The 55,198-nt window shown below is 33.5% G+C and overlaps 1 protein-coding gene and 1 long non-coding RNA gene across 3 annotated transcripts; one reads left to right on the forward strand and one right to left on the reverse strand.

Moving 5' to 3' along the window:
• Positions 1-7,910: 7,910 nt before the first annotated feature.
• LOC132734305 (uncharacterized) lies at positions 7,911-45,078 on the reverse strand. Its single transcript, XR_009626293.1, has 4 exons — positions 44,915-45,078; positions 27,338-27,394; positions 20,909-21,045; positions 7,911-8,103 (listed from the first exon to the last, which is right to left on the reverse strand). It is a non-coding gene; the product is annotated as an uncharacterized LOC132734305 (long non-coding RNA).
• Positions 45,079-49,612: 4,534 nt separating this feature from the next.
• Positions 49,613-54,412, forward strand: LOC132734297 (SOSS complex subunit C-like). 2 transcript variants are annotated; one of them, XM_060721008.1, is made up of 5 exons: positions 49,613-49,774; positions 51,239-51,332; positions 51,868-51,946; positions 52,343-52,393; positions 53,052-54,412. In XM_060721008.1, the coding sequence occupies exons 1-5, from the start codon at positions 49,744-49,746 to the stop codon at positions 53,151-53,153; spliced, it is 357 nt and encodes a 118-aa protein (XP_060576991.1). In that variant the 5' UTR covers positions 49,613-49,743; the 3' UTR covers positions 53,154-54,412. The 2 variants fall into 2 exon arrangements, with proteins under 2 accessions (XP_060576991.1, XP_060576992.1); XM_060721009.1 differs by having other exon boundaries at positions 51,871-51,946.
• Positions 54,413-55,198: the final 786 nt, after the last annotated feature.

The raw sequence follows: 55,198 nt of genomic DNA on the forward strand, positions 1-55,198 counted from the left end.
TGGAAGACTGAAAAGTGCATTTGAGATATTTAGCATGGGAAAGGACAAAATATCGTATTTACTAATGATATAGTACATGTAACATAACTAACTGTAAACTTATATGATTCATATATCCCCCCATCATTCTAGGGCGTGGCCCTTTATGTAATTGTTTACTTTATTCATATCAGGAACCTTACCATAAAGCTTTCGGAAGGTCAGTGGTTCGACCTGAATACTAGTGTCCACCTGTATCTAAAATAGAGCACATAGGGGTATATAAGGGTATTCGTTCCTAAAGTCACTAAATGTGACATTGATAATTTAAGAATGATGTAAAGACCTACAATCTGAAGATGACCAAAAAAAGTGTTACATTCTCGATAATTTTATTTCACCAAGAGCAATGTAATACACGAGAGATCACTGTCCACGAATTGAATGTATGGTACGTGACAACATAAGATTGTATGATGTATTATAATTACTGAAAGCCACAAAACCCTTTATTTAAGATTCAATTTACGGCAATAATCAAGAGACTGTGATGTTAGAAACTTTTTTATCTATTATAACAATCCTTAGAGCGATAAGAACAAATTATTCGCTCAAATTCTAATAATTTGAACAGCGGAAGATGGCTTCTATTGTATATGAGTCTTTGAAGCCGGCAATACCAGCCTATTAAGAGCGTCTGTGTTAATTTGCCATCACTTTTAAATTGATTCAAAACAACGTCACAATAGATAATTCGTAAAAGAGCGAACAATGTGGATAAATCATGAAGTGAGATTGTCAAAAACGTTCGCAACTTCTTCAAATCAATTTTGTTTATCAAGATCAAAACTGGAGATAAAACTTTTCATAAACAGAAATTATAAATTGGATGACACCCGTAAAATGAGGTGAAGCGGACTGAACTACAAAATATGTCAATATTCTGACGGTCATAATTAGCGTGCATTCAACCCATTGTGTACAGGATGGATTAAAAATTTTTGCTCCCATTCAGTTTGCGATAAAAAGAAAATATTTGCCGGCCAGCTTCAGAGGGTGGTAATTAGGGAGGTAACAAAGGGGTATAATTGATTGATCAATAATTCGGAAGTATTCCACGGCTGTGGCATAACTAATTAAATGTAATCAATGAATAATACTTGAACGATCAATACCCTTCAATTATTCCACTTTTCTACCCTTTTCTAGCACTACACGATGTTGTCCTACGTTATAAAATCAAGCTAAATCGCAGTAATAAGTAAGCTTAATCTGGTACTGATTTCAATAATGTTTTACCATATTCAATGAAAATTTTAAGATTACAGTCAAAGCATGTTACGATCTTGATCAGTCACTTTTTTGGTATAACTTTCAGATTGCAGCAAAACTAATTTCCTCCGATTGATACACACAAAAAGAATTTATCAATGAATTAATTTGCGATTTTTTTCCTATTACACAGAATCTAGATTGTAAATGCTGATTGCAAGGAAATGAATGGAACAATACATACTATAAAGGAAAATAGTGAAATTAATCAGGGTAATTTTAAACTAATAATCATGTTTGCCCCACACCCTGTAAACAATCAACATGCTATTTCTTTAGTTTCAGTAACAGTTTACATTTCACTGACGTCGCCAAAACTGCAGTTCCAGTTTCACGGGAGAAAACCAAGCCGAAAACAATCCCATGTATGGCCTCACAACATGTTTTCACGTGAAGAAAACCGTTCCAAATGTACAGACCTTCAATAATGACCCAGTGGGGCTCGACGGTGCTCCCGCGACCCCGTCACCCGAAAATAAAAGAGTCTTCCCTGATACAGCCTCACTCTATAATTACATCTCCGACAGCCATTATTGTGAACAAACCAACCGGAACATCAACTAATGCGATCACCGTAGGCTGTTGACGCAAAATGTTATCATTATTTATCCTTCAGATTAGTTCGTAAAGTGATGTGTACAAATACAATAGGAATAGAAGCCATTACCTGATGCTATTCGTTACAATTGCTTTTTACCGAAATAATTTTCATTCAAAGTACTTTTTTTTTCCTGAACTTTTAATGACATAAAAACATGTAATTTACATAATAATACTGACTTAAAAATGCATCTTTTTTAAAAAAATAATTCAAACTGGAGACAAAATTTGCAATTTCGTGAAAAAATGTTAACAAACCAAAACTTGTCAAACAATTCTTAAACTAAGATAAATGACAATAAACAACAACAAGCTAATCTGACAATAACAGCACTTACTTACTAAAATCTGATATAACAAGTATCAAAATTGATTAACATTAAAGTCGAATAATCTCATAACAACAACAACAACATTCATTATTAGCAAAATTTTCACATTTTAATCACTTACAAAAATTCAAACTTGTTACACATACCAATTCATATAATGGTTCAAGTATATTAAAGTCTATGGCAACATTCAAATAAACATCAAACTGTCCAGTTAACTCTATAGGTAGACTGTGAATTGGGCGACCCCGGTTTGACTCCCAGACGTTACAGGTCTCTTTAGCTGTGTTTAATCATGAAATCCTTCCTTCCGTCATTCTCACTGTACTTTTACTCTGGCATGTTAAAAAGTAATCAGTTCCTTGTGAAGGTGAAGGCAACTAGCAGTCTGGTGAACTGCTTGACAACCTGACCAGGAACGATGCGGTGACTGAAACGTGCTCTGGTATATTCAATGTGGCTTGCTACCAAGATTTGGAGGATAAACTACCAACACCATCGCCACAAAATAATCATCAGCAATATTCAAATTTGTTAGCAAAATTCTTGATAATAAAACCTTGAGTGTTACTTTTAATATTGTAATGTGATAGATTTCTTTTTCAATCTGTTTCCAATGGGAAGCTATTTTCAAAGACACCCTGTCACATCTATACACATGCAACACTGTAGTTTGTCTATTACATTTTTCATCCAATTATTTTGGTGCAATAATGTTAACTGCTGTTTAAAAAAAACATGAAGTGAAAACTTGGAAAGACATTATTCAATGTCCAAAAGTCTTCCTTCAAAAAGCTTCCAGACTAGATTTTAAAAAAAAGAGAGAAAATGAAAGAGAAAAAACATCTTTGTTAACTTTTGAAGTGTCCCTAAGAAATGATATATGGAAAAAGATTCCGCTCCTGGTAATTTTCACAATGTTGTTGAAATGTTAAAAACCTAAATTTGTGAAATTGAAACTTTGAAAGCTACGTTACATATTGACATGTTGAATAAGGAATAGTTCATTTAAATTGCAAATCTCAGATTTGAGAAACCAGATATTTTCGATGTAAATAATGGCAAAAGCCCTTAAAACCTCATTGCTGTCAATTATTTAATATGTTTCCCAACCTCTGGGGCATTTTTATGATCATTTATTGAAGAATCGGTTATTTAAATTATTTAAGAAACATTTAACACTTTCGTGACAAAAATAAAACTTTTGAGCAAGAATGTGACATTCTAATTCAGGTAATGTCACATTTTATAAACATGAAATACTATTAAAAGTTTAATTCAAATTGGGTTCTGTCTAATTCATGCAAATATTTAGCACAATGAGATGGGATTTAACTTTATGATGTGAATATTTTAACATTTGTAAATGAGTAAAACCTAAACATTGAGATAAAGCAGGGGTCACAGAGAGGTTTCATTTAAAATACAAGAAGTTTTTTAAGAAAGACATAATAAAATATTCTTTGAATTTGAAAAATAAAATTTAAAGCAACCTTCAGCTTTTATTTTCTGTTGGAAAAAGAATTCTGTGTTGTTTCAAACTAAGTATTTCTGTAATTTTATCTTGGAAAAGTGCATCATATCACTGATAAGCCCTCTTCAAAACAGGGTCCTGAGAGTTATTTATAACGTTCCAGTGATGTTCTTTTATAAAAATAGAATTTAAATATAGAGAGCGCACTCGTGCATATTTTTTACGTAATTTTTCCTGGACAAATTGTATTTTCCATCTTAATTCTTTTGATTTGACAATCATTTGAAGCAATTTATAAAAAAATAATAACATATTTAACCTTTAAAAAAGCTGAAGGCCGATTTAATATTATGTAGATTTTTAACACAAAGCTTGCTGGCTGCACCTATGCAACCAGTGTTGACCAAGGTTAGGGAGCACATCCAGATTGTCTGTCCATGGTCTGCACTGTTCATTACTTACTACTAAATTTTCCCTAAATCTGATGAATGGTTATGTCCAGATTGAAAAACAGACAAGTTCATTTGATATATTTAGTGTTGTAAGGGTTGAAGCACTTTTGATTGAAGAAATGAATAAAACTGTTCAAACATGCTGTAATTGCCGAGGATATTTATATCATACATGTATATGGACAGAATTATTATAAAATAAAATTCTTCACAAGAGAACACAACAAGCTACAGAAATGGATGATAGCTATATATCTGATCTTGGAGGGTTTTTTAACCTTGACCCTAAGTATGACCTTGACCTTTCAGCTACTTAAATGTGAAACAACAGAATATGCAAGTGGATTACTGAGATACAACATTATGACCTTTGTCTGCTGAATATCATCATTTTAGTGCAATAATGGGTTAACTCCTTTTATAATTTCTCGAATCGATCCTGGAATCATCCAGTACTGAGCAATGAGTGTAAAGTTTCTTCCTCTAGGAAACAATGGCTCGCCCCTAACAGGATTTGAACCCACTTAGATAGCCTTCCTTAGATTACTAGTCTTAACACATTAACCATTTGGCTATGCCACCACTATATCATTTTCTTATGCCTTTTCCTAAGCAATACAGAAATAGCAAGAATCAAAAGCTATAAAACCAGTACAATTATGACTAAACAACATCATCCACTGACACTAAATAAATGACTCTCAATTTGCTAAAACCTCATTACTTTTCTCATTACTGTTTTTTAATGGTACATTCCTGATAATATTCAATTAAATAATTTCTTAAAAACAATTCTTACTAATTAGAAAACAACAGGGACAACTAATCATTATCGCCTGTTCTTCCCAATATGCTCCGTTACGAGGCCCTTCAATCAATTTATTTCCATTTGGGACTAATCCCAGTGATTTTCGGTTATTTCGGAAGCTGTGATGAATTTACTACACACAATTTTATTTTTTCTCGGTGTAAAATTAATTGACTATTTGCATGTCGGGCTTTCATAGGGTCCATGAAAACTCAAACAAAACGCATTATTGCAACGTCTTCAATGGCTTTCATACGATAATTCAATTCTTGTCCTCCGGAATCTAATTTGCATAAATACAATTAATCTTATCCCAGCGATTTACATCACTCTCCAAAACTGATTGTCACAGAAATTTTAAATTAATCTTTTAATCTTAAATTAAAATTTTGACAAAAACATTTGTAACAATATTTAAATTTTGCAGTCGAAAGGCACTTTATAATATATTAAATGTAGTTCTCATTTATTCTTTCTTTAACGAAAGTAATTATCGTCGTTGACAACTTTTCGAAGTACTTTTTGACTGTATAATTTATAGGACCATAGATGGCATCTAACAGGGTCACTATTTTATCTATAGCCCAATTAACTGTTACTACCACTTTATTTGTGCAATGCACTTAGACTTGCCCTAAATGTAATTTTTTAACTGTCCAATGTTAATCAAATTGTCAAACATTAAAATGATACAAATTTTACCAGTAAACAGTTTTTAGTCTGCTTTTCAGCCAGATTTAATTGGCTGGTTACTGGCTCTTGGTTGACATTGATGGCAACATCAAGTTATTATTGCCCTCTGATGATCAATACTGTTAAAATTTAATAAATATTTACTAGAAATTAATAAAAGTTTAGTTCTTTGATAATTACAATACTTCATTAATAATAACTTTTAATTTTTGCTCTTTAAGAAAAAAATATTTAAAACTTCTTCAATTTTTTTTTTCATCATTTATTTTTATGTAAAACATTTATCATAAAACAAAATCATGAAGTATTCAGTTTTCATAAAAATATTAACAACTCAAACAAAAAATTTTCAAATTGGTTTCTTGGGATAATTTTATATTTTTTCCCCCTAATCCAGAAAAAAATTTGAAATATTTCAGATGTTACAAACTCCACTTGTCCATGATTTATTGGTTGCCCATTAAATCGTGAAATATTTATCCTATATAATGGTGTTTTTAAGGGGCAAAAATGGAATCTATCTTCACAATGGTTGTTATAACCATCAAACCTGTCAGAAAAATATTTCCGAAAACACTTCTATTCTGTGCGAAAGAAAGAATGGTTAATTCATCAGCGAAAGCGGCCGGTACTTTGCTATTTTGAAGTAAAAATGTAACAATGTTTTAGCCGACAGTTTCTGGATTGTAAAAACAGCATGTAAAGCTGTCAGTTTCCACCTTACGACATGAGAAAAACATGAAATAAACATAAACCCTACTAGTCCATTAGACAGGAAAAATCAGCGCTGACAGATTCAGTGAGGGAAAAATAGTTTTATTTCTTCGCAATAGGTTTTCCTTCTGTACTGGAGCCGTGCTGTATAAATCAACTGATTATTATCAAAGAATAAAATGACAATTACTTAAACACACAAAACATTAATACAAACTGTGCTGTTATAACACATGAAACTATTCTTCTATCTTTTCGAACTATTCAAATAATGTGTACTTTGTAGATATGATGTGGTTTTAGTATGGCTACCAAGGTGGAAACAAGTCATACCAATCTTTACCACCCTTTATATCTTACATGGACTTGTCCATCTTTCATTCTGGACAAAACCATTCATCACTTTTCGGAAAAATTTTAAAATAAATATTTACAAATTAGCAAATAGTGCACACTATGATCAGACGGCATGGATGTGCTGGCCAAGTTTGATCTGCACTGGTGGCATAGGTATATTCAATTGCCAACAGCAGACTAAAGGTGTAAGCATACAGGCTGACATGGCTCCTTATGGCAAGACATGTCTGCTACTTGCAATTGGACAATTAAGCAAGAAAGTTGTACTGCATAGTAAAAATTATTGTATCATAGTTCGGAGACCTTTCTCTTGAAAATGTGTCAGGGTTAAATCGTATACATATACATGCACAGTGCGTTAACTGGAGTGCGGGTATTAGTTACCCGCACTCCAGAGCATGCCCATTGATTGGCTCATTTTTGCTGGGGTTTACATATTGTGACGGCAGAGAAAGGGAAAGCGACAGAAATGTCATATTCAGATGTTCGTTCATTGGTTCATTTTTGCCGGGGTTTCATATTGTGACAACAGGGAACGTGCTTTTATGTTTGACTATGATACAAAAGAGAAAGAACACCAAAACACTCGGCAATCTGATTTATACTCGGGTGCTACGCCCCCTCGTGCAAATCAAATAGCCTCGTGTTTCGGTGCTCTTTCTATTACATGTATTATAGCACCTTATCAGTTATACAAACAAACAATTATTTCACAATAATTTCTCTTTTAAAAATCTTGTTTGAAATTGATTCGCCTTTGTCAGTCACCCATATAAAACCAGGCCAATACCCATTGCAGTCAGACCATTAGGACTTAATGGATGCTGAACTTTACAATTTGATATTGAAATCCTTTATACATCATCAATCAACAATGGACAGTCCTCAACTCAAACCAATGCATTCAGGCTTCAGGAAATAACCCTTAAGCTGCTAGAACAGGAAGAAATTAGTCTTTTCCACCAGTTTCTAAGGACCAGGCCTGCAACTGCATGCAGTCTGATATGGCAGGCTCCATACTGTTGCCTTTCTAACTTGAACTGCCTTTCTTGACATCTCTAAAATTGATAATGGGAAGTTCCCATAAATAGAAGTTGGACCATTTAAGAAATTCAGCAGGTTAAACGTTAAGCGGAACAAGGTTAGCCCTTGACATAGAAATTTGTTATAATAATTGATGGTTAAGGACTATATAGATGAACATCTTGTATTTGTGAAGTCTGTTACAAGAGTGGAATGTTCTACATGCTGATCACTATTAGTCTGTGTAAAATGTTTTCATCGTGAATGGAAAATTAAGTCTGTTTTCTTCATCTATGTCTTCATTTTGCAGGGGTAGACTCCATCCAGTGATAACAGATTCTAAAACATAAGTATGGTAGAGCAATCATGTTTAAATTAATATACCATACCTTTCCTTGTTCTCTCTATATAACTTGAAACAATGCTTTACAGAAATTATAGTATTTGATGATACCAGCTTCCCTTTGAGCACAAGCTGTGATATTGACTGTGCTATATCATGATACTGACAGGGCTATATCATGATACTGACAGGGCTATATCATGATAATGACAGGGCTATATCAGGATATTAACAGGGCTATATCATGATACTGACAGGGCTATATCAGGATATTAACAGGGCTATATCATGATACTGACAGGGCTATATCAGGATATTAACAGGGCTATATCATGATACTGACAGGGCTATATCAGGATATTAACAGGGCTATATCATGATACTGACAGGGCTATATCATGATACTGACAGGGCTATATCATGATACTGACAGGGCTATATCAGGATATTAACAGGGCTATATCATGATACTGACAGGGCTATATCAGGATATTAACAGGGCTATATCAGGATCCTGACAGGGCTATATCAGGATATTAACAGAGCTATAACACTAAATCAGGATATTAACAGGGCTATATAATGATACTGACAGCAATAAATCAGGATATTAACAGAACTATATCATGATACTGACAGGGCTATATCAGGATATTTACAGGGCTATATCAGGATACTGACTGGGCTATAGCAGGATATTAACAGGGCTATATCATGATACTGACAGGACTATATCAGGATATTTACAGGGCTAAAATTATATCATGATACTGACAGGACTAAATCAGGATATTAACAGGGCTATATCATGATACTGACTGGGCTATATCAGGATATTAACAGGACTATATCATGATACTGACAGGGCTATATCAGGATATTAACAGGGCTATATCAGGATATTATTGGGCTATCACATGATATTGACTGGGCTATATCATGATATTGACATGGCTATATAATGATACTGAACAGGCTTTCAGAATACTGACAGGGCTCTATCATGATATTGCCAGGATTATATCACTACTTCATAAATTGACATGACCAGCTTCCATATTCCAAACTGTCTAATATCAACTCTGGGGATATCACATGAAAAGTAAAGTTTGAATGTCACTGCCAGGATTCTGTTCAAGGAAGATATGGGTAAAATGAAAAAAAAAATTTTTGGTCATCAATTTTTAAATACAAAATCACAAGTACCTGTCTTTCCAAGTACATACCTGTCTTTCATAATCATACTGTGCTCTAAAACAATACAGTTTGGAAATGTAGACAATTTAGTTTCCTGTATTACAGAATATTATCAGAAAGGTGAATACCTACAGTGAGGGAGCACAAACTCATTATATGGTCTATGGAGTTTTACAAAATAATAATTTGTATAATCAGATGCTGCCAACGTGTCTTGGCAATCACTACCTGGCCTAATGCTGGGGTGATAATGTCTATGTTGAATTGTTCCGAACTTAATGAATTTATCAATCTCTTTCTCACTTAAATATGCATAATGGTTCTACAACTGCCCATGCTTAACTATGCAAGATTTACTTCTAAAATCCAAATAATATGTAAAATGAGCTAGTGGTATTGTTCATGTTAAAATATTGTGTTATCCACTTAAATATGGGACTTGTTCATGTTAAAATTTTGTATTGTCCACTTAAATATTGGGACTTGTTCATCTTAAATTTTGTATTGTCGACTTAATTTTACCTTAAATTTTGAAATGTCAACTTAAATATAGGACTTGTTCATCTTAAATTTTGTATTGTCCACTTAAATATTGGGACTTGTTCATCTTAAATTTTGTATTGTCCACTTAAATATGGGACTTGTTCATCTTAAATTTTGTACTGTCCACTTAAATATGGGACTTGTTCATGTTAAAATTTTGTATTGTCCACTTAAATTTGGGACATGTTTGTGTTAAAATTTTGTATTGTCCACTTAAATAATTGGGACTTGTCATTTTGTCATTCAATATATTTTTTTGAATTGTTTAGCACTTATTATCTCTTTTACTTCTTATATTTTTGAAGAGTCAAATCAGATATGTATAATGGACATATTATCTGAATTTTGGACAGAACATAATGCCATAACTTAGGAATTCAAAGCCAAATTACTCAGCTTGAGGAGAAAGCATAGATTTGGTAAAGGAGGTTTGATGAGCAGACTTAAGTTAGGTTCTTTACTGGCAGGACAAGACTACTAAAAATCTGTACTGAGTATTATCTATTTCGAAATTTAGATCTACTTTTTAATTCAAGTCTGTTTTCTTTTTTTTTGTACTTTTTTATGTTTTGTTTGTTTGTTTGTTTTTTGTTGTTGTTTTTTTGTTGTTGTTGTTTTTTTTCAGGTGGGGTGTGGGTGTTTTTTTGTACTTTTTTCCTCTATCGATTCACAATTACATGTAAAAATATGTAAAAAATAATGCAAAGATAATAATAGGTTAACCTTTTACAACATATCTCATTAAAACCTTTCAATATTCAAAGTAAAACACTAAAGTGCAAAATCAGATCTGAAAGTAAAATTAAAGGGGTGAAGTCATAAAAAAATTCATAAAAATGCCACTGAAATAAAATTTACATAAATACATAAATCTGTTAATCTTATTTACAGAGATTACAAAACACAAACGTTTTGAAACGTACCCCACATGAAGTTTTAAAACTTGGACAAACTTCACGAATTTTTATGTAAACAACAAGAACGCTACCAACGTTCATTACCGGGGTGGACAAATGTCAACTTTCCCCGATAAATGAAATACAATTAAGTGCGAATAGTATAAACTTTTCCTAATTCTTCCTTCCAAAAAACTACTATCAAATATTTACATAAATCGGTCCCATATTTTTTCAGCAAACATGGCTCGTGACAATTTTCCCATAATCCCACTTGTTAGAGAACTGTCATGAACTAGGATCATCCTCCTGCCGTTTTTTTTTTCTTCTTCTTTTTTTACAGACTACTCCTCCATTCTATTTAAGTTTTCATTTTAAAGTTTATGAAAAAAAGGCATGTGGTCCGGTATTCATGAAAAATGTGTTTGTGTATTATTTATTTGGTTATAAGTTTTGCACATCTCATAACAAAGCAAATTATACATGTATTATGAATTCCACCAAATTTGTTGAAAAAAATCTAACATTTTATACTGAAATATTGCATATTGAATATTTTATACAATTGATTTAAATAATGTTATTGTAGTCATTTGCAAATAAGATGTTGAGCAGAATCAAATTTCAGCATGCTGAATATCTTAAACAGATTTCATTTCCTTGTTATTGCTGTATTACTTCTGTGTTATTTTCCTGATTATTCCCTATACTTCAGGTGAAGATACTTATTTCCCTGATATTTTTTGTTATTACCATGTTACATCCCAAACATCACATGAAGAAGATTGTTATTTCCCGTGTTATTTCTGTGTTATTAACCTGTTACACCCCATACTTCAGTTAAAGATTGTTATTTCCCTGTTACTAGTAATTCTGTGTTATTACCCTGTTACACCCAATACTTCAAATGAAGATTGTCATTTACCTACCATTACTGTGTGATTACCCTGTTACACCCCCAAACTTCAAATAAAGATGGTTATTTGCCTGTTATTTCTGTTTTATGTAACCCTGTTACATCCCCCTACTCTAGATAAAGATTGTTATTTCCCTGTTACACACCCATACTTCACATATACGAGTAGATTGTTATTTTCCTGTTATTTCTGTGTTATTACCCTGTTACACTCCCCATACTTCAGATATAGATTGTTATTTCCCTGTTATTTCCCTGTTATTTCTGTTTTATGTAAGCCTGTTACATCCCCATACTTCAGGTGATGAAGTACTCATCCACCAGCTGACATTTTCTCCTTCCACTTAACAGCATCGGGTAGCATCAATGCAACATCAAATGAAACTGTTCATTCAAAACACAAGTAGGGCGACAGATAATATCAAATACAAATATTGCTTTACAATTTCTGGACAAAATCACTGCAAACACTCGTACATTCCTCATAAATGGACACTTCCACATTTCAATAAACATCATCGGAAAAGCACTTTCGGTTTAACAAACATTAACGGATAAGTGAAGATGTACGGAAACAAAGTTTGGGATAAAAGCGGTGCTGAGAATTCTAAATAAGGGCTTTCAATACGTTTATGTGTATTTGACTTTGAAAGCAAATATTTACACAGTGTGTATATACACACCAAGTGTTTTGACTACCTCTAATTTTTACGCAGGTGAAAATAATGTAAGGTCATTAATGATTACAATTTTCTTATATTTTCATAAATCTTGATGTCATTGATTGAAAGTGTTAGATAAATACATGTAGTTTGAAACTTAAAAGTGAAATACAAACTGTTGTGGTATATTTACTGATGTATATATAAACCTATTAATATACCAGACTAAACTTTTATTATACCCAACCTAAACCTTAAATATACTGGACCTAAACCTTGGCTACACCAGACCTAAACCTAAGATATACCAGACATAAACCTTGAATATACCAGAACAAAATCTTGGATAAACTTTGACTATACCACTGACCTAAACCTTTACCAGACCTAAATCTTGGATATACCAGACCAAAACTAGAGAGTGTCCTAAATCAATCCCAAGCAGGGTTTTCACATAAGAGTTAGATATGAATATCTCATTCCTTACTCTAGTTCTCCCAGAAATCATTTTTGTATCTTTAGTAACAGTGACCTTAACCTTGACCCTAGGGGTCCCAAAAACAATCCTAGTCTTCTTGAGTATGTTACATGTATATGTAGAAAGTATATCAAACATTGTTGCTCTTCCAATACAACAGAAATGAGCTGGTTGAGCCTGGTAAATAGATACACAATGGTTAAAGCAACCCCCCCTCCCACCCCACGAAGGATACCCATTTCCAACAGGGGAATTCTAATTCGCTGATTTAGCAACTGTGCTGCTTCAAGAAAGTGCAAACAAAAAGAGATATGACAATAAAAGTGTTCACACCCCCCGCCCAGTATCACTTTACCTATCAAAATATGACTATCGGGACTGCATTGATCAACACTATTGAGAAATGATGGTGCTGAGGACACTGTCTCCAGTTGTTATCGCTCATCAACAATATTTAAACATAAACTATAATTTTCTGAATTCGATAAAAATCACTATAATCATTTTATAAACAGCAGCCTGTCAAATACACTGCAGGTATGATCCCAAAATTATAGTCAAGATTTTTTTTGCAATACAGGTTTTTACGCCATTTTTGGTTTCAACCGCATATCATGACGGAAATATACACCTTTCTTATTAAACAATTGCTTCTAATACAATAAAATCACATAAAGCCATTAAAGTAAGAAATTCTTGTGCACACAATTTTATTGTTACTGAAATTGTTTAGTTTTATTATAAACCCACTATTTCTGATTTTATTAGCATGCCTTTATTGAAAAATAATATCATTTCACTTCAAAACGGAGGAAAAGTCAGTTGACACTAAAATTAGGTGAAACTGCTCTAATTTTCTCATAATTTCCATTAAAATAAGTTCTGCCATGTACTTCTTGATTAAATGTGCGAAATTTTACAATCAAATAAATTTTCAAACGTTTAATATCAATTTCTATGCGCACAAAAACAATATCAAAACAATATTTTTTACGAACAATCATGTCATCATTTACAACGAACAATCATGTCATCATTTATGTCAACATTATTCCGAATTTATGTTCCACTTTTAATCACGCGTAATATTTTGTAATATAACAATGGCAGAAACTTGTACAGCTCGGCTCCTGGCCCTAACTTCCTGTGCGACTTACCAAATTGTTTCAACACACTTTGGGGAAAATGTCACCGTCAGCTGCCAGAGTTTTATACCAGATTTTTTATTGCCCGAGAGACCAATTGTTTAGACCGAATTACTTTGTGGATAATACCCACTGATGAGGGTTTAATTGCGATTTAATGACTGCATCCATTTACAACACAATCTCCCTCGATGTTGCACATTTTAATTGTTCAGGTGCAGAGTTACAACATACAGTCGGCAGCCATATTGTTTTGAATCACTGTCATCGGGGCTTTTTATCTTAACATGAAGCAGTGACACTTAATCGTAATAGGACCCCATTGACGAGATAACTTAGATATCTACGCTACCTCATTCTGTAAGTGACAGACAAATTTTTCAAAATAATATCGTTATCATATAAATCAAGATTTACTAGTTACAACACAAATAAATTATTTGTGTCAGTTTCAAAAATGACTGCTACACATTGTTCCTCTATTGTGTTTTTATTGCCCAACACACACTTCGCGGCACCAAGCTCCCGTCAACTGCATAAAGTAGCAGTCGACATAAAAGGAGAAACACAACTGACTTTTAAATGCTAATCTTTTAATATTCTTAATGTATCTGGGTAGTAAATTTCTTAAATATGAAAAAGATTGTTTAGACTATTAGTTGTCTGGCAGAATTAAGATTACCCCTAGGAGTTTATTTAATTCAATAGTGGCCGGAAAAACAGCTGCTCAATTCCTTAATTAACCATATACAACTCTCATTACAAAAGAACTTGTTAGATTAATCACATGTAATTATAACTTCACTCTTGTAATCAGAAAACATAAATCCTAGTTATAAAAGATGTTCTAACTCCTGATAAAATATCATTGTTCAAATAAAACTTATTATCGAATTAATTTAGTGCATATAACAAGTTTGCAAGCTGTGTTTGTATAGATGGGAACAGCTATTGTTTTAATAAGCCATAATTACATCAGTGTACTTCATTTCTATATTCTTTCAATGCTTTTAAGTAAATCCCAAATTTGAATGTTGCCCGCATTACTGAGCCATACACATGGCAAAATACACCTTCACATGGTAAAATACACGTGCACATGACAAAATACACATGCACATGGCAAAATATACATACACATGGCAAAAAAAACATGGCAAAATACAAGATGCCACATGATCAAGGTCAAGGATGAATTTTGGGGATTTGAAAATGTAGAATTTCATGTGAATTCAACAAAATTGTAAATTTGAGTTCTGCCACAAACACATGTTTCTGAGCAGGTGCTTGTCACATGACTTTTTCTTATTTCAAAAAGTTAAATATTTAAGGTAGGGAAGAGAGATAAAGTTATGCTTGCACAAGACACCTTCATTGATCATAACTTCCTGGTGTTTTTTTTAAGTTTGGTAGCCCATACATTACCATGGCATCTTTTGTATGACATAACTTCCTGGAATTGCATGCTCTACACACCACTTCATTATATGTTTGTGGGTTGAAAGATCCTTGTTAAGTGCTTATTTGGACTGAGACTATACTTGAAGGTGGGGGTCTATATGAAATTTCTTGCAAAAATGGGTAATGTAGTCACTTTACTTTCACAGTTTCACTGGATCAATTATTAAAATTATGATATATTTCATATTTATTCATTAAGCCCATTTTTTACTTTACTTCATTTTCATGAGTGTTCCCATAGTATATAATGTACTTCACTTCCGCAAACACTAACCATATATCACAAACATTAACCATAATCATTCCCCATACTTCACTTTAATTCACAAACACTCCCCATATTTCATATCCACAACTACACTAAAATTTTAAGAAAAGTAAAAAGATTCAAGATTCAAGTGATAGTTTACATGTTATGTCCGATTAATGACTGATTTTGCAGTATTTATCATCACATTTCTACTTGCGTTAGTTACTAACGCATTAATTGGTATTTATGCTTATTTTGCACTTTTTTGATAATTTACGTGGATTGTAAGCATCGATTGCAACGTGTTAAGCACTTTCTTTATTCAATTCACAATATTTTACAGTAAAATACAATTTCAAAATTTTCATGAAAATTAGCATGAATCTGGACTGGAGTCGCTGCTTTAACCACAAACCTCAACGGCCACTTTCAATTCTTCCTAGCCCCTGTCCCACAAAAAAACCATTTTCACAAAAAAGATAGCAAAAAAATGTCAGTATTTCACAACAGATATGGTGTAGGCATCATTTGTAGAAATATTTGTAATTGTTGCACCTGATTACTATGAGAACACCTTCAGAAACAATAAACACCTCTGTGGTAATTTTTTCTAATTGCCTCCCTATCAGCTTAATTACTTTAACAGGACCTCCCCTTAATGGAGGCCTGTACAATGAAAATAAGAAAATATGGTGTTGTAGAAAGATGAAAAAAATACTGTATGATAACCAGTCGTAACTTTTATGTTAAGTTAGTTATAGATGTGAATATGTGACATCAAATTTATAATATATATATTATAAATAGTATGCTAAAAAATATATATCATTTTATTTTAAAAATTTAAAAAATATACGAATATAAAAATAATAATAATAATATAAATAAAATTATATTATGTGATCGTCTGGACTGAGCATAATTCTATTTTATTAAATACATTAAGTATTAATCCTACACAAATGTAATATTCTATTTATCAAATATCTAAAATAAGAACTGTTTATGGTAAAAAAAAAGAATTACGTAGCACTAACACATAGTGCATCCTTATGCAATATTTGTCTAACGCAAATGATGTCTCTCAAAACATATGCACGGCCGTGCAATACAGTTTTTACGTAAAAGTGGCACGGGTATATATGTGATAAAACAATCTTTCAATCACTTTAAAATGCCCAATATTTACATGCAAATTCTTTTCAAAGAATACAATTACCAAAAATTCTAATATAATATTTGTAAATACAAATACATGAAAATTTCCTGAAAAGAATTTGCATGCAAATATGGGACATTATACTTTCCTCCTGCACATGTCTGAATTCTTACATTTTTTTTTTAAATTTATTTTTAAGTTAAAATTCCGTCTGAACTATGCAATACTTGTAGAAAGTGAACATAAAAAGCCATGTGTTGGGACTGTGAACATAGTTTTTATCAAAAGCAATATACTGGTTAGTTTAGCAGCACGTCTGCTGATAAATAAAACTTCAATCCAAAATCTTCAATCATGAATGAGTGTGAACACACCTAAAGACATTGTGCAATATAAAAATTAGGGGCTTAAATTAGTTATTAAAGTACCTAATTGGATCCACTGAGAGGACCATATCTTGTCTACTTCAGAAATTTTGCTGTGTAAGCAGTTTTAATGAAGTCTCAAATACATGAACCTTTTTTATGCTAACAATGATAAAGATAGGTTTGCAATTACCACTACCATCCATGAACAGGCTCAATCAAACCGAGCCAGCAACATTTTCAATTTTGCTGTGTTGGGCTTTTTTTAAGGATACTGTTTTTTCTCTATTTTATGCCACCAGTACAGAGCCAGGTAGCCCTGTATATCCTTACAATCAGACCAAATTATAGACTGCTAACTGCATAGTTTTGTTAATAAAATCCTTTAAATCTACCATGGAAAATTCCAAATTCAAAATCCATTTGAAGAAATTTAGAAGCGAAAAGGTTCAACAAACAAATATTACTAAAGGTTTGTAAGTTTTGTTAGAAACAATGTTTCTGTCATGTATTTGTTGGCAGGTAAATTAACCATTGGTCAACAAATCTGTTTAAAGTATGAACTACTTCTTTGCAAATGATGGCAAGTCAACAGGGAATGAGTGCAACCTTTGACACGATAAACATGGGCATTTTTTTGCGTTAGGTGGGCACAGTAACTGGGTTACCAGTTTTTGTCTTAGGTGGGCACAGTAACTGGGTTACCAGTTTTTGCCTTAGGTGGGCACAGTAACTGGGTTACCAGCACAGTAACTGGGTAACCAGTTTTGTCTTATTTTGGCACAGTAACTGGGTTACCAGTTTTGTCTAAGGTGGGCACAGTAACTGGGTAGCCAGGCTGGCATAGTAATGGGTGACCAACTGGCATCCTACAGGAACCGGGTTACCAATAGGCAGACACAGTAACAGGGTTACAAAACAGGAAAAGGAGGGAGATATCACCAAAAGACAAGGCAAGGACGGAATCAACAACTAAGCTTATCAAGCTAACTAAAAAGTCAATAAAGAAAACTGTTCTGTTAGCAACATCTACATTTTAACTTTTCATCTATTCCAGGAATTCAAATATTAACATAGTATCAGCATTTTATTTCCAGGAATTTCAATTTCTGGTTCAAAGTTGTGCTAGCACCTGCCTTCCTTATCCAAAATGCTGTTATTTACGATTTTTTTCAGGACTTAAGGAACTTCGCTTATCTGTTACTTTCACAATATTATGATGCTTGCTGTTTAAAGTACCACTTTTTAAGAAATCATGCAAAATTATGAAGATAAAACCTCGAGGATTTACAGCTCAAATTACCCACCTCGAAACTTCAAAAGAAATCAAAATTTATTACCCTACTTTACTGTTTAGATAAATTCAAAAAACGTGTATTCAATTTCAAATATTAAGACACTTAATTGAAGCAATTCCGATTTGAAAATGTATCTAAAACTCCATTTTGACATTGTAAAAAAGCAATTTATGCCACTTGAATGTGAAACATAAGACATGCCTTCAATTGGCTGCAACAGTTTCCCGGTAATTTACGTGACAGTTTCTGCCAGTCATAACGTAGAACCAGTCCAAATCTAGAAATTAAAATTTTGATATTCTGTCATTTTTGAGAAGTACCTAAAGTCTGTAAGCAGGTCAGGAACCACTGGAGCGTTTCTGTTACAAGATTTATGGGAAATTTTGAGCAACATCTGTTGGCTATAAAACACTTGTAGGTTCACAATGTGGACAGTTACCCTACCATTATCAGCTACTGTCCGTCATAGTATTGGTCTGTGAAAGGCATGCTACTGTAAGACAAGGTACTGGTCTAGGAAAAAAAACCATACAATTGTCTTACAAAGAATGATCTATGAAAGGCATTCTGTTGTCTAACAAAATACTGGTCTATGAAAGGCATAATGCTGTCCAACTATGGAAAGCATATTACAGTCCAACAAAGTACTGGTCTATGGAAGGCATGTTACTTTCTTACAATGAAAGGCATGCTACTTTCTCACAAAGCACTGGTCTATGAAAGTCATTCTGCTGTCTAACAAAATACTGGTCTATATAAGGCATACTTCTGTCTGACAAAGTACTGGTCTATGAACGTCATTCTGCTGTCTGACAAAGCACTGGTCTATGAACGTCATTCTGCTGTCTGACAAAGCACTGGTCTATGAACATCATTCTGCTGTCTGACAAAGTACTAGTCTATGAATGTCATTCTGCTGTCTGACAAAGTACTGGTCTATGAACGTCATTCTGCTGTCTGACAAAATACTGGTCTATGAACGTCATTCTGCTGTCTGACAAAGTACTGGTCTATGAACGTCATTCTGCTGTCTGACAAAGTACTGGTCTATGAACGTCATTCTGCTGTCTGACAAAGCACTGGTCTATGAACGTCATTCTGCTGTCTGACAAAGTACTGGTCTATGAACGTCATTCTGCTGTCTGACAAAGCACTGGTCTATGAACGTCATTCTGCTGCCTGACAAAGCACTGGTCTATGAACGTCATTCTGCTGTCTGACAAAGCACTGGTCTATGAACGTCATTCTGCTGTCTGACAAAGTACTGGTCTATGAATGTCATTCTGCTGTCTGACAAAATACTGGTCTATGAAAGTCATTCTGCTGTCTGACAAAGTACTGGTCTATGAACGTCATTCTGCTGTCTGACAAAGTACTGGTCTATGAACGTCATTCTGCTGTCTGACAAAGCACTGGTCTATGAACGTCATTCTGCTGTCTGACAAAATACTGGTCTATGAACGTCATTCTGCTGTCTGACAAAGTACTGGTCTATGAACGTCATTCTGCTGTCTGACAAAGCACTGGTCTATGAACGTCATTCTGCTGTCTGACAAAGTACTGGTCTATGAACGTCATTCTGCTGTCTGACAAAGTACTGGTCTATGAACGTCATTCTGCTGTCTGACAAAATACTGGTCTATGAACGTCATTCTGCTGTCTGACAAAGTACTGGTCTATGAAAGGTATGGTACTTTCTGACAAAGTACTGGTCTATGAAAGGCATTCTGCTGTCTGACAAAGTACTGGTCTATGAAAGGCATGGTGGAAAAATATTTTAAGTGTTTTAATGCTTGAACATATTTTCTTATATAACATAACCATCTAGCACCAGACTTATTCCATCTAGTTGCATTAGTGCATTCTGGTTATAAAACTCCAATTTTTTTTATAAAAAAGGAATAAAGTATAAAAGTCTAGGCCCCCAGTAGGCATTTCACTAATTGGAAGATAGATAAGATAAACTCCTTTCAAATTCAAAAGAGCAATTATAAGTTTTTGCTGTTTTAGAGCTAATTGTTAAAATGGGTTCATTTAAGCTTGATTACTAAGAGCTCTCAATATTTCAGTACATTTCCAGAACTTACGCAAGTACAAGCATTATATTGTAGATCAGTGTTGACCTCAGTCGGCATGGAACCTATGTTTGCTTGAATGAGAGGCAAACGCCTTTACCTCACCTATATAAATCTAACAGTAATATTTTCATGATTATAGTTTCTCTTACACCTTTTGTATGATAAAAGAGCATAAATAAAACTTAACCAAAAAAGTTAGCAAACGAGGAATCCAAATCCGACAAGTAGGTCATGGCAATACCTCCACCTTTTGTATTCCAAAATTGGAGCTAAAAAGTATTGTGCATATCATAAAAGCAGGACATTTTTGCTTTTCTATTGAGTACTTCTTGTACACTGTTGACCTAACTTACCCCAGGTTCCTCTGGGTCGAGCCCCGGGGAAACTGTTCGCTTCCCATCCGGTCTTGTACCTTCTTCCATAGTTCCAAGTGGGCTTCCCACAGTGCACTGCTCAGTTAATGTCATATGGTCACCTAGTGCATTTTTCACTGAAATTAAAAAGAAAACAAAACCCTGGATTGTAAAAAACATGTACAAAGGGAAGTAAATAGTACTAAACAATTTTTCATAAGCAATACAGAGTTATGCACCTTCCAAGGGAAATTACTCATCCTATCAAACTCCTTATGGAAAACTGGATTAGTTCTCTTTTACTTAAATACATGCACGCTTTGTATAGGTAAGGTAAATTGTTTAAAGTTTGTTTTTTCTGCCTTGTAATCAATAAAATGTTTGTTAATTGATAATTATAGAATACTGTTATGTAGGAAAATCTCAATTTGTAGAGTTATTAATTTACTTATGCATAAAAAAGGCCATCCAAAAAATATATTCAAGATTTGGTCAAATATCATACATGTTAATAACCAGATGCTCCAGTTCTGAAATTCTGCACACAAGTTTTGGTATTTGTGCAGAACTATATCAAATGGAACATAAATCTCTAAAAAAAATATTTCCAGTGCCTTTATGTCAAAAATACTTAGTGGAGTCCCTTTAAAGCTGCACACTTCCAAGTTTGTGCTTATTTCACGAAAATTTAATTATTCTAATGAGTACAAGCTTTTTCCAAGTGTATACATTAACAGTCCCCCTGCCACATGCCTTTTTGTGATCTTCATGGGGTAGAAAACCAAATACTAGTTTTAGTCTGGGTTATATTTGCTTCTTTACCCTTTTTTTAATATTTTATTATTTTACCTTGGATAAAATGTAGCTCATTCATTCTAGATGGAAACCCATACCTAGAATGTTTCTTGGAAAAAAAATCACAACCCCTTTTATAAAATAAAATTGCATGAAGTCATGAGTTTCATTTTACAACAGAATATACTACATTTTCCTTAACTTTGGACATTTTACTAAAATGGTTTGAACTTGGAACTGTCTACTGTTAAGAGATCTGAACTTGGGTCTGACCCTGATAATTTAAATGGTTTGAACTTGTTACTGTCTTCTGTTAAACTAAGAGGTTTGAGCTTGAAATTGTCCACTAAGAAATTAAGAGGTTTGAGCTTAGAACTGTTCACTGGGAAATTAAAAAGTTCGAGCTTAGAACTGTTCACTAAGAAATTAAGAGGTTTGAGCTTAATTGGAACTGTCCACTGGGAAATCAAGAGGTTTGAACATGGAACTGTCAACTGGGAAATTAAGAGGTTTAAGCTTGAAACTGTCCACTGGGAAATTAAGAGGTTAAAATATAGATCTGTCCACTGTTAAATTAAGATGCTTGACCTTGGAACGGTCAACAGGGAAATTAAGAGGTTTGAGCTTGGAATTGTCCACTAGGAAATAAAGAGGTTTGAGCTTGGAACTGTCCACTTGGAAATTAAGAAGTTCAAGCTTAGAACTGTTCACTAGGAAATTAAAAGGTTTGAGCTTAGAAATGTTCACTGGGAAATTAAGAAGTTCAAGCTTAGAACTGTTCACTAGGAAATTAAGAGGTTTGAGCTTGGAACTGTCCACTGGGAAATTAAGAGGTTTGAGCTTAGAACTGTTCACTGGGAAATTAAGAAGTTTGAGCTTAGAACTGTTCACTAGGAAATTAAGAGGTTTGAGCTTGGAATTGTCCACTTGGAAATTAAGAGGTTTGAGCTTAGAACTGTTCACTAGGAAATTAAGAAGTTCAAGCTTAGAACTGTTCACTAGGAAATTAAGAGGTTTGAGCTTGGAACTGTCCACTTGGAAATTAAGAAGTTCAAGCTTAGAACTGTTCACTAGGAAATTAAGAGGTTTGAGCTTGGAACTGTCCACTGTCAAATTAAGAGGTTTGAGCCTGGAATTGTCCACTAGGAAATTAAGAGGTTTGAGCTGGGAACTGTCCACTTGGAAATTAAGAAGTTCAAGCTTAGAACTGTTCACTGGGAAATTAAGAAGTTCAAGCTTAGAACTGTTCACTAGGAAATTAAGAGGTCTGAGCTGGGAACTGTCCACTTGGAAATTAAGAAGTTCAAGCTTAGAACTGTTCACTGGGAAATTAAGAAGTTCTGGGAAATTAAAGGTTTGAACTTAGAACTGTTCACTGGGAAATTAAGAGGTTTGAGATTGGAAACTGTCCACTGGGAAATTAAGAGGTTTGAGCTTGGAACTGTCAACTGGCTGGGAAATTAAGACATTTGAGCTTGGAACTGTCCACTGGGAAATTAAGAGGTTTGAGCTTGGAACTGTCAACTGGGAAATTAAGAGGTTTGAGCTTGGAACTGTCAACTGGGAAATTAAGAGGTTTGAGCTTGGAACTGTTCACTGGGAAATTAAGAGGTTTGAGCTTGGAACTGTCCACTGGGAAATTAAGAAGTTCAAGCTTAGAACTGTTCACTAGGAAATTAAGAGGTTTGAGCTTGGAACTGTCCACTTGGAAATTAAGAAGTTCAAGCTTAGAACTGTTCACTAGGAAATTAAAAGGTTTGAGCTTAGAAATGTTCACTGGGAAATTAAGAAGTTCAAGCTTAGAACTGTTCACTGGGAAATTAATAGGTTTGAGCTTGGAATTGTCAACTGGGAAATTAAGAGGTTTGAGCTTGGAACTATTCACCTGGAAATTAAGAGGTTTGAGCTTAGAACTGTTCACTGGGAAATTAAGACATTTGAGCTTGGAACTGTCCACTGGGAAATTAAGAGGTTTGAGCTTAGAACTGTTCACTGGGAAATTAAGAGGTCTGAGCTTAAATCCACTGCTAAATTAACAGGTTTAAAATAGGGACTGGCCAGTGCTAAATTAAGAGGTTGGAACTTGGCACTGTCCCTTGTTTATTTAAGTTGTTGAGCTTTTTTTTAGTTAAATTGGTTTGAACTTGGAACTGTTCACTGTTTATTTAAGTGGTTCTGTCCACTGTTATGTGTTAATGGCTTGAAACTGTCAACTTTTAATGAATTTGGAATAGTCCACCAGTAATTTAAGTGGTTTGAATTTGGAATTCCTGACTGTTAATTTAATTGGTGTGATATTGTTTTGAACTTGTAAGTGTCCACTTTTAGTTAAACTGGTTTGAACTTGAAACTGTTAATTTAAGTGGTTTGAATTCATAAACTGTACTCTTTAATCTAAATGGTTAGAACTTGGGGGTGTCCACTGAGTGGTTCAAAGTTAAAACTCACAGTCCATTGTTAAATGGTTACAAGTTTGAACTGTCTACTTTAAATTTAAGTCATTTAAACTTCAAATGGTTCATTGTTAATTCAGACGTTTGATCTTAGAGTTACCAACTGTTCATGTAAGTGGTTTAAATATCAAAAGCTTAAATTAACCAGCTGACAGTGCACTGATGAGCAGGCTGGCCTGACACATACTATCGCATACATTATATTCTCTAATAAAAGCCCCCCTCCCTTTCCCCTTTTTTTGACAATGATTAACCAGTACAAAAGTAGTTAAGTATAACTCTAAGGAAATAAGTTTAGTATAACTCAAAGAAAATAGATTTAGCATAACTCTATGGAAATAAGTTTAGCACAACTCAAAGGAAATAAGTTTAGTATAACTCTAAGGAAATATGTTAGTATAACTCTAAGGACATGAGTTTAGTGTAACTCTAAGGAAATAAGTTTAGTATAACTCTAAGGAAATATGTTTAGTATAACTCTAAGGAAATAAGTTCAGTATAACTCTTAGATAATAAGTTTAGTGTAACTCTTGGGAAATAAGTTTAGCATAACTCTAAGGAAATAAGTTTAGTGTAACTCTTGGGAAATAAGTTTAGCATAACTCTAAGGAAATAAGTTTAGTGTAACCCTTGGGAAATAAGTTTAGCATAACTCTAAGGTTATAAGTTTAGTGTAACTATTGGGAAATAAGTTAAGCATAACTCTAAGGAAATAAGTTTAGTGTAACTCTTGGGAATTAAGTTTAGCATAACTCTAAGGAAATAAGTTTAGCATAACTCTAAGGAATTAATATTAGTGTAACTCTTGGGAAATACGTTTAGCATAACTCTTGGGAAATAAGTTTTGTGTAACTCTTGGGAAATAAGTTTAGCATAACTCTAAGGAAATAAGTTTAGCATAACTCTAAGGAAATAAGTTTAGCGTAACTCTTGGGAAATAAGTTTAGCATAACTCTTGGGAAATAAGTTTAGTGTAACTCTTGGGAAATAAGCACAAATTTTCATACAGCTGGTGCTTGCAGTATATATAATAAAGTGGAAAATAACAGAGTAAACATTCCTATTTTGACAATATTCGTCATTTTCTGAACTACTTACTAACAACCCCCCTTTTTTGAAAATGACGTAACACCCCAGGGGACATTTATTATAGAGTGTATGGTAAGCATTCTAACACCGTAAATAAACTGTTTGAAGAGCAACATAAAGCACCATAATCTTCTGAAACATCCATACATTGATAATAAAACAATGTGCACCATTTATTATGTTTCTAACTAAAGAATTATTTCATCAGTAACTAACTGTGTTCACTAATCAAATGCCAGATAAATTATCCCTTAAAACGCAAACCTTAATCAGGCCCAGCATTACCCAACCATTCCTGTCAATAATCATTCATAGAAATTACATAAAAAAAGAGCATTTTTCCTTTTTACGAAGAAACAAATTTCCAGAAATATCTGCAACCATAGATATAGTTAAAATATAGATCAGATGATTAAAGATATGGCAATCTTTTTCGTTCCTTTCAAACTTCTATGAAAATTCAACAATGAAAAGAATTCCTAGAAAAACAAGGATGGATGTTCCCAAACTTGATGATTTAAGTAGATAAGTAGCTAAACTGGCAGAGGAAGACTTGATATACCTTATGTACAATTTCAAGCACAAGCCCACACCCGAGTATAACCAACCACCTTCGAGCTGGATTTAATTTTGTTTGTTTTGTCCATTTTCATTCTAGACATAACCATTTATCACTATTATGGAAAATTTCAACCAGATGCCCAAGGGCAACATGTGGAACCCGTGTCATATTTGACCTTGAGGAATGACCTTGAGCTTTGACATAGTCAAACAGTTCTTGCACACCATATGCTGTCTCATGATGTCGACCATTTGTGCAATTCCACCAGCTTGTGATAAAGTTATGGTGCAGACAAGCTGTTTGAGACCATAATTTTCCATTTGATCTTAAAGTAATACCTTGACCTTTGACCTAGCCACATGGTTCTTGCCCACTACATGCCATCTCATGATGTTGAACATATGTGCCAGGTTATTTGACATACAACCAACTAGTGAGAGTTATGGTGTGGACAAGCTGTTTGAGATCATTTTTTTGCATTTGACCTCAAAGTATGAACTTCACCTTTGACCTAGCCACATGGTTCTTGCACACTACATGCCATCTCATGATGTTGAACATATGTGCTAGGTTATTTGACATACCACCAGCTAGTAATAGTTATGGTGTGGACAATCTGTTTGAGACCATTTTTTTTTGCATTTGACCTTAAAGTATGACCTTGACCTTTGACCTAGCCACACGGTTCTTGTGCATAACACGCAGTTTCATTATTGTGAAAATTTGTGTTAAGTTAATTGAAATTCTGCCTACTAATGACAGAGTTATGACCCTAACAAGTATTATCTGGACGGTAGTATGACCTTGACCTTTGACCTAGCCACTCAGTTCTTGTGTCTGACATGCCATCTCATGATGTTGAACATTTGTGCCAGGTAAATTGAAATTCCAACTACTAGTGATAGAGTTATGATGCGGACAAGCTGTTTGAGACCATTTTTTTTGCATTTGACCTTAAATTATGACCTTGACCTTTGATCTAGGATGGTTTTTGCTGTCTCATTATTGTAAACATTTGAGCTAAGTTATTTGAAAATCTGCCTACTAATCACAGAGGGATGCCCTGAACAAGCATTGTCCTGACGCATGCACTAACAGACGCATGTACATATACCAAACCGATATTGTGACAACTATGCCAAAGTCTCTGCTAACAAGCTCAACAAACAAATTGTACTGACTGAACAGCGAACAGTGCAGACCATGATGATACAAATGTGCCGGCTGATATTGACCTGTATTGGTTGTATCAATGTCAAGGTCATATTAAATTTCCAGCTTTACTGGAGGAGGAAGACCTCAGGTGCCCGTTAAATGTGTATTATTTCTGGTAGGATTGGGCATATGAGTAGAACCACTGACCAGCCAGTTTAGAATTGTCACCAGCAGGGTTAGTAAACAAGTAAAACCAACCAATTATTGGCCTACTAATAGAACAGCAAATAAAGGCAAATCTTTTTGAAGGTTCACAACCCCTCTACTGTTGATGTTTGTGTTAAGCGAAGTAAATTTTAAATTAATAAAGCTTACCACTCCTTGTTTTTTATGTGCCTACATCCTGTGAAAGTTATGAGTGGTTTTTATCACCTGAAATAGAAATAAAAACATTATAAAAATATTCATCATGTAAGTATTGTCCAATATTAATAAATATGTGAACTTATCAAAAGAACAAAATATGATCATGCAATTCATTTTTTCACAATCATCTGAAAACCATTTTTTTAGTAACAGTGACCCTAGAGGACCAATAACCAATCCTAAATGAGGTCTCCACATATTAAACTTGCTATATACCAAGTTAGTTTAATTTATACAATTCTAGTTATCATCTGGAAACATTAAAACTGACCAAAACACAAACAAACAGGCTATTTATTCCATTATGCTTTCAATATACACCCTAAACTCTGTTTGTGATTTTTTGTGAAAAAATCATAATACAACAAGAGCGCCACATGCAGTGTTAATGCTCATCTGTTACACAAACAATTTAAGAGTTAAAAATAAGGATTTTTTTAATTTATGCCCTTTAAAAAACCCTTATTCCTCTAAATTTATTATATAGACTTGTCCATCTATCAATATGGATAAAACAGTTCATCCTTTTTATAAAATAAAATTCAAAATATGTAATATTTATATAGCAATCAATGCAGACCATGATCAGATGGCACAGATGTTGTCTGCACAGGCATATGGCTAGAATCTGATGCAGCCAGTTAACTTTGGGTAAATTATTGTATACGAATTGCATCTCAAAACTTCAAAAACATATACCTTAAGACTTAGTTCAGTGTTTTGAATTCGAAAAATTCACATACATTTGAAGTGAAATGACATTTTTTCAGGAAATTCGATACTCATTAAAACCGAATTATTTCTCCGGTTTCACTCATAACAGGTGTCACTGCACAGGATTATAATGAGAAAAACAATTTGAGATGATTCTGGTTACATAATCCTATCTATTAATGTTTGAAATAAAGGAGAAAAATCCATTGTCACAGGAGTACAGGGGTATTTTTTATGAAACCATCATAATACACCAGTCTCTATGCACTTCCCTTTTCCTGGGCGACATAATGAATAAGTCATGAAAATTCTTTTGTGGGGCAGCAAAGTCAAAGAAAATGATGTGATCTTGTTAAAAGTGTTTTGTATGAAGTTTATTGGCAAGTATTATTAAAGCAGAATGCGTAGGTTAATGCTTTAAAAGTGGTGTTTGGTATTGGTAGTTTACCCTCCGAATCACGGCAGTAAGCCACATTGAATTCACCAGAGCACAGTTCAGGTACTTTACCCTCCGAATCACGGCAGTAAGCCACATTGAATTCACCAGAACACAGTTCAGGTACTTTACCCTCCGAATCACGTCAGTAAGCCACATTGAATTCACCAGAGCACAGTTCAGGTACTTAACCCTACGAATCACGGCAGTAAGCCGCATTGAATTCACCAGAGCACAGTTCAGGTACTTTACCCTCCGAATCATGGCAGTAAGCCACATTGAATTCACAAGAGCACAGTTCAGGTACTTTACCCTCCGAATCACGGCAGTAAGCAACATTGAATTCACCAGAGCTCAGTTCAGGTACTTTACCCTCCGAATCATGGCAGTAAGCCACATTGAATCCACCAGAGCACAGTTCAGGTACTTTACCCTCCGAATCATGGCAGTAAGCCACATTGAATTCACCAGAGCTCAGTTCAGGTACTTAACCCTCCGAATCATGGCAGTAAGCCACATTGAATCCACCAGAGCACAGTTCAGGTACTTTACCCTCCGAATCACGGCAGTAAGCCGCATTAAATTCACCAGAGCACAGTTCAGGTACTTAACCTACGAATCACGGCAGTAAGCCGCATTGAATTCACCAGAGCTCAGTTCAGGTACTTTACCCTCCGAATCATGGCAGTAAGCCACATTGAATCCACCAGAGCACAGTTCAGGTACTTTACCCTCCGAATCATGGCAGTAAGCCGCACTGAATTCACCAGAGCACAGTTCAGGTACTTTACCCTCCGAATCATGGCAGTAAGCCACATTGAATTCACCAGAGCTCAGTTCAGGTACTTTACCCTCCGAATCATGGCAGTAAGCCACATTGAATCCACCAGAGCACAGTTCAGGTACTTTACCCTCCGAATCACGGCAGTAAGCCGCATTAAATTCACCAGAGCACAGTTCAGGTACTTAACCCTACGAATCACGGCAGTAAGCGGCATTGAATTCACCAGAGCTCAGTTCAGGTACTTTACCCTCCGAATCATGGCAGTAAGCCACATTGAATCCACCAGAGCACAGTTCAGGTACTTTACCCTCCGAATCATAGCAGTAAGCCGCACTGAATTCACCAGAGCACAGTTCAGGTACTTTACCCTCCGAATCATGGCAGTAAGCCACATTGAATTCACCAGAGCACAGTTCAGGTACTTTACCCTCCGAATCATGGCAGTAAGCCACATTAAATTCACCAGAGCTCAGTTCAGGTACTTTACAGACAAATATATTAGTTTGACCATATTCTTTAGATCAAACAAACTTTATCAACTCTATGCACAGACATAGCAATACTGATGACCCTGACCTTCTGACCTGGCATTTCACCAAGTCTAAGGAGCATCCATCATGCCAGCTTTGACAAGAAGTCATTTACAGATTGATCGCTTTATAACAATAATGCCTTTTTTTGTAATAACAGTTAAGTAGAAACATTTGAACAAACTTGAATAGTCCAGGCAAAATTTGTCTGGCATATATTTGAAGAAACCTTTTTACACTAGTTGAAGAGCCTATCATAATGAATACAAAGATGAAATATTTAATCCTAACACTGCTGAATACATATAATGGACTGAGTTTTGCTTAGAATTTTGAGAATTCTGTAAGGACTTTAACCATTACCATGCTAAATGTCTTAAATGAATCCTTTAGCCTCTGGCTTTGAAGGTCAATCATCGAGGGCCCTTGTAAATAATACTTCTGGATGAGCAAAGCCGGCTGGTTAGCTCAATAGGTAGAGAATTGGACTGTGAATCAGCAACCTGTGTTCAATTTCCAGATAGTGCAGATCACTTTTGTTGTGATTGATCATGAATTCCTTTCTACGGTCATTTACAACCTCTGCCCTGGCAGGTACAGAAGTTATCAGTTCCTAGTGAAAATGAAGGCACTTTGTACTGGTAAACTGCTAGACAGTCTACCAAGGAACGATGCAGTGGCTGAACTGTGCTCTATTAAATTCAATGTGGCTTATTGCTGTGATCTGGAGTGAAAACTACCAACAACATCACTACCTTATCAGCAGTCCAACATGAGACAGACCAGATTCTATACAGTTCATTTACTAAATTTTTAGGTTTCAATCTTAAAATTGTTGAAAACAAAAACATTAATAATGAACAGTTCCAAATTGTCCAACAGTTGCCGCATTGGTCCAAAAAGTACATGGTTGAGTGAAAAGATCTCAACACAACAAATTTAAAGCACTAGGTCACCCCCTGCATATACAAGAAAGGGAGGGCACATATTTCTAGTATTGCAATATTAAGGCACAGGGAGAAACAGTAATGTTCTGACCGCATAAATCTCGCCAGCCCAGGTCGACAGCACAATGGGCAGACAGTCAAAGCAACTCAACTGATAACATTCAGCTAACTAATCATAGTAATTATCATTTTTGAGTTGTTTTTAACCTTTTCAGTTTACCCATAAAATGCTTTAGGAGACATAAAGAAATGAAAAACAGAGTCAGTCAAATGTATAATGCACCTGAATGGAAAACCGGTGGCGTTATTAATGTTTGAACACACCAAATATTTCTATTTCACATTAACCAAAAGAAAAAACCAACCTGATTTCTGTAAATTTGTTTTTTGCCTTTTTTTCTAATTTAAAATGTTTACAATGAATATCTGCCAAAAAGAGAAAATTATTTTTAGGTTTTAAGTAGCCACAATTTAAATTTCTTAAAGTTTTCAATGACAAAAAGTGTTGGTTTATATAAATGAAATCTAAATATACTTGATTAACTGTAGGTGTTAGTGGAAATAGTTCAACAGTAAATTGTAATAAACGTCCCGGAACAGTGAGGGCATTGACTTCTGAACTTATCGAAGTCTAAGTAAAGGCTCGGCCCTTTGGGTCAGTCACTTGTTCAAATCCTGCACTGTAAATTGGATATACTTTCACTTGGATAAAACCACAGCATCTAATCAGCAGTAATCGGGATGGAAAGAATGTAAAAACTTGGCTAAACTCTCAACTATCCCGGGTATATATCCCTGGGGTAGGGAAAAGGGTCAAGGGTTTCAATTCAGGGGAGGGGTGGACTGGTGGTTAAGGTGTCTGCCTCTCAATCCAGGGATCATGGGTTCAAGCCCTACTTGGGTCACAACCATTTTACTTTATATGACACCAGTACAGGATAATTCAGCCCAAACAAGCACATCATTTTGTGCAACCTAACCACACTTTACAGAGTCCTGAGTCCTATAAATACTCATTGAAATAACAATTGGTAGTTCCAATGTCAAAGCAAGAATATTCCATTTAACATGTTTAAAGGATAAAACCTGAATTAGTTCATCCATAATGAGTTACATCTAAAGATCTTGGATCTATGAATTTTAAAATATGGTGGCAAGCACTAAGGATGACACTATGGTTGAAGATAATAACTCAGTGTATATATTAATTTCAATAAATGAATTCTTTTAATCTATGTAGGTTAAAATACCATTACTCACAGAAAAGTAAATTAGTACTGGTTATGCATTCAGAATCCCTTCCTAAGCAGTTGAATTGTAGAATTTAATAATTTATGTCCATCATCAGTTCATCACTCAAAATTAAGTTTTATTTCTATGATCATAGTATGTAAAAAGGAAATGTAAGAGAAATATGTTTATATACACTCTGTGGAGCAGAATTTTTTTTCACAACATTGGGCCATTGTCAAATCATTAAGAAGTTCTCACCTCATAAAGAAAAGTCAATGTTTCTACTAAAGAGGGCAATATACAAAGATGACAATACATGTACTACTTGTTTTGGGAACCACATTTCTTTCTTGAGATCTTGCTAAAACATAGGAAAGTGCATCTACTTCTAGTTTAACCAAAATAAAAGTGCAAATTGTATCAAAATATTTTGATTACCGTCATGATATTTAAATAATGTGGAGAATTTTACAAAAAAACCTGAATTCATTATTTTAATAGCTTCGTTAAAATATGCGAAATCTCCTTCTATCAAAGCACTGTATCTTTTTTATCGAGAAAAGTCATCTCCGGTTGAACGGAATCTATTATTGTCATTTACGACTTACTTTATTATACCCATAAAACCTATATTGTTAGAAATTTCATCATTTATTAAGAAATCGTTTTCATATATTACAATAGCGAGGACGTAAATAATTGGCATCAAAAATACATATAATATTAAAACATATCGAAGGAAGGCCATGAATCAATCTAATTTTCAACGTAAAATTCTTCCCTTTCGCAATATATTACACCTTTTTTGTGTACATATATTTACACCATTCATCATCATCCTACAACAATATCCCCTAAAAATATCAAATCTGCCACCGAGCAGGAAAACTTTTTCAAATTAAAATGAGACCATACAATAATTCTTGGTTGAATCAATTTAAGGCTTGCTATTTCCTTGTAGTTTTCAAATTCTAAGAATGTAATATCAAACTGGTGACAACAAAATATATATGAGCCGCGTCACGACAAAACCAACAGAGTGGGTTTGCGACCAGCATGGATCCAGACCAGTCTGCGCAGCTGTGCAGTCTGATCAGGATCCATGCTGTTCACTGTCAGTTTCTCCACTTGTAATAGAGTTGGTAAGTGAACAGCATGGATCCTGATCAGACTACACGGATGCGCAGGCTGGTCTGGATCCATGCTGGTCGCAAACCCATTATGTTGGGCTTGTCGTGTTGTGGCTCATATACATGTAAACTATGTTTGAATGTTGACTGAGTCTCACAAAGACAAGAGAACCGCATGCAGTTTTAACGCTCACCTGATAAAAATTTTAAGATAAAAAGGGGCATTAAATCAAAATTATTCCTTTCAGAATTATGCCCCTTGTCTCAACTTTTGCACCTTGTTATGATAAGCAAGTATTCCAAGTTTCATGTTGATAACTTTTAAAATGTTCTAATAATTGGAAACATTAATGTTTTAGCATGACAACAACGATGATGATGATGCCACAGCGGATATAATGACTCGACTTGTTCTTAGAAACAGATGAGCTGAAAATTAAGTTTGCTATATTTTTTTTCGATACTATCTATTACGGCAATGACTTTAATTCAAACTTTAAGCCATTGCAGTGCTAAACACATTAAAATCAACATGACCAATTTTTCAATCTGGGCAAAACCAGAAATTTTCAAATATTGCCATTATAAGGCTACGGATAAACATGATGCAGGGCTGCTGATTATTTCAAGACCAAATTATATAAAATATATACATGTTACAACACTGAGAATCATATAATAGATATACTCCAGAATTAAAAATATTTTGGGTTTTTCCCAGCTATTTCGGAGGTACAAACAAACTTTTAAAGTTACAGCTTCGAAAAAAGGGCAACAGGTTGATAAACTTTTGTGAACAGTAGTGCTCCATGAAGTTATAATGGAAAGTCGGTAAAAGTTTGTTTGTACCAGAGGATTAGGTTGGAATAACCCACATTTGTCAAATTCCGGATAACAACTATTGGAATATTATTTAAAGCTGTCACCTAACATCAGGAGTGTAGCACAATAGCATAATTATCAATTAACATTATTTGAGGTTAAAAAAATGTTTCATACATTTATTTTCAGTTGATATGTGCATTATTAACACTTTATTATTCAAGAAACTATGTAAAAGTCATACATTTATGTTTTCATTTCATATGTTTCTGAAAAACCAACATTGTATGTTTTTAGTTCATTTGCACTTGAACAATTAGAATCATCAATCAATTCAGATCGCTAAGTCTTAGCTGGAAATACACAGTTACTAGCTACTTTAGAAAAAATATCACATGGTTTAATTTTATCAATGAACAAGAAAAACCATGGAGAAAATGCAGCTATTTGGACCAATCCTTTCTCTTTGATTTTAGTCATACAAAGAGAAGTTTATAAATAGTTTAACTGTGTTACATTATAAATGGAGCTTTTTGAAGTCAGTAACAAAATGCACAGCCTTTATCATGAGCTTAATTCTGAAAAAGTGCAATGGACTTGCCAATCTTTGAATTTGGAAGAGTTCAAAAATAGTTTTTGGGGATCTTGAAACTGAAATGATAACTGAGCCACCTACAGTATAATTATATAGAGCCTGGTCATCGGACTGCACTGGCTGTATACTGATGCGTAGCTTTGTTTTCAGGTTAACATTCCATCTTCCTTAACTGGCTGAATTTTTTAAATGGATCCACCCTGCTTTGAATTTGGCACAGTCCATTCCAAATTTAAGGGATTTCAATACCAAAATGTATAAATTAAGCTATCAATAGTATAAAATCAGGTATACGCAGGCTGGCCTGGCTCTATACTGTGGTGGTAGAGTCATATCACTTTCAGTTTCAATATGCGACTCACTTTCTACTGAAATGATAATAAAATACTAGTATATCTACATACCAGTTTATAATATAAATATCCGTTTAAGTTGTTTCTTTGTCTCAAATTAGCTCACTTTATGGTGCCTGAATGATTTATTTTACCTGGACAAATATCTTAAAAGTACTCGTCCATCGTCAATAAAATCAAAACCATTAATCATTTTTCAAGATAAGTACTGTCTGACTTGCTAACAGTGCAGACCATGATCAGACGTCACTGATGTGCTTGCCATTCTTCAGTCTGCACTGGTCACATGCACTAATTCAGTTGCCACCAGCAGGTTAAGGGTTAGATATCCCAGACTGTCAATCATGAATTACAACGTTGATCACATGTATACAAAAACATTTTTATATATATGTATATTTTTTATAAACTTTTCAACTATATCCCTTGCAAACTGTGTGATTAGATATAGGTATAACAGACTGTATATTTCATGATATCACCACCTCAGTGCAGTTAAGGGTTAACCCCTATTTAATTTTATAAGGAGTTATTCTATTTCTGCAATAAGTTGACAATATTGTATATGAAACAGAAAATACAGCAATATTAGACCTATATTACACCTGTGGCAGTGAGTAAATCGCCACCTAGTTGACTGGTATCAATGTGTATTAGTCGCAGAAAAAAATATCATCAAGAAAAAAATATTATCCTCATAAATCATCATTGAAAAAATTTAAAAAATAATGAATGAAAATATTTTAATAACGAAAGACTCAATTATTTTCATTCTATAAATATTTGTGTCATAAATTATGCAAATTAGACGTAAACAGTAAATCTGCTACCAAAAGACTGACAGAGGCAGCCATTTTGTATTTTTGGCAGCTAATACCAAAATGGTGGAAAGGTTTCAAAATTCACAACACAAAGGTGTACAGTTACATGTGTACTTTACCTGGAGCTTAAGAATCTTTTGAATTTCTACACAATTATATATCCACAACTTAATTATTCCAATGTTATGAAAGAATTTCCACTATCAACAGGAAGTATAACTAATAATGAATACACCTTAGATTTTGTCATTGAGTTCTGTAGAAGATACTATTACCCTGTGTAGGTAAACTGGAGTTGGTTTTCTACACTGAAGGATTTTTTTTTTCCGTCTGCTGTAACGTATATACCTTGTGAGAAGTCAAATACAAAAAGGCGAATTGTATAAGTAAACCGTGGAAGAATATCAGTTTACACAAACGAGAGAAAAAGTCGCTGACTAATAATGCAATAAAATTTGAGACAATAACGACAAAGTAATTTTCCTATAGTCAGTATGAAAAAAAAAAAATGGATAATATGTTTCTTCTCTGTAAATATATTTTGCCATTTATGATATATTTTATATTTAATATGAGAAAAGACATCTTGGAAATTAAGACTAAAAATACTAACAAAAGGTAATTGTTCTTATCATTTTGGAAATATTTAAAGTTAACACAGCAATCTAGCATTTAAACATTGTTTCAAGATATTTGTTTTGTTTTAAACTTGAGTTTAAATTGAATTGAATTAAAAAAATATTTCATACATTATGCATGATATCTTGTTATAATTAGAAGTATGCCAACAAAAAGGCTTTAAACACATCAATAAATTTCCATCAGTAATAACTGTTAAAGTTACACTTTGCTCTTATATTCCATACATTCATTACCAATATAATTTTTTTTTATTAATTTGCACCACTGAATCTTTCCTCTCCTTATAAAAGCAAACAAATAATTCAAACTGTGTTTGAAGAAAAAATATGCATATCAAAACTGTTTTAAATACTTTAAAGATGACATTTATAATCATTTTTTGAGTCATAACATATAATTTATGCAATTTTCAGCCTATACCTAAAAATCGTATACTTTTAACAATTTCAAAACTAACCGAATAACAGCCATTTCAAAAGCCCTAATCACTTTGATGTTTTACGGACTTGTTTTTTTTTTTCCGAAAAGCAAAACACATCCATTCATCAATGTTATCAGATATAGCTAAACAAGGTTAAATAGCTCAATATTAAATCATTTTCAATGACATTGGCATCCCTTTATTAATATACTACTCAATTTTCTACAAGTCCCAGAGAGCAACGATTACCCTGTTGTTTTGTTACACTGAAGCGATTTCACCCGATGCAACGTTGCTCACCTAACAGCTACAGCCCTGAAAGATGATGCTGCTGAAAATGAACACAACAGGTATATACAGCTTTCATGTGCTCTCACATATCAAAGCTAGGCAACATGAGTACTGAAACAGAGCTCACTTAACATGTTACTATAAATAGCTCCTGCACACAGTGCCAAAATATGACATGCAATGCAATATGCCAACTCCGATTACAAACCTTAACACAATAATGGGCAAGTCAATATTGGCGATTTACCTAGATAATTTGTAACGGCAGCACCTGTGACTCTATACCAGATGGAATTTCTTACATATCGCACAGTAAAAGCCACCAGACGCACCTTTCACACTTAAAAAATTGAAAAAAAAATTCAAGGGCATTTACAACAGTGCTATCAGGTAGATGATTAAAGTGGATTGGTCTTCAACCAAAAGTTTAATAAAAAATGTATCATTTCGATTTTCTAATAAAATATTTCTTGGAAAGAAATGTTGATAAAGTTTTAAGTGATTTAGTATGAATATTTCGTAGGTGAATAATAATATTTTATTATCTGCTTTTAAATTATAAATATATGTAATGAGGGATCATGTATCTTACACTTGCCAACAACATCAATATATAATTATTTAGTGTTTTGTTGATATGTCTGATATTAAAAATTTCTTACATACATGACTTGTACTTTTTGTTGTATTACAGACCTACCATTATAGACCAATTCACTTTAAGATAAAGTTTTAGATAAAATATTATCAAATTGTATAAATACAGCATTTTTTACTATTTATAGATAAAAATAGGTGCCATGTGACCAGGATTAAATAACCAAAGTTGCTTTACTTTAAACAAAAATAATGTAACAACAACATGTGGCCTGGATATCAACTTTTATCTATTTATCTATAAATTTGTTTTTCTTTTTTGGTAATATGAAAAGTTAAACTTAATAAAATGCCAGTGATGTGTAATTTAAAAGTTCAGAACTATTTAAATTTTAACTTATCTTTCATAAATATGACCAATTTGAGCAAAGGTTAGGAAGAAAATCAGTGTAAAAAAGAGATTTTTTTGTCCTCAGTAAATAATAATACTTCTCAATAAGCCAACTTTATTATGGGTCTTTTTATACATTTATGCAAAATTCAGATTTCCTGGTATAATGTAAATAATTAAAAAAAGTCACATTTTGTTTGGGTTGCCGCATTTATGTTAAATTATTTAGATGTGCGTTTAACATATTTTGATCTGCATAATTCATTTAGAAAACCTGGCAATTTAAACGCCATCTTTATTACGATAAAATCTAAAGCATTAAAATGACTGTCGCCTTTATACCCATACCCGTTTCCTGTTCATGAAAATATCCCCATGCGACTTTGTACAATAGCCTTACAATTTTTGTCAATTAAACGCAAATTAAATCGCGGGTAGCTATAACAAGGTCTAATCCGCACACAAGCTTCATTGTGTCAATACGAAGTATATATTTTTTCACAGCCTGTTACAATCAAGACATTCAATATATTGCTTTACATTCTTAAATGAAGTCATCGAGAGAAGAAATTAAAAGCCTAATCTATTTTTAGAAGATCGAAAAAATTTTGCAAGGCGACTCTTCCATATTGTAAAATATGATATCTGTTATAATTAACAGTCATCCTTATAATTCAGTGTTGCAAATGAAAACTGAATTTGACAAATGCAGAACTATCTATTACATTTCTCTTCTTTTTTTCTTATAATTATACTGTATAGAATAATAAAAGCTCTTTACTTATTAACTGAATTTGTAACATTATCAGTGTTATATTTTTCAATTTCTGCATAATGGTCATCTAAAAACATAGTTATAAACTATATCATCCAGCTTACATTCACATTATTCAGTCATTCTTAAAATCAAAATTTAATCTATAATTAGTCAAAATCTGGTCAAAATAATATCTTGCATCACAATTGAAGGCATATGGTTACAGTGTTTTAACTACAATTCCAGGGGTGGAAAGTACATAAAGCCCAGTGAGAAGAACATAACAATCTTTTAGATGAGACTTTGAACTATTTGAATGCTACAGCCAATATTTACACCAGAATAAAATCAAGCCAACATGCACATCCCTACAATCAATCCTGATTTTTTTAGGCTACTCAATTTTAAGTCTTTGAAGCTGAAATCCCTATAAATACTTATGGACTGTTCCAAATTCAAAGCAGGGCAAGCCCATTACATAAGTTCAGCAGATGTAGATTGTGTACATTCAGAATGATGGTAAATTCCAACTAAATGTGTCTCCAAACTACCAAGTTGGACGTCACGCGTGCCACTTTGGTGTTTTAACAAAATGACCGCATTAACACAGAAGAAAGCGAACGCACAAGAAGTGAAAAAAAACCAGACTCATTTCTACGCACAAGAAGTGAAAAAAAAAACAGGCTCATTTCTCAAGCTATATCCCTTGTAATGACCATGCAACTCCAACCCCTTCCCTCCTTCACGACTCCCGCCCTCCCCAACTACAACTGATTGATGCATATACGTATGTGTCACCAGTAGCGACTATTTTCAATTAACCTTAGTAAGAAATTAATAATTACTTCAAAAATTAAATCCGCTCCGTAACTGAACTATAAATGTCTTAAATTCCTTGCGAAGAAAATAAATTAAGAAAGTATTTATTCACCTCACTTCACTTTTTTATAAACCATTTAATAATGTAAACATTTATTTATTCCCTCCACAAAAAAGTTATGGATTAATCCTTGCCTGGCTTTCGTTTATTTTGATGTGATTTGTTGAAAATAATCATTATATTATAAAAGATCATGTACCGTTTAATTTTCTCGTGAGTGACACTTCATATTATATGGTAATTCCCGATAAATAAATACGGAGTTGAATGAACACAAAAACTTTCTTTCTACTCAGTCTCGAGCAAGGAAAGTCTAATTGGCGATAGTTTTGTTTGAGAAATAATACAATTCATCGTCAAAGCCATCAAAGTGTGCTAAAATATGGTACAAAAAAGTTATTTAAAAAACGTTCGCATGAAATTAATTTCACCATGTTAAGTTCAATGGAAGACAAAATTTACAATAAGATGTACACAATATGTTATTTTGTCATTTCAGATTTTCAAAGCGCATCTGTGCTGTGACTTGCCGAAGACAAATATATATAACACAGGTGTGATGTCAAAGGTCAGACAGCTTGGGAGAAGGCAAACAAAGTCAAAACAAAGTCTTCTCAAAACCAATATCAATTTTTTTACCTCCTTGGAGTCAATAAGTTAACTTGAGGTTTTCAACAACTTTTTTCAAAGAAATGTAAATCTACAGTCTGGAAAAGAGACTTTTGATCATGGTCAATATCAAGTAAAAGGATGCACTTAAATATCTAGGTAAACTTGCTTAAATGTTGTTGTTGCTCACAGATATCAAGGTAAAGTTGCAAACATATATCAAGGTTAAGTTGGTTAAAGATATCATGGTTAAGTTGGTCAAAGATATCAAAGTAAAGTTGGTCAAAGATATAAAGGTCAAGTTGCTCACAAATGTCAAGGTAATGTTGCTTACATTCAAATAAAAGTTGCTCACAAATTTCATGGTTAAATTTCTAACAAACATCAAAGTCACATTGCCAAGTGATATCAAAGTAAAGTTTGTCACATATACCAAGGAATTGTTGCTTACAGATATCAAGGTAAAGTTTAAGTTGATCAAAGATACCAAGGTTAAGTTGCTAACAGATAACAAGGTAAAGTTGCTCACAGATATCAAGGTAAAGTTTAAGTTGATCAAAGATACCAAGGTAAAGTTGCTAACAGATAACAAGGTAATGTTGTTCATAGATATCAAGGTAAAGTTTAAGTTGATCAAAGATACCAAGGTAAAGTTGCTAACAGATAACAAGGTAAAGTTGCTCACAGATATCAAGGTAAAGTTGGTCACAGGTACCAAGGTAATGTTGCTAACAGATAACAAGGTAAAGTTGCTAACAGATATTAAGGTAAAGTTGGTGAAAGACAACAAGGTAATGGTGCTCACAGATATCAAGGTAAAGTTGATCACAAATATCAAAGTAAAGTTGCTCACAGATATCAAGGTAATATTGCTCACAGGTATCAAGGTAAAGTTGCTCACATTTATCAAGGTAAAGTTGCTAACAGATAACGAGGTAAAGTTGTGAACAGATATCAAGGTAATGTTGTTCACAGATAACAAGGTAAAGTTGCTCACAGATTTCAAGGTAAACTTGTGAACAGATATCAAGGTAATGTTGCTCACAGATATCAAGGTAAAGTTGCTCACAGATATCAAGGTAAAGTTGCTCACAGATAACAAGGTAAAGTTGCTCACAGATAACAAGGTAAAGTTGCTCACAGATATCAAGGTAAAGTTGCTCACATATATCAAGGTAAAGGTGCTCACAGATACAAAAGTAAAGCTGCCAATAGATATCATGCAAAAGTTACTAACAGATATCAAGGTAAAATTGTTCACAGATATCAAGGTAAAGTTGGTCTAAGATACCAAGGTAAAATTTCTCACAGATACAAAAGTAAAGTTGCTATCAGATATCAAGGTAAAGTTGCTCACATATTTCAAGGTAAAATGCACACAAATATGAAGGAAAAAATATCCAGTGATATCAAGGTTAAGTTGCTTACAGATATCAAGGTAACATTCCACAAATCACAATTACATTTTTGCATTACGGTTCATTACCTAACACCGCCTCTGTGGTCGAGGGGTTAGAGTCGATGACTTCTAATCCAGTTACCTCTCTGGCGTGGGTTCGATCCCCGGGAGATGCTTTGGTAGTTTAGCACAGAGGAAGGTAGTCAAGTACTGGTGTAACTCTCCAGGAATGATGGTTAGGAAACTACCCTGTTGGGATAAGGCGTAAAATGAAACAAACAAACAAAAATAACAAAACCCAACACCTCAGTTTGATTTTCCCACTCGCAATAAGTTTAAAAGACAACTTTCACCATTGCTTAAATAAGATACTGGAATACTGATTTTAATGCTTCTAGAAATACTGTACTTCAAAAAAACAACAACAATACATTAGATAATATTTACACTTAATTGATTTCTCAATGGTCTTGATAAAGCACAGTCATTTGAGCACTATGACTATTTATTTGTCAATACCACTATTATAGAACTACAATGTAGGCAGACATGTATATCCATTTATTTTCAGTCTGGCCAGTTTCTAGCCTTTTAAGAATTAAGTTCTTAAAATCTTAAAGTCTCTTGCATTAACATTGGAAATATTCTAAAAATACAACAAATCCATTTCATAAATTAAGCGAGGTAAAAGTCTAACATCATTAGCCAACCATTAAACCTGTAAGTTCCTTTTAAAATAACAATTAAGATATTGGTAAATCTATTGATAAAATTAAACAAGAAGGCAAGTTGTAAAAGGTAACCTGATATCTTATATTCCGTAGAAGACATAATTTTCTCTAGTTCAAGAGATGTAACAGTTATCCTAGAATGACAATGTAAATTTATATATCAGTGACATTGTCGTAAGATGACATTGCTATTTCTATGAATTTGCAGCAACAATACAAGTGCTTGTTATAAATTAGGTCACTTTTGGTCATCAATATCTAAGGAATGCTAAAGCCTTCGGTCTTAAAATTTGGTGTGGAGGTTGGTCATGACTAGTAGAATGGACTCTATTGATTTTGTGGTGAATTATTCCATGGTCAAAATTCCCACAACCTTAACTGCTTAATTCTTGTTTGGAGAATGCATTAGCTAAGCTTGTTTTACTTAGAAGGGTTTTGCCTATGGCCAGTAGAAGTCCCTATTGACTGAGGTCATTAGGTCACAGTGATACTATGAGTGAATTCACAATTCCTAGATCCTTTTATTTTAATTTTGTATAAAATCACAAACAAAAAAAGTTTCTGACTATCTAAGACTTCTGCAAAGGACAGAGGAAAGGACAGTTACTTATCAGTGACATCTACCTTGATTATTGTAACTGCAAACTCTGACAACTTTATTAAGGAATCAGCTCAGTGGTCTAGAACATTGTGTATAAAAACATAGGGTTTGCCTAAAGATCACTGGGTTTTTTTCAGGATTTTTTTATATGCAAATCTTCAGATCTTTTGTGTTTCAAACAGTCGTCTATTTCACAAGTATTTCATATTTTCTCTTATTGTTCTTGATTTTCTTTCAATGTTTAAGCATTAGAAACTTAAAAACTTATGTTCTTTAGCAATATAATTTTAATAAATTTTCACGCCAGAACATCATTTTATTATAATTAATATTTATCGCATTTTCTGTGAGTCTTTCGATGCTTATCACGAAATGATTTATAAAACAATTTGTGCTGACTGCTGTAGTTCTGGTTGCCGCATACTGTGAACTTTGCAAGTTTAACATGTCCAGTACTGTACTAATTTAAATATACGGTAATTAAATCTAATTCAAATATTTTTTAGTTTCATTTCATACAGATTTAGTTTCATATCCCTAAAATTGTTCATCAAATAAAATCTAACAATGACTGTACTTAGATTTGAAAAAAACTGCATAAGTCATTTGTAATAAAGCCTCCCAATAATGTCAAGTTTTCTTATACAATTCTAAATGAAACCATCCTATATGTATCAACGATAATTGTTGCATAGAAATTAACCTCTGGCCTGTAACCTACAGACCTAATGAAAGCATAGACACTTGGAGTGTAGACTCTACCCTTCTCCGCCCCTGAATATAAAAAACTAAAAGTTTTATTTATTACAAGAATTAGTTTTAAATTTTTGCTTATATTAGTATGAGACGGTTAAGTGTCTAACACGTGAACAAGTTTGAATAGAATTTTGTAATGTTTTTAAAAAAGTCAATTTTTTACCAACGCTTCAATTTCCTGAAGATACCAAGCTTCGAAATGCAAACACAACTGACCTACATATATTTCAAATATTTATGTTATTGCATGCGATTTATTTCTGGTGTAAATCAGTTGATGCATGTATTCTTTTAATAAATAAATGCATGTTATTATCCGATTGTACCTTTCTTCCAAGCTTTGCACATTTAATTTACATTTATGTAATTTACATACCGTGTCACATGCTTTTTTTACGAATTCATGACGACTGGAATGTTTCCCATAAATTACAGCGGAAAAATCGCTGGGAAAAAGAAATTCAATCGCAACTACTCAGCCCTTTCCGTCAGTCTTCATGATTTGGTTTCTGTACTGATTGGGGGAAGTAGCCGCTGCAGGGATTTTGGTTCTCGGCATAAATGAAAGCGCAAAACATCGCCGAAACTCATTCCAGTCATCTCACATCAAAGGAAAGCATACGTTGTTATCTTTATGAAATTATGATATTTTAGGGACTTTTTTAAATGTTGTTAAAATAGCCGAAAACAAGTTTTATGTTCAAGACATGTGACCAGGTCGAAATAATATGCAAAAATATTTTGACGTACGGTTTGCACAATCAAAATAGACATGGTGTATACAAGTGCGGATCCAGAAGGGGACCCGCGCACATAACCCCAATTGTCTGTGAATGAAAGGGAAGAGATGAGCATTTTAAAGAACAATATTGGCAATATCCACAATTCATCAATGCAATTTACACCAAATTTCATAGAATTCCATAATGATTGTATGCATTTTTTATTTAAGCCGATGTCATAGATATATTCTAATTTTTTGTCAACAGTATACTATCAGTGAGTACGAAACGACTGCAGTACGAATTGGTGTTTCTAGTTTCTTGTTACTTTCAAAACGTGTCAACTCGTAAATAACAAATTTACCTTTCTTGTAAATAAATAAAAAACGATTGGCATGGAAATGAAGCCTTCAAACATTCACACACGCTTCCAACCCGCAGCAATTTCGACTTGAATATTTCCCGTTTTCTGTCGCTGTAGAAGTAAACATAGGAAGAGTAGCAAGGGGAGGTAATAGTGAGGCCCGACTGCATGGACTATACTGAGGTGCTTTTGTGGTCTTTTTTTCCATAAATTAAAAGACAGACTTTGTCGAGATACGTTTACTTTCTGAAGGCGTTTATCCAAACAATATAGTTTTTACATTTTTTTGACAGAATAGTGTTTTAAACTTTTTACTTGTCATATTTTATCATTGCTTTCAATTTAGGGAGGTTATCATCTCGATTTATTCAGGGAATATACATATTAACACATACAATAGAATCACATATATCAACTTGCATATATATGAAAAAAACACATACACAAAAATGCATCAAAATAATTATAAAATTAACTAATTAGTATGTTTTATGTTACCCTAGGATAGCCCATTAAGTTGTGTTTTTTCACCAAAGTGCTGAAAGGTCTGCAATGGACAGGAATGCTGAAATGGCATAATACAACACTAATCTCAACAAAAAATAATGTTGTTAAATATCAACTTCACGTGTAATGTCTTGTGCATATCTATCTACCTACCTTCCTACCTACCTATCCTCTTCATGCCAGGTGGCACATAAGGCTGAACTTGATAAATTATTCGGTTTGTGTCTGGTTTGTAGTTTCCGTAGCTAAAGTTGTTTTTACAGGCACCACGCCTAACCTTCGCACGGTTAAGCCGGGTTTTCTTTCAGGGCTGTCCTTCCCTTAGACGGATGTAGTTTACACAACGGTGAGGTCCATCTCCCCAGATTTTCTGTTTGGATTTTCTTCCATAGCTTTTGACTTTCCCAAGTCACCCACACAGCAAGTGAGGCTATTTGACCCATAGTTGAGGTAAGGATGATGAATGCTAGGGCATATACACACGCCGGGGGCCTACCCACTGCATCTCTGGGGCCCTTTCTGCTCCGAGATCTACTTCAATTTAGCCTGAGACACTAAGCCTCAGTTACCTTGTATTTCCACGAGGAGGCATTGAAGGAGTCTTGGTAGTGTAGAGACTATGTACTGGCAGGAAAGATTTACGCATTCGACTCTCCCTTTCACCTACAAGTAGACTAGCCAGCGACAACAAAGATCTAGACACGTTCGATCCTTGCAGTACTAGACGCATATCACTACCCTGTGGTGTAACCATCACCAACACACTTGTGCACATCTACGTTAATATAATTGGAATTTCGCACATGTATAATAAATTTAATATATTAAACATTTGCATTTTTGCTTTCCTTACAAGACATTTGCATTTTCTATCGATTATTTACACTAACTTCTGACCATTATAAATTTTCTTTCCTTCCTGTGACTCTATAGATACAAATCGTATAAAAACATTCAATCAGGGGTCCGATATGAGTCAAGTAAAGACATCTACTTTTTTCTAATTCTGTACGGCCAAAAGTAAAGTATCTCGGGCGATTGACGTCATCACAATTGTTAAAAAAAACTCCTAAGAGAGCTTATGCACAATTTCAAAGATGATAAAAACATTATGGTGCCTAGGGTTTCTATAGTCGCGTCCACAGATTTCGTTACTAGGAGAGGTGGAAATGCAGAGTACATGGTAGAAAACTACATGTATTTTGATATTGTTTATACATGTAGTTGACTCTAATTTTAAAAAAATGACTGGTGGTAATTTCGATTTACACGACCGATAGGACGGATGTCATATGATGGAATCTCTTGCTTTTTCTGCATTGTTGCAATAGCGGCCAGATATTAAGATCCTTCAACGTTACTGATACACACTCCTTGTAGGAATATTTACCAGTCATAAAATATGAAACGCGGCTCCTCGGCGCTGTATTTTCTCAAGCGTAGTGATGCTTGCTTAAGTTGGGTCCGTAACTTATGATCCAGATGAGGTAGAACAATCAATGGTAATGCTTTCTTCTTCACATATTCATTTTAAGTGCAGAAAGAGGTGCCTGGAAAGAGTTAGTACCTTATTTGCTTTCCTGTGTGGTGTTTTTCGGTTTTCCATTTGAGTTCAAATTTAAGTCCTCAGCAAGCAATTGGATTGTTGGTTGTTTTTGGTGACAACTTATCTGCTATGTCATTCATGTACAACAAAAACACCAAAGGACCTAATACTATGCCTGTAGAACTTCTAATATCACTGGCGAGTCGGTTGACCCATCAAGTACAATGTTTTTAATTCTGGTGGGTTGGTCAGTCATTTGTGTTAAGAAATTGGCATTTACAAAGTGAATCATATTTTCACTCAGTTGTTTAGAATATTTTCGGGGATTTCGCAAAGTTAGATAATCCCACAGAATGTCAAGTATTCAATACAATATTTGGTAACATTATGTCTTTCGTTGTAAGTTTTGAAACTGATTCATGCAAGATGTTAATCATTTCAGGGTCTTCATTGGACGGGGATCGGTAAAATGAGCCAACACAATACATGTTTGTTACCGTGCTGTCCTAGGATATTAAAGATAAATACAATGTATTTATTTCATGATTTCCAGTGTTTTACTGTTATATATCAGATGATTATATTCTGATAAACCACTAGTGAAAATCATAACATATAATTTTCACTGTAGCTGGACTATACCTGAATGGGGATGAAAAGAAAATGGGAAAATAAAGTCGATGTCATCATACATCATGTTAAAAATGTAACAAAACAAGAGAAATTTAACAGAACTATATTTCAAAATTGATGATGTCACGTCATTATGTGATGACGTCACAAACGGAAATAAAAAGAAAATTTATTTGTTTTACATATAAGATTGAAAAATATTTCATTCGTGAACATCAGCTATTGCATTTTCACTTGTGGCTACGCCACTCGTGAAAATATTGTATCCGGTGTTAGCTCAGTGAAATATAGTTCAATCTTACATGCAGAACAAAGAAATATCCTCTATATACAAAACAGTAAATAGTAAAAAATAAGTAGTCAGCTGCGAATTCTTAAAATTCCCTTTAATACAAAACAATAGAAATCCTTAAAAAAGAATAACCAAAAAGTGTAAGTCATTTAGCTTCATAACACTACGGGTCTTGTAATTACCTGAAGCATCAGCGAATGGGCGGAGTAGACAATCAAAACCCAAATAATTGATTTTTTGTGTATAAGTTGTATTTTAAAGATCTGAAAATTAGGAAATACATGTAGATATCAATTCTGAGTGCATGGTTGTAGAATAATGCACAGTTTGAGTTCAAATGCGTAGTAATATAATCAAGAAGGCCGATATGCCTGAGTGATTAATTACAAAGCATTTGAACCAAAAAAACGTGCATTATTATAATATAATGCACGAAGAATTAATATCTATTTCCATTCTAACACGTCAAGAAGAAATACAATGATTATTATAAAGCTGGATTTTTTGTTTGGTGGTTAAATTTGTTGTCGCCTCAGAGTTTCCAATAGAAACGTTCTTTCAAGGCTGTTCCAATGGGTTGAAAAAACTGTCGTTAAATCTACCATGTGTAGAAACATTTTGAGAATAACGAATTTTGAAAACGTTGATAAACTTTGTTTATTTAATTTCACTCTATATTTTTTAAGCGAAATACAAAGTATTAACAGTCAAAAAAATGTGAAATCTAACACGTTTGCGACAAAGAAATAGTGTTCTTGATTTGATTGTTTTTGCACGTGCTGTTTGACGCTACATTGTGACGTCACGTAAACAACACTTTAAACGTCTCTACAGCGTTAACGACTGAATTAAAGATATTGTTGTTCGGATTCATTTTCTTAGTTAGACCATTTCCTTTCATTCTATATAGTTTAACAACAAAATTCGACAAAAAATGTTTTTTATTCATCAGATTTTTTTCAAACAAAATGGCGCCGTCAATATGTCGGCTTGAAAATACACAGGGAGGTAAAAAGAACGGCGAGTGCATTGTTGTAGAGTAATGCACGCTTCCGGCCTTCTTTGTCTACTTATCACACACCCGTGCCGATTTTGCGACTCCGTAAATATGGTATTGCACGACCGTGCATATATTTTGACGTTACGTCATAAGCGGTATACAAACAAAGTGTAAAGACGCGCTAAAAGTTAGCGATATACTATAGGTGCGTCAATGAAAATTGACTCTTATTTCACTTTATGTGATAAATGAAATATTAAATTCGTGTAAGTTCATTACTGAATTTATTGCACTCGTTGAATAAAATAATATTATGCTCGCCAGAGGCTTGCATAATATAATTTCATTCAACTCGGGCAATAAATTCAGCATTGAACTTACACTCATTCATTATCCTCTATATAGGAAAATTTTCGATAGTGTTAGAATACCAAATTAGAGTATTACATGTTGAACTTAAATGAACACAAAAGAATAATGTTTAAGATATTTATTTGTTCATACTCAAACCTCGGATCTTAATTCCAATATAATTCGTGCTCTAACCAAAGGTGCTACTGTAGTTGCATTTATTTGACCTTAAATGAGTTTTTATTTTTTAATATATGGATATTTTATTGCATAAATAACAAGGTTAAACACATTTTAGGTCAAATCAATGCCACTAGCACATAAAAAATATTTAAGGCACACGGAGAAAGAAAATATTTAGCAGTGTTACACATACAGAAACAGATTGTTTAGTGGCGTTCAACCGTTAAAATTAAATTTTAGCATCGCGAAAGTTTCGGACACGTTATTAAATCTCATTGATATGTATTGATAGAGATTTTAGATTGTTTGTTTGGTAAATGGCTTTTCAACCACCTAACACCGGCCAAGGTATATTATTTTAGAAGCTGATACATGTATAGTAATCGTACAATATGTCATCGGTTCGGATATTTGAAAATTCGGATAAAATATTAGCAGACGAAATAATAGTCGAAATGTTTTGACGTGCCAAAGATAGATACTCAGATACTTTTGTTCTTGCTAAGTATCTAGAAGACATATTGCCAATAATAATCCACCGTCGTGTTAAAGCCAGATTTTGGTTACTACGACGTACCCTCACAGATACAGATGCCAATGCACAAAATACATGCACAACACTACCTTAACAATTATCTGTACTGGGTGAGAGTGGTTTCGTCGAACTACTGGTTCGGCGAAATGATCATAATTATATAACAAAACAGGTAGTGGTTTCGGCGAACTTAATTTTTGTAGCCATAAAAATATCTATTGTATAATGAGCACGTCAATTATCTACAGGTTATCTGTAGGTCTTCATGTGTGGTTTATCACACATTTTCGTGCAATTAAAGACAAGATATTGAAATATAAACCTATAATGGTAAAAGTTGAAAAAGACGGAACAATGTTATTATAAATCGGAATAAAATCGACATATATACACAGAAATTAACACCTGTAAGAAAAAGAATAAACTATGTATTATATATAAATCTAAATATATACACAAAAACAAGAAAGACAATTTGCATCATAATTTAATTAAAAAATATTGATGATATTAACACTATATATATGAACCATGTCTACTTTGCCTTTAATTACTATATAACATAAGGTCGACGAAACCACTTTCGCACCTCTTCATAAATTAAGTTCGCCGAACCGGTAGTTCGACGAAACCACCATAATTCTATTTACTAAGGAAATAAGAGATAATAAAATATGTTTTGTCAGCATATTTGATAATAAAATGAAATAGCTCAATTGTTATTTTCAGTATTTCTCTATCATGTTTGTAAATTAGTTTCATTAAATTCATTACTTGTGTATTTATCAAGCATTTTACATGATACAAATGAAATAATGCTTAATTTATTGCATTACATTTTGAAATAATCATAATTAAATGCATTACTTAAAATACATGGTGCTTATTTAAGGGGTGAATAGTCTGACTACCATTCATGTGGATATTTTTTCGATGATCAAATGGGAGATTTTTCTTCAAAAAGAGGGAGATTTTAGAATTTTGCAATAAACAAAGAAGAAAATTCTTATATCAAAATGAGGGAGATTGCTTTTATTTGTGAGAATCCCCTTATTTAAAGAAAAATCTTTGAAACTATGTCTGCAGAATGTGGGAGTCTCCCGCTAAAAGTGGGATAGTTCACATGTATGCACAAATTTGCATATAAATGCTAATTTTAATGTAATACTTTTCAAAGTAATTTGCTCAGTATCTGATGAAAACAATTACATGTTTGTATTGTGTTTTGTTTTAAGAATTTAGTGATGTTTTAAAAATTTACATGCTGTATATTTCAGAGCGCCAGAATAGGAAGATTCTAGAACAGTTAGAAGAGCAAAAGAAAAGATTGAGAATGCAAACACAACCTGGAGTACCACCATCCACTGTCAGGTTTACAATTTTGTCTTTGGATTAAAGTGATTAATACCACAGATTGAAGTAATAGTCATACCAACACTGTTTAAGTCTTATCTATTTCATATTCAACATCTCTAAAATATTTTTGTCAGTCTTGCAAAGCTTATTAACATTAAAGAAAAAGCGTTTGTAAAAATATAGGGCCCGAAATACATACTGACATCTTCAACTTAAACTTGTTTAGAATTGTTTGATAAATTATCTAGATTTTCTAACATGTCATGTTAGATGTCAGGAAGATTTTGAACATGTAACTATAGTCTGTCAAATGTCTGGCTTGATTTATATTGAAAATGAAATAATAGTTTTATCAAGTAAATGCTATATAACACTCAGATATTATGTCTCGCCTTGACTGTATAAAACTCAGATTTATGTGTCTAATAACACCTGACCAAATGTGGGAAATACCTCTTGGCAGATTTTCAAAACCTACTTTTTTGACTATATTGTATTGATAGGAAGTGTTACTTATATATATTTATATTTGTTTTTTTCATATCGGCAGCAGCCCTAGTATTGCAACTAGTCCAGTTATACCTCCAATACCAGCGCAGCAACCAGCTACTGCAGGTGTTCCACCAATGGTATAAAACAATTACTTTTTAAAATTTATTTAATGCTTTGCACATGTCAGTTGGTCAGTGTATAGACCAGACTTCTTTTGATGAATATTAAAAGTTAAGAAAGCCTGGACTTAGGAACTTCAAACATGGTGTGGAGATTGTTCATGAACTCTTGATGAACTATGATGGTCTTGGATTGACTAAGTCAAGATCACATTGTCCTTTTATATTAAAACTGTTTCTGACTAATAACTCGACAACGACAACCTGTAAGCCTTTCGCCCTAAAACTACACAGGTGCATTGACAATCATTTATTAGAAGTGTTTTGAAGACATGTTTGTAAAGATATGTTTTCTGCTTTAAATAATCATTTTCTTGTTTTAACTTGATTATTAACGATTTTCTTCCTCAACAGGTGCATCCTGATACTCAGGCCATGAGTCCAGCACAGAGGGCAGCTTTACAAGTAAGTGTACTATAGTCATTCATTTTAAGTAAGCCGGCTTAGTTAGCTCTGTAATAATGATGGTGATACAAAGCTCTAAAATGATAGGTTGCGTTCCATTTACTGTGACAATATTACACATCTTGCTCAAGAATTATAGTAAAGTCTTACTTTGGGAAAAAGTGAAACTGTTGTTGTAGAGGTGATTTGTCTACATACGGCCACTTTTTAGAGGTTGTGCTGTATTATTGACTTGGGTTATGTACCAAGCAATCATATCTTAACTGAAAAAATGAACTAAACATATCTTAAACATTTCAGATCAGAGATTTGGCAAAGCTTTTTGAGATAGATAACATGGATGATGTAAACATGTTACTTCTTATAAGATAAACAGGAGTCATGATCTTTTTCAATTTGACATCATGTCACCATCCAATAGTATAAGATTTGAATATTCTGATAAAATTCGGTTATTTTAACCATTACCTTGGTGTTGGCAACAGTACTGTCAACTAAATTTTTCCATGCTGTCTGATCATGGTCTGCACTGTTCATCATTTAGTCAGTACGTAATTTAAAATTTTCCTTTAAAATGATATTTTATTTGAAATGACATAACAATGCCTGTTAAATGTTGCACCAGTATAAGTAGGTTTTTTTGTTGTATATTTTTCAGCATGCTAATGCCAATTCAGTGGGATATTTCATCACACAAGATTCATCGTTCGGGAATCTCATCTTACCAGTACTACCTAGATTTGACGGAGCAAGGACGTAACATATAATCTGTACTTCCAAAGTGTTTGGCTAAAAGAAGTGCTTCTCTGCGAAAAAGCGAAGTCTCAGAATTTACAAATGTTCTGAAACAGTGGGGAAAATCATTGAACAGAAATAGTTTGCACTATCTTAAAAAAGTATAAAGATTTGGACACAATTTTAACAGAAGACACAAATACATGTACATGAATTTATGAAATTTATGAAAAAAAAAATCATACTTACCCTTAAGTTTCTTAAATGGACTTGTCCAGCTTTCACTTTTGGAACTGTCTATTACTGTCCCAATTTTGGGGACATTAAGATGAAAATTTGAAGGTGTTCAGCCAAACAGTATAGTAATTTGCTAACATATTGTCTGTTGTTTTTCTTGTTTACGTTGGCATTTGTCCATTTGTTTGAAACATTTGAAGCAATGTGAGAACTATGGTAGGGGGATAAGTATCACACCTTTCAAAGAAGAAAATTCTGTTGCTCCAACGGAATTAAATCCATTAGAATTTTATAAATAATTCAATTCAATATCTTTATTGCATTAAACATTTTACAATGCTTATAAACAGTGATACTAGCATTTATTTGTTTCCTTCCTGTAATATTTAGGTCTATATTCACCAATTTTTCATTGTTTTGAACTAATCCAGGTCATGATATTCTGAAAGTGTCATACATGTAGTATTACTGTCTTGAATGTTTACCCAGAAAAAAGTTTTGAAATTCTGAAATCTATAGCACTGTGTGAATGGCATAACATGCCTAAACAATTTAATTCATGTAATATCGGAGCTATATTTATGTAATATACATGTAAGTCTCTGATATATTCTGGCAAATACTGGTGATATTGAGGCAGCATGCCTGCAAATTTTAAAGTTTTGAGTTAATTTGTGCATGATTTGTGAAATGCTGTATTTTGTACTGTTTCATTATATTATGTGTTTCTGTTTCCCAAACTTTTTTTTAAAAAGAAAGCATTCTTGATCATTAAGTTAAATAAGAAGAAATCATTGACCCAATTTATTACCTTGTACTTATCAGTAATTTTTATTTGTGAGATGTAGTGAAAGGTTGATGTTAAACATATTTGGTTATCGCTTTTTTTATTGACTATAAGTAAAAATTCTTACTTATTGTGTGTGATGAATTAAAGGTCAGCAGCATTTGGTCTGTTATATCTTCTTACAATATCTTGAAGGATCACTGAGTATATATAGTTAATATGGTCCATTAATTTTAAAGTGCAATAAAAATTAAAAAGCATCATACTGTTTGTTTTCTTGTTTTTGTCAAGGTGTAATTAAAGCCGTGTTTTGAAAAGGAAAAGGGAGAAAATTCTTTGCACATGCAATGATTTTTGAAATGTTTGCCATGGTAAGCTCAAGATCACTTAATATACTACGCTCATCCTCAGAAATTTATTGACATCTATGAAATTCTTATTGAATATGTCTAAATTGATTAAAAGAATGAATAAGCTATGTATGGGAAGCTGTGTTCTCTATTATAGGTCAAGTAAATTTGGTATTTTTGTTTAAAAAAGAATCGGCAGCCCATTGCTAAATGTGCCATCCAAGTTAGATACAGCTGCTGACGTAAGAGGATTGCTCCTCCGTGGTCGAGAGGTTAGCGTCGATGATTTCTAATCCAGTTACCTCTCTGGCGTGGGTTCGATCCCCGGGAGATGCTTTGGTAGTTTAGCACGGAGGAAGGTAGTCTAGTGCTGGTGTAACTCTCCAGGAACGATGGTTAGGAACTACCCGCCTATATGACTGAAATACTGTTGGGAAAAGGCGTAAAATGAAACAAACAAACAAAAGAAGATTGCTTGTGGTAAGTCGGTAATGTTTGTGATACCATTTAGTCCAGGTCAAGATCTCTGTTAATGAAAGGGGTCACAAAAAAGTGTTATTCTTTAAAATAATGTTAAATGAAAAGCCTATCGTGCCGGAGCCTTTATAATGGACCTGGTTAGTTCAGTATTACATACTTACTGGCTTAAATGACTTGCTATGGTTTGATTCCTTTTCCAGCTAGTTTAATGAAAAT

The sequence above is a fragment of the Ruditapes philippinarum genome, unplaced genomic scaffold, assembly GCF_026571515.1.
Source record: "Ruditapes philippinarum isolate M1 unplaced genomic scaffold, ASM2657151v2 ctg51_1_1_1_1, whole genome shotgun sequence".
Classification (NCBI taxonomy): Eukaryota; Metazoa; Mollusca; class Bivalvia; order Venerida; family Veneridae; genus Ruditapes; species Ruditapes philippinarum.

Coding starts and splice junctions, on each gene's coding strand:
- LOC132734297 (XM_060721008.1), top strand. CDS start 49,744: ATGGCTTTTCAACCACCTAACACCGGCCAAG. Junction 51,333..51,867: donor GTACCACCATCCACTGTCAG/GTTTACAATTTT, acceptor TCATATCGGCAG/CAGCCCTAGTATTGCAACTA. Junction 52,394..53,051: donor CACAGAGGGCAGCTTTACAA/GTAAGTGTACTA, acceptor TATATTTTTCAG/CATGCTAATGCCAATTCAGT.